The 72089-nt window shown below is 38.7% G+C and overlaps 1 protein-coding gene across 1 annotated transcript; it reads left to right on the forward strand.

The window, feature by feature from the left end:
• Nucleotides 1–4482: 4482 nt before the first annotated feature.
• SAR1B (secretion associated Ras related GTPase 1B) lies at nucleotides 4483–35206 on the forward strand. Its single transcript, XM_043980464.1, has 7 exons — nucleotides 4483–4612; nucleotides 17200–17275; nucleotides 19366–19485; nucleotides 21921–21986; nucleotides 26916–27019; nucleotides 28073–28204; nucleotides 30315–35206. The coding sequence occupies exons 2-7, from the start codon at nucleotides 17218–17220 to the stop codon at nucleotides 30429–30431; spliced, it is 597 nt and encodes a 198-aa protein (XP_043836399.1). The 5' UTR covers nucleotides 4483–4612; nucleotides 17200–17217; the 3' UTR covers nucleotides 30432–35206.
• The last annotated feature ends 36883 nt before the right edge of the window (nucleotides 35207–72089 follow it).

The raw sequence follows: 72089 nt of genomic DNA on the forward strand, positions 1-72089 counted from the left end.
GAAAACAACTTGAGAAAAACTCTGGAAGTTCTATGAAATGACCAGTCATGACCTGTGCTGAATAATGAATGCTTCCCATCTTTTGACAGAAGGGTGATGAAAAAGAGGTACAGAATAGGGCATACATTTTCAGACATGGCCAATGTGTGGCCATGTTTTATTTGACAATGTTAAATTGTTACAGGGGAGTAAGGGGGTGGGGCAGGAATTCAGGAGACAAAGGAGGTTAGTGATAGTGATACCAATTAAAGGAAGAATGAAAATTGTCAATGAAGCTTTTTAAAAAAATACATGGGGGGGGGGCAACTAGGTGGCTCAGTGGATAGAGCACTGGCCCTGAAGTCAGGAGGACCTGAATTCAAATCCAGCCTCAGACACTTAACACTTACTAGCTGTGTGACCCTGGGCAAGTCACTTAACCCCAATTGCCTCACCAAAAAAAAAAAAATACATAGAAGAAATGAGAAGGCAGTTCAAGTTGTAACTACCATGTTGAACTGAGTATAATTTTAAAAAATCTCACGAGATCCATGGTTTCATATGCAGTCCTCTTTTTCTGTTTTTTTTAATATGAAAATGTTTATGCTTATTCATGTTTTTCAAGTTCAGAATAACAAAAAGTTAAAAATTTTAAAAATAATATGAGGGGGGCAGCTAGGTGGCGCAGTGGATAGAGCACTGGCCCTGGAGTCAGGAGTACCTGAGTTCAAATCCGGCCTCAGACACTTAACACTTAACTAGCTGTGTGACCCTGGGCAAGTCACTTAACCCCAATTGCCTCACTAAAAAAACCAAAACTAATAATAATATGAGGGACTTTTATTAAATGACTTCTAATGCCCATTCCAGTCTTTTTTTGTTGGTTGGTTTTTTTTTTTTGTTTTTTTTTTGCAGGGCAATGAGGGTTAAGTGACTTGCCCAGGGTCACACAGCTAGTAAGTGTCAAGTGTCTGAGGCCAAATTTGAACTCAGGTCCTCCTGAATCCAGGGTCAGTGCTCTATCTACTTCACCACCTAGATGCCCCCGCCCATTCCAGTTTTAATGTTCTTTGAGCATAAATCCCCTTGGCTCTCAACAAAATATTGCCTTCATTGCCTACAAAAGCTAACCTCATCACTTTACATTTGACAGAATGGTTTCTCCCCTTTCTTGCTTCCCTGTTCTCTTGATTCGTGTTGTTTCCCCTTCCCTCCCACTTTTCTGGGAATGGTTGCCCCCTTGATTCAATCACAGTAGTAGTAGTAGTAGTAGTAGTATTAGTAGTAGTAGTAGTAGTAGTAGTAGTAGTAGTAGTAGTAGGCTTCCACCAGTCAAAGACGACCATAGATGCACACATGCACAGTGTGGCTGTACAGTCCAATATGGGAGCCACAGTTCCTCAGTGACTTATAACCGGTAACTGCCGCATCCTGTGTTGTATCTACCCCATGAGGAGTAGCTGGAGTGTCCTCTCCAAGTTGCTGGCCTGGGCGGATCAATTAGAAAACAAGCTGTTGCCCATGCAGCAGGTTTTCCCTCTCCGCGACATTGGTGGATCCAAAGGAGAGGCAGAGCCAATACAGTTTGGCACCAGTGCCTCTGCAGGAGTTGCCAGAGGGATATGATGTCCAACATCCAACTACCTAAGGGACTCTGACTCCTGATTTTTCCTCAGGGTTAACTCCCAAAGCCTTTCCCATATATGGGTATAGCCACAAGGCAGCGGAGGTTTAAAATCAGGGTGCCTTCTCCTAGGCGGGTTGCCTGCCAAGGCTAATGAGCCCCACCTGCCTGAAGCAACTGGTTTTAAGGCGCCAGTGACTCGCCTTCGCCCCTTCTCCTGTTAGTGGAAACAGTTCCGTCAGGAGAAGGCCAGGAGTTGGGCTTTGGTTGTCAGAGGCTATTTGAGACAAACACCATTGGAGCATTTTATAGAGAGTGGGAGCTTATCTCCACTCCCACCCCGGCATGAGAAACCTTTGGAACCTTCAATCACAGTAAGGACAATATAAACCAACTTGTAAATTCTTCTCTCCTCTGATATTGCCACCACCTGGTACAGGCCCTCATTGTCTCACATCTAGACTAGTGCAATAGCAGGCTGGTTGGTTTCCTATCATAAATTTCTCTTCACTCCCATCTTCCATTCCACTGTCCAATTGTTCTTCCTAAAGCACAGCTTTGACCATGTTGTGTGTCGTTCCCCCCCCCCCCCTTCAGTCAACTCCCCTTCTTCTCTATTACCTCTGTATAAAGTATAAAAACTTCTGTTTGGCTCTTAAAGTCCTTTATAACTTGGTCCCTTCCTACCTTTCCAGTCTTTTTACACCTTACTCCTCTTTAGGAAATCAAACATCCTGTGACACTTTGTTCTTCTGACCATAAGCCACTCCAGTTTCCAACTTCTTGCATTTTTATTGGCTGTGCCCCATGTACAGCCAGTAAATTATCTTCTTCCTGTATGTGCCTCTTGGCTTCCCTGGCTTCCTTCAAGTCGCAACTAAAATCCTACTTTTACAAGAAACATTTCCTGATACCTCTTAATTCTATTCCTTCCCTCTACTGATTATCTCCAGTTTATTCTTTATACATCTTATTTGTACATAGTTGTTTACATGTTGTCTTTGCCATTAGATTGTAAGCCCCTTGAAAGTAGGAACTGTTTTTTCCTTTCTATGTATTTCCAGAACTTATCTTTGCAGATCTTTTTCATCTTTTGTCTCTTGTCCTCCTTCCAATTTTATCATTAAATGCCCTTGGGATAATTTTGCTAAGTTGGGTCTCTCACTGTGCTTTTTTAAAACTGGCTTTTCCCTCTACTTCTTCTTCTTGGTGTTTTACAAGCCATAAAACTGTATAACTCACCCATTCTTATAATAGATTTTGGAGACACTACAAATAGACAGTGTGAGTTGGGTCTAGAATTTAGTAGTGGGAAGAGGCGGGTAAGCTGCACTGAATTTGAGAAATTGCAAAATTATTTTGATGACCACAAACTTGTTTTGTAAAATAAATGCCTTTATTTTAAATTTCAGTATTGTATTAGTTTTGTCTATGAGTTATGGAATACTACAGCATCTGAAGAACTGAAATTGAGTATCATTCAAGCACAATAGAGAGGCATTAGTAGACTGCAGCATATTACAAATAGGAATCTGGAAGGTGAAGTAGAGTAAAATATATCTCCTAACAAATAATGTGAATTGAAACATGGTCCAAGATGATAGGACAGGAACTGATAACTAATCGACAGCATTGTATCATTGGTATCCTCCAGATAGCAAGACACATAGAGGAAGGCCCTTTGTGTAGATTTCCTATGGTGAATTTAGGGTAGGATATGGAAAATGATTGCAGAGGTTGGCAGACCTCTATGCTGAGATCATAGACTACATCCGAGGTTCCTAACCTGGGATCCATTAGCTAATTTAAAAAATATTTTGATAACTATATTTCAATGTAATTGGTTTATTCTGTAATCCTATTTTATGTATTTAAAATCATCATTCTGAGGAGGTTCATAGATTCCCCAGACAAAGGGGTTCATGATACAAAAAATGTTTAGAGTCCCTGCAATCTCATTAAATGTGAAATATTAAGTTCAAGGCACTGTTCTGGCACAAATACACAAAAGTAATAACTAACATTTTGTAGTGTTTGACAGCAATACAACTTTATATAGGCAGTCCATCATAGTTTACAAAGCACTTTCCTGCTTTCCCTAGTCCTGAGATAGATATTCCAAGCATTGTTATGCCTCATTTATGAATTAAGGAACCTGGGAAGACTTTCTCAGGGTTACAGAGCCAGGACTTCAAGTCAGGTCTCTTGATTCTAAGTAACTGCCTTATTTTCTCCAATCTTAAGTTAATTTGTGCAAGATGTTCTTTAAAAAAGAAATTAAAAATATTCTTGTCCTTAATGCAATGAAGGGCAGAGTGGTACAGTGGAAAGAGCCCTGGATCTTCTCCTGGCTCCCAGTTTCCTCATCTGAAAATAAGGGGTTTGGGTTGGATAACATCTAAAGTCACTAGGGTTTCCAAAAGTGCTGCCGCTGCTAACTGCTACTACTGCTGCTACTGCTGCTACTACTACTACTACTACTACCACCATTACCATTACTATTACCACCACCACTCACAGCTAATATGTATATAGCACAATGCGCTTTGCAAATTTTATCACATTTTATCCTCACTACAACCCTTTAAGGAAGTCTATTATTATTCCCATTTTGCAGATGGAGAACCAAGGTGACATGATTTGCAAATACTGCTTGTATCTGAACGGGTCTTTGAAATCGGGACTTCAGGTATAGCATTCTAGTCATTGTGCTACCTACTTGCGATCCCATTAAGTGAGTCCCCCAGGAAAAAGGGTCGTGGGAGTGGGTAGGGGGGAAGGTGGATTGGTTAAAGGCCCGGCAGTCGTACTTCCTCGGAATTGGCGGGCGGAACCCAGGAGGCGGAACGTATGTTGCTGCGGCTTCGGACGCCTGTCCGGCGGAAGGCAGCGGTTGCAACACAGGCGAGCCGGAAGGCGTTGACAGAGCTGAAGAAGCTGGGTGGCCATCGCGCTGGTTGTTGGTGGCTCTCAGAGGCCGAGGCCGGGAATCATTTTCTCCGCCGTCAGGTGAGGGACCGGGCACTGCCCGTCTGGGGGGCCGCGTGTCCGTCCGCTCTGGCTCCCAGGAAAACTGAGCCGGGGCCGGGGCCCGGCCCGAGCTGGGTCGGACGGGCCTCGGATCTTGAACCGCTCTGGACTCGGGCCCTCGTCCCCGTGTCAGGCTGGCGTCTGTGCGAACGTTGGGGCCAGGCGCGCTTTTCCGAGCCGCGGACAGACTGGACTTGGCGGCCGCTTCTTTGTTAGCGGCCCCGAATCCCAGGCCGGGGGAGCGGTGGTATCCGGCGGGGGGAGGGAGGTGACAGCGACAGCCTCTGTCAGAGGGGCAGGGAATCACAATTATGGCAGGTCACTTCACTCTCTGACCCGCAGTTTTCTTGTTTGTAAAATAGGGATATGGCATAATAACTTCTACCCTGCTTCTTTCGCAGGAGTCTTTCGGGAGAGCGCTTTTTAAGTGTTTCAGCGCTATGGATGTGCTATTAATAAGCATAATATTTGACGCTTGTGTGGGGTTTACAGAACGCGTCTTATTTCATTTTATCCTTAGCACGGAACTTGTTTTCCCTTGATTACATTTCTTTTTAGTTGCAGAGTCTGAATTTCATATCAAAGGGTTTACAGAGAAAGAAAGGATCTCAGAAATGTATAATCTTTTTATTTTATAGGAAATTAAGGCGTAGAAAGAGTAAATGATTTGTATAAAATCACACAGGTGGTGACAGACTTCATCTCAAGATTCCAAATCCTCGGTTCTCTACCACACTTACCATTTTAGTCCAATCTCATGCTGTTTGATGGTTTTCTTTTACTTATTTCTTTGTTCGTTTATTTACTTATCCAAGTTGGAAGGAAACACACAGTTATAAAATGTTGTAAAAGGTTTTTAAAGCACCAGAGTTTCCCGGACTGAGCAGTTGAGAAAGTTGTTTTGGAACATACTATGTATACTGAAACCATGATGCTATTTTCAGAAATGAAGCTAGTCTGGAATTTCCGGTGTTTTATAAATTAAGGTAGAAAAAATATTTCAGTTAAGTGAGATCTGAATTTTTTTGGATGGTCCCATAGTAAGGGTTTTATTTCCAACACTTTCCCCACCTGAGGAAAGGCATATTCATTTTGGAAAAAAAAGGCATTTTGCATCAGTGAAGAGTAATAAATCTCATTGAACAATTTGTAGGGCTTGAAGTAATTCGAAGTTAAAACTCAGTGTCTCTGTATGTGTGTATGTGTATACCAAGCTGTGTCTGGTAGATTTTTTCCATAGAATTAAAGTTCATTTTGTTCTGCATACTTAAATATTTTTAGGTGATTTATTGATTTTTGCAGTATCAGAACTTTTTAGTTGTAACCTCAATGACCATCTGCCTTCAACCCCCAAGAATCCCCATTTTAACAAACCTAACAAATTTTCCTCAATTTGAAGTTAATAACTTAGTTTTTTGTTTGTTTGTTTGTTTTTGGGTGAGGCAGTTGGGGTTTAGTGACTTGCCTAGGGTCACACAGCTAGTAAGTGTGAAGTGTTTGAGGCTGGATTTTAACTCAGGTCCTCCTGACTCCAGGGGCGTTCTATCCACTGTGCCACCTAGTTACCCCATAACTTAGTTTTTTTTGTTTTTGTTTTTGTTTTTTTTGCAGGGCAATGAGGGTTAAGTGACTTGCCCAGGGTCACACAGCTAGTAAGTGTCAAGTGTCTGAGGCCAAATTTGAACTCAGGTACTCCTGAATCCAGGGCCGGTGCTTTACCACTGCGCCATCTAGCTGCCCCCCCATAACTTAGTTTTAATGAAAAGGACCAGTCTTTTCAATTTGGAAAATAGTATAAAACTGATGCAAATAATGCTTTCTGGAATTTTATTATTTAAAAATATTATTTTAGTGTTTCTTTGTGGACTTTTATGTGCAATAGAAATTTAAGTATGAATATGGCTCCAAAATTAAGCTATTGGAAATTCCCTTTGGTATCATTTGAAGCAGTGGTGCTGTTTTGAATCTTAAGAATCATAATTTCATAGTATGATTCACTATTTTTCCTTTCTCTTCTTCATCTACATGCCTGCCTGTAATTTTTTTTAAATTTTCTCATAGGATTTTTCTTTTCTTTTTTCTTTGGGCGAGGCAATGAGGGTTAAGTGACTTGCCTAGGGTCACACAGCTAGTAAGTGTCAAGTGTCTGAGGCTGTATTTGAACTCGGGTCCTCCTGAATCCAGGGCTGGTGCTTTATCCACTGCACCACCTAGCTGCCCCCTAAATTTTCTCTATGTTGGGGAAAAAAAAACTCCATAAGAACTTTTAAGTAATTTTTAGAGATGCTTCTCCTGATTCATGTTTTTCTAATATTTTTAGTTGAAAAGTTTTCTCACTTGTTGCTTTGTGTAACTTTCCTCCCCCCACTCAGCATAAATAAGTAACAATAATGATAACTGACATTTATGTAAGGCTTTGAAATTTTTAAACAGCTTTATATACGGTATCTCATTTGAGGTGGACACCAACACTGTGAGGTTACTACTACGTGTATTTATAGATAAGGAAATTGAGCTAGAAAGTTCAAATGACACTCAGCTAGTAAGTATTAGAGTCATGCATGTACTGTGATATCTGCTGACTCTGTAGAGTCCTGCTCTGTAGAGATAGTTTTTCTTAGCACTTATTTTCATAAGCTGCTGTTTGCATTTATGGTTTGTTCCTTTTCTATTATTTTGTAAACATTAATTTATTTAGCAAACATTTACAGAGCTCTTTTTGTACAGCCTATGCTAGGCATCTATGGGGATGGAATCAAAGTTTAGTTAAGATTCAGTCCCTTGTCCCTCCTGGATTTTACAGACTAGTTGGGGGTATACAATGGGTGTTATGTGAAAAATCAGTATATATTGATTACTTTGATTTATTTTTTGTTTGATTATAATACTAAACTCCCTTCTTTAGGAAAAACTGGCCTTAACAGCTAAGACAGGCTCCCATAATCTCAAATAGGTTACCTATAGATTTACTGAATAGATAGATTGATAAGATTTTATTATTTTGTAGGAGAGAATTTAGAGTAAAACATATCTTTGTAGGAATAAAATAATAATAGGATTCTAAGACTTTTTAGAGGCTAAGCTCCCCTTTTAGAGCTGGATAAAGTGGGGTTAGCCAAAGGTTAAGTTCCTCTTTCCCATCTTACTGGATAAACTGTCGTTTTTTCTTGAGCTGGAATTCAAGTTGAATAATGGAATCTTCTATGGTTGGCATCTGGAAAAAGGGAGGTGATGGCTAAGTACTGACCACAAGTTCCTCTTTCCCAGTAAACTTTCTGGTTACAGAGGCATTACCTGTAGGGTAAAGACTTCTGGGGTATTGTCTTGGTTGTCATATCTTATTGTTGATTTATGTTGAGTTTATAATGCGCTAAAACTCCTACATATTTTTCGCATAATCTACTTTCTAGCCACTCTCGCTTCCCCATCTTATATCTGTGAAGTTGATTTTTTGAACTGAAGTGTAATGCTTTACATTTATCCCTATTAAACTTCATCCTAATAGATTTGGTTCTATATTTTAGCTTGTCAAAAATCTTGTTGAAATTTGACTTATCTAGATTGTTGGCTATTTCTCTTATCTTTGGATCATCTGCATATTTGATAAACGAGTCATTATGCATTTATCCATATCATTGTTTAAAATGTAAATAGCACTGGACCAAGCACAGATCCCTAAGGTACTCCACCGACTATCTTCTGCCAAGTTGAAATTGAACCATTAACAGCTTTGCTTTGAGTTCTGTCCTTCAACCAATTCTGAATCTAATTAATTGTATTAGTGTCTAGTTCAGGTCTCTCTACCTTCATCACAAGAATAGTATGAAAGGGCACAGTCAGGATGCTGTCGTTCTTCTTTGTCTTTTACCCTCTACATTCAGTCAATGGTTGTCATCTTAGTTCTCTCTAATCTTTTTCATATCTAGCACCTCTTATATAGTCCCACTGCAACCACCTCACCTCAGGTGGTTCTCAAGTATGTTCCCAATATCCCTGGGGATCTGTGAGATACTTTCAGGGGTTCCACAAAATCAGAATGTTTCATAAAACTACTAAGTGCTTACATTTTTAATATGGTAAATATCAGCTTGTATAAACGGAAGTTCTTTGGAAGGTCCTTACTTTTAAGAGTATAAAGGGGTCCTGAGATCAAAAGTTGGAATACCACTGACCTAGACTATCATAACAGGTATCCTGACTGGTCTTTTTCTCTCAGATTTGTTCATCTTCCACACCGGGTCATTTTCCTAATGTATTTCAATGATTGTTATTCCTTGTTTTGGTAGTTATCATGTGCCTTCTACATAAACCCTCGATTCTGGCATTTAAGGCTTTATATAACCTGGCTCCAACCAAGCTGTCAGGCTTTATTTCACACTACTTTCCTGTGTACATTCTGTAGGGATAGGGACTAAATCTGTCATTTCATGGTATAGGGAACTCCTAGAAATGATGTTTTATGAGGTTTAAATCATTCATTGTTATCTGCTAATGTCATTATCCATTCATTTGTGTTCTAATTGAACATATTGTGTTAAAATTTGGTATTGGAGGTTAAGAGTATTCATTGACTACATACTTTTGGTTTGGTCCATATTTCATGGTTTAGACAATTTACATGGATCTCCAAAGTTGGTTTATCCTGTAGTATACACATGCATATGGGTTAAAGGTAAGGTTATTCTTGTGGCATACTGGCTTTACCGGTTGGAGCTCTCACCCAGGTCTCTTATGCAACTTGACTGTATTTAATACAAGCATAGACCAATACAAGTGTGTGTGAGAGTGATCTTGATTTTTCTCTATCCTAGAGTTAGTAAAATGCTCTGTGTGTAAGTCTAATATTTAGGAGAATTTTACTTTTTTTCCCCAGTCTTATTCAGTCTATTTTATTTAAATAAAAATCTAGATGCTATCTAGATTTCTTTTAAATAATAGTCCACATTTATATAGTGCTTTAAACTTTGCAGAGAACTTTATGTGCATTATCTCATTTGATTTTTTTAAAAACCCTGTGAGGTAGGTGTTTTATTATCTCCATTTTACAGATGAAGAAACTGTGGCTCAGAGAGGTTGTGATGTGCACGTGATTAGTGTGTGTGTCAGGATTTGAGCCCATGTCTTCCTGAAGCCAAGTCCAGCACTATATCTGTTACACCACTCTTGCCTCTTATTGAATTGTGCTCTTGGATATGTGGCAGAGAGTATCTTCAAAGATTTCAACACCTAATTTACATGCGCTTTAGGGCAACTACCTTATTGACCTTTTGTAGGCGAGAAAGAACATCAATACAGAGTTTTTACATAGTTTTCTCTAGTCTCTTGGTATGTTTCACTTGTATGGGGTTACTTCCCTGTTGCTCTAAACCTCACCGCATTTCCACTCGGGTAGTTTTGTAGGATTTTTGCTTTCAAAATATTTTTTTAAATATTGAAATCATAGAATCTCAAGTGGAAGGGACCTGAAAAGTCATCTAGTTTAACCTATGGGTTATCCCTAACAGGATCCCTTTCTTCACTTCAAACTTCCATTGAAAAAAGCCTGCTACTTTCTCTGGCAGACACTTCTGGGCAGTTCTAATCATTAGGATGTACTTTCTTACAACTGACCTCAAATACTCTGCTTTACAACCTAGACCCATAGCTCTTGCTTCTTCTTCTATTAGATAAAACTTAGTGAAAAAGAAGTCTCATTTTAAGAATTGAATTTACTTACTTTGAGAAGACAAATACAGTTTTAGCCCAAAATTAAATTAATTTTGAGTAATTATGTGTTCCAGAGTACCAAATTTTATCCTTAAAAATCCAATCACTGTTAGGGCAGCTAGGTGGCACAGTGGATGGAGCACTGGCCCTGGAGTCAGGAAGACTTGAGTTCAAATCCGACCTCAGACACTTAACACTTACAGGCTGTGTGACCCTGGGCAAGTCACTTAACCCCAATTGCCTCACAAACAAACAAACAAACAAAAAATCCAATCACTGTTAAAAATGTTTGCTTATGACTCTGACTCACACCTATCAGAGTGGCAAATGTAACAAAAAAGGAAAAAATTGGATGTTGGAGGGGATGTGGGAAAACTGGGACGCTAATCCATGGTTGGTGGAGTTGTGAATGGATCTAACCATTCTGGAGAGCAATTTGTAACTATGCCCAAAGGGCTATAAAACTGTGCATACCCTTTGAGCCAGCAATACCACTGCTAGGTTTATATCTCAAACACATCCCCCAAAAGAAAAAAAGACCTACTTGTACAAAAATATTTATAGCAGCTCTTTTTGTGGTGACCAAGAATTGGAAATCAAAGGAATGCCCATCAATTGGGGAATGGCTAAATAAACTGTGGTATATGGTTGTGATGGAATATTATTGTGCTATAAGAAATGACAAGCAGGATGATTTCAGAAAGGCCTAGAAAGACTTATATGAACTGATGTATAATAAAATGAGCAGAACCAGGAGAATGTTGTGCACAGTGACAGCAGTATTGTTTGATGAAGAACTGTGAGTGAAAACTATTCTCAGCAATATAATGATCTAAGACAATCTCCAAAGAAAGAACTGATATTGATTGAACACAGACTACAGCATGCTATTTTGCACTCGTTTTTTTATTCAAATTTTCTTCTACAAAATGACTGCTATGGTAATGTTTTACATAATTGCACATGTATAACCTATATCTGATTGCTTACTACCTCAGGGATGGGGGAAAGGAGGGAGGAAAGGAGAGTGAATTTGGAACTCAAAACTTTAAATAAAAATGTTTATTATTATTTTTTAAAAAGAACCTATGTGCTTCTGAAATTAAAATAGAAATTAAAACACTTTTTTTTTTACGACAAAAATGTTTTTGTGTGGAGTTCTGGTGGAGAGAAGTGGAAAAGGAGGAATTCTTTGAAAAGGGTGTTTGCTTCTTTTGTAGAGGGGTGTGGGACTAGGACTTGAGTGATTAATTTTTTCTGTCCATTGTAGTGGTAATACATTATGCTCCTAGTGTAAATAAAATTCATTAGTAAGTCTGCATCTTACTTTTATCACCTGTTAGTCTCTGTTATTTACCTCCTGTGTCACCTTGGATTCACTTAGCTTTCCTGAAACTCAGTTTCTCACCTGTAAAATAGGGGAGTAAAATGAAATGTATTGCCAAAGTCCAGCTCTTGAAATCCAAGAGGATACTTGCTCTCTTAGAATTTGAAACATTGGGTCAGACAGGTGGTGCAGTGGATAGAGCATCAGTCCTGGAGTCGGGGATTTGAGTTCAAATCCAACCTCAGACACTTAACACTTACTAGCTGTGTGATCTTGGGCAAGTCACTTAACCCTGATTGCCTTGCCCCACGTGCCCCCCCCAACCCCCTAAAAATAAATTGAAACATTAGGTACCGAGTCTGTTTAGCATGGGCATGAAAGTGTATTGAAATTTTTTCTTCAGTTGTTTTCAGTTGTATCTGACTCTTCATGACCCCATTTAGGATTTTCTTGGCACAGATACTGGAATAGTTTGCCATTTTCTTCTCCAACCTATTTTACAGATGAGGAAACTGAGGCAAATAGGATTAAGTGACTTGTCCAGTTAGTAAGTGTCTGAGGCCAGATTTGAATTTAGGAAGATGAGTCTTACTAACTTCAGGCCTGTAACTCTATCCACTTTGCCACCTAGCAGCCCTGTGTATTGAAATACCAAAGAATAATTTGTTATTAATTCCAGAGATTGAAAGTAGACTTCAGAATATTCAAAGAATCATCAGAGGCAGGTGTTTAGTGATGATGGAGGACTTATTAACTGACTTGGGAGGGAATTAGTCATTAAGCATTTAAGTGCTTACTATGTGCTATGCACAGTGCTCCACACAGGGGATGTAAAGAGAGGCAAAGGACAGTCTGCTCTAAGGGGGTTCTCAGTCTAATGGGGGAAATTGTGAAAAACAACTATGTACAGACAAGATATATTCAAGACAAATTGGAGATATTCAATACAGAGGAGAAACTAGCATTAAGGGGGATCAGGAAAGACTTCTCATGAAAGATGGGATGTTAGCTGAAACTTGAAGGAAGCCAGGGAAGCAGGAGACAGAAATGAGGAAGAAAGTATTCCAGGCATCGGGACCAGCCAATAAAAATGCTCAGAGTCTGGAGATTGGAATGTTTTGGAGGAAAAACAGAGATGCCAGTGTCAGTGGATCAGAGGAAGGGGTGGAGTGGGAGAATGGAAGGGAACAAGCATTTTTGTAAGTGCCTGGATTGCAAGAAGACTGGAAAGTTAAAAGGCAGTCAGATTGTGAAAGGCTCTGATCCTGGAGGTGATAGTGAGCCACTGGAGTTTATTGATTTGGGGGGAGGGGGTGTGTGTGACAAAGTCAGATCTGTGCTTTAGGAAGGTTTATTTGACAATGGATTAGAAAAAGGGAGAAACTTGTGGAAAGGAGATCAACTGGCTATTGTATTAGTCCAGGGGTAAGGTGATAAAGGCCTGCACCAGGATGGTGGCAGTGTTCCAGGGGAGAGCAGATATATGTGAGAGATGAGTAAAATCAACAGATCTTGGCAACAATTTGGATATAGGGGGTGAGAAAGATTAAGGAATTGAGAATGATACCTGGGTTACAAGCCTGGACCACTGGAAGGAAAGTAGTGCCCTCAACAGTAATAGAGAAGTTTGGAAGGGGGAAGGGTTTGGGAAGAAAGAGATTGAGTTCATTTTTTGCATGTTGAATTTAATTAAACAAAAAATTAATAATAATTCAGCTGATGTTCCACCAATCCTCCAACCCAGAAACCAATGAATTCAATTGCAAGTTGATAATGATGTTAAGTTTGAGATGTCTAATGGGCAGATGGAGATGAGAGACTCCAGGTCATAAAAGAGGTTAGGGCTGCATAAGTGGATTTGAGAATTATCAGTATATAGATGGTAATTGAGTTCAAGAGATCTAATGAAATCACAAAGTGAAACAGTTTAGAGGAAGAGAAGATGGCCTAGGACAGAACTCTGTGGGACACCCACAGTTAGTGCATGTGACCTAGATGAAAATACAGTGGAGACTGAGAAGGAACATTTGAACAGATAGGAGGGGAACCAAAATAGAGTAGTGTTATTGAAATCTAGAGAGGAGAGAGTGATCAGCAGTGTCAAAGGTTGCAAAGAGAAAAGGCCATTGGATTTAGTAAAGTTAGGGAAGTATAAAAGATTGCCTTGTCAGAAGTCAGGGCCCAGTTGAGGATGTTTGGAAGAGTTGTGATTTGCATTGGTACCCACATCAGTGAGATCTCAATCTGTTTGAGTATCAGATTAGGTAACTTCGTATTGTTTCCCAACTATTTTAACTAATTCCACATCTTTCTTTGGCTTTGTAAATGACAATGTAAATGTAAATGATCGAGTCAAATTCCATGTGATTAAAATTACTTTCAAAAGCAAAACATCAGAGACTCATTTTGACCTTTCTCTGAGCTAATGTGAGAAGATCATGTTCTTAAGGATTTTATTGCCCAATTTCTTCCTACTTCCTTGTGGGAACTAATACTGTTCAGGATTTGTAATTTGAACTATGCTATTTCTGATTTTGCTAATCTACAAATGGAATCCTATCCAAAAATGTCTTATACCTAGTTTTTTATACCATTACATTATCTCAATTCATTTCATTTCAACAAATATCTCTTAAGTACAAGGTTCTTAAAGCTTTTGTATTTTTTACTGTGAATGGAAATTAGAAAAGTACCTTGCAGACTGAGACTAAGTGGAAAATTTTATTGATGGATCATTATTGTTGTTTAGGAATTCGACGAAGGGTCAGTGAGTATGACTCAGGTTGGACTACGAACCTTTTCTTTAGCTCTAATCTATTATTTTTCAACTAAGTTCATGTTATAAAATAGAGACCTTTGTACATTAGGAATCCAAGAGCAAGAGCCTTATTCCTTTCTGGGTTTTAAGCTGTATAGAAAAATCAATTTAGAATTCAGTTGACCAGCTACACTTAATGTTAATAAAAGGCTGTCTTCTTAAGGTTCAGAAAAATGAAATCTTTGCATGCTATTTGATGGGGCTAAAACTTAATATAAACAGCATATTCCTGGCACATAGTAGGTACTTAATAGATAACTTACTGATTGATTGTCTCTGTATCTACTGGTTAATCTCCCTTGTCTGAAATTTATCTCTTCCCACCATCATCCCTTAGAATTTTAGTTTCTTTCTTACCTGTTATCTTGTGTCTATTTTGTATCTGTTTCTATATTCTATATATGTGCATGCTGTCTTCTGTGGTTAGAATGTAAGTAATTTGAGGCCAAGGGTTTGTTTCACTATTGTCTTTATAGCCCTAGTGCCTAGTACAGTGTCTAGTCCATAGTAAGTGCTTAAATGAATGTTGATTGATTAAAAATAAAAGTTCTAAGAAAAAGGAAAACAATTACACTTTTTGCACTCAACATTTTTTCTTATATTGGAGGATGATGGAGTTAAAAAAATAGAATGATAGATAGGTTAGAAACACTTTTATTTACAATTTCTCACATGCTTTTTTGTGTGAAAGAAAATGTAACTATGTATTTGGTAACTGTGAGAAAGTAACTAATATCAAGATAATGCAAAATAACAATCATTTGTTGTTAATTAATAGATTATGCTTCCCTAGGCCTCTAAATTAGCGAGTTTTCACAAGATTAGAGAATTTAAGTCAACAGGGACTAGATATCATCTATAATCCTGTCATTTTACAGATGAGTAAACTGAGACAGACCAAGAATGATTAAGTGACTTGCTAGTTTATGCATTTAGTAAATATGGTGATTTGCCAGCAGAGTCTTCTTCCTCCAAATCTAGTGCTCTTCACCCTGCACCATACTGACCCTGTCAATGAAGAAAATATTTTTTTATTTTATAAGATCACAATCATTAAGTTTTGTCTGTATTTCCTCCCTTCCCTGCCCCAGTATTTCAAAGGTCTATTATTTCATGGTTGTGACTATGCCTTCACACATATGGACTACAACTCCTCTATAATTTAGTAGATAGTCTTTGGAAGTTTCTATGGCTGAAAAAAAATCTATTCCCATGTGGCTAAGTGGCTAAGTCTTAAGACTTAGCTAGGCTGGTCCTCAGTAGACCTACATATAGTCCATCCACTCAAAGCCTTTCCAGCTTGGTAGAACCTTTCAGAGCTTGAATTCTGCTGGCATAGATTTTGAAACCTCTACTTCCATAAAACAATGAGGAATGCTGGAAGGACTGTGTGTCTTTGTGTGTGTGTATACATATGCATAGTTACCTCTAATCATATCCATAGATCACATACTTGTGTGTTGCTGAAAATTCATTGCTATAGACACCCCTTTTGAGTAAGCATATTATTAATTTATCAATATTCTACCAGTAAGGATTGCCCAGTCTCCCTAAACTTCTCATGGTCTCAAACCGAGGGGTAGAAAAAGCAGGGGAAAAGCTTTGGCATGCCAGTGAGTGGGAGCAAGAGAAAAGCCCTGAAAGACCCATGTTGTCTCCCAGAGAGACAGCATGTGGTCTCAAGGAGATCCAAGAAAGCTAGTGAGAAGAATAGAGACCGTGTGGTCCCAGAGAGCCAAGAGAAGCTAACATGGCTACCTCCAGGTTTTTTTTTTTAATCCCTTTTGATAGGGATTAGCACGATTCAATGCCATTGGTTGATGCAACTTGAAGGTGGTCTACATTAAAATGAACTCTTTGGATGACATCAGGGAAAAGAATGCAAAAGACCCTTCACTCCTGTTGCACAAGGTTAAGTCTATTATAGATCCTTCAACCATCTAGATAAAGGAATGTAATCCGAATCTATCTCCATTCCTTTTGTTCACTTGGGTTTGTCCCAGATGAGATTTGATGATCTCTCTCTCTCTCTCTCTCTCTCTCTCTCTCTCTCTCTCTCTCTCTCTCTCTCTCTCTTTCTCACTCTCTCTGGGGGGCAGGGCAGTGAGGGTTAAGTGATTTGCCCAGGGTCACACAACTAGTAAATGTCAAGTATCTGAGGCCGGATATGAACTCAGGTCTTTCTGAATCCAGGGCCGTTGTTATATCCACTGTGACACCTAGCTGCCCCCTTGATGAAGTCTCTCAAGGAGAACTCAACTTTGGGGGGGGCAGTGGGGGAGAAAGGACTGAGAAAGGGATCTGGGTCCCTCCAGAAATCCATTATTAATAATTATTTTCTCACACCTATATAATGTCTCATGTATGTGACAACCATTGTTTAGATTTATCTATATACATACAGAATTATTGGAAAATGTTTATAGCTATTTTTATGGTAATTTAGGTTTGGTGTTACTGTCATTTATTTACTCAGTCAAATCATATACTGAATTCCTCTGCAGACTATTTTGAGGTAGTCTGACCCTCCCTCGAATGCTCAACTAAGGTATGTATATTTGCAGCAGTGATTTGTAAATAACTCAGTCACTCTCCACTGGTGTAGATTTTAGGATTATCCTCAGTCTGTTTTACATGAAGTAGTATAACTGTGATGGTGTTTAAAAATACATATATTGATATTACATACTTCAAAACTCAGCATTTATTTTTCAGACCCTTTAAAATCTGGATATGTCCTTCATATTTGACTGGATTTACAGTGGTTTCAGCAGTGTACTACAGTTTTTAGGTAATGTTGACCTCTTAGTTGCTATTATTATTTACCTTTTTCTGATCTCTGTTGATGAAAGTTAACCAATACATAAGTGCTTACTTTTATAGTGTGTCTTAGTTATGAAAATATGAATTGTTGAATAAGACTTGCTTATTTAGTGGGTTAATCAGTGACACTTCCTTTGCTTTAGTGATGCCAGTATACTTGGCATTCCCAGTTACCTCCTTCCCTTTTCTCACACTATTCCCATGATTGTTTTTCAAAACATAGCTTTTCTAAGTTTTCTGAAGTATAAATTCTATTCTTGCTCCTACTTTATTGACTATATTAATGCAGATCATTAGTGCTGAGGACAAATTTGAGGTTTGGAGTAGAAAGAAAGGACCTTAGGCTTATCAGAGAACACACAGTGAATGGGTTAGTGGCAGATCAGGGACTAGATCCAAGTTTTCTGACTTCTATTCCAACTGTACCATTCTCCCTCTCTCTGCCTTAGCAGTTATGATTTTTTTGCCATTTGGTTTTGTACTGCTATCTTACATTCTATAATATATAATAAGACAAAGACAAAATTATATAATGCCTTGATCCCCTAAACCTGGAGAATATAAGTCTTGGTTCTGCCCTCAAAGTCTAATACTACTCTTCTACATGATAATCCTTTAAAAACTTGAAAATAGGTATTGTTTCCTTCCGGAGTCTTCTCTACACCAGGCTCCACATACCCAGTTCCTTCAACCAAACTGCATATGAACTAAGTCCCTACATCAAAAACATATCTCATCTCTGTATGTTCTCCGGTTTATTGATATCATTCATAAACTGAGGCTTCTAGGACTGAACACAGTCCATCTTTTTATGAGGCAGATAGCCGGGGATTTTAACTTGAAGCCTTTAATAATATCAGTAACAACAACAATAATAATAGTTAACCTTGATATAGCACTTTAGTGTTTGCAAAGCACTTTACGTATAGTGTCTCATTTGATTTTGATTCTCCAAACAACACTGTGTGAGGTAGGTGTTATTATGCCCATTTTATAGATAAGGAAACAGGCTCAGGTTAAAGTGACTTGCTGATGGTCATATAGCTAGTGAGTGTTTGAGGTAGGATTCAAACTTAGGTTTTCCTGACTCCAAGTCTAGTATACTAGCCATTACTAGCTGCCATTATCAAAAATTTGCTGGTTTGAAGGTAACTAGGTGAATTCTTGGACACAGTCCCACTTCCTAGAAATATTCTATGAAACAAGACCTAGAAATTGCAAAATTTTGCATGAACTTATTCATGTTTGGTGAATAGGTGATTCAAGACTGTAATTAATTGCTCAGTACTCTAGAATGTTCACATACCTGATTATAGGAATTATGTAGTGATCAACCATAAATTATTGAATTTTATTTTCTACTCTTTTCACATTTAGCTGAAACTTCTCAAATTAATAGCTTAATTTTTGATTTCATAATTATATGTAGTCTCATAATGAAAGACTTGATCTTCTCAGGAGAATTTGACACTGCACTTCCTGAACTTTTTTCTTAAAAATCTCAGCCCAACTTTGATTGTACTAATCATATATTAGTATGATAAAGCCTCATTCCCCGCCCCCCCCCCCCCCCCCCCCCCCCGTTGCTTTTCTTTTTTACATACAAAATAGGGAATAGATTTGTGTGTCTGGGTTTTGTTTTTTTGTTTTGTTTTGGTTTTGTGGGGCAATGAGGGTTAAGTGACTTGCCCAGGGTCACACAGCTAGTAAGTGTAAAGTGTCTGAGGCTGGATTTGAACTCAGGTCCTCCTGAATCCAGGGCCGGTGCTTTATCCATTTCGCCATCTAACTGCCCCTGTGTCTGGGTTTTAAAATATTGTTATTCTAAAATTGGGAATAGATTTAGTAACGAAAGATTATCTTGGAAATCACAAATGTATAAGGAGGTGTGGAACTATCTTTTCTGCTTTTTTGAATGTGTTTATTGAACAGAAAAATAAGTTAATTATTTTAGCTAGCTAAAAACTGTTGATAGCTATAAATAAAAGAAGAGAAAGTTGACTCATAGATGCATATATGGACTTAATATCACTTTTGTCAATTGTAATTTTTCTGCAGGACTGTACAAGAAATCTGGTAAATTAGTATTTCTTGGATTGGACAATGCTGGAAAAACAACACTACTACATATGTTAAAAGATGACAGACTTGGACAACATGTACCTACATTACATCCCAGTAAGTAAAGGTCCTTTATTACCTGGCATTTTAGAAATTACATGGTTCAGTTCTGATCACACTCTTATAACTTACCATATGATAAATATGTTGAGCCTGCTCATAGGGAGTTTGGCATGATTTTGATGGAACAGAAATCCATTCTGTCAGTTAATGCCACTCTGCAACTAAAATAATTAATTAAGGGTTTCTGCCTGCTGTGTTCTTAAGTCTTCTAAGAGGTCATAATAGTAGTTATTATCCAGGGTCCAAGTGGTATATTGGACTAATGAACTAAACCATAGAATACAGTAGCTGGATGATTGGAGTAATATCGTTAGTTATTAAGCCATCATGAATTATTAACCAGGGGACAGCTAGGTGGCGCAGTGGATAAAGCACCAGCCCTGGATTCAGGAAGACCTGAGTTCAAATCCAGCCTCAGACACCTGACACTAGCTGTGTGACCCTGGGCAAGTCACTTAACCCCCATTGTCCCACCAAAAAAAAAAGAATTATTGATCAGTGCCATTTTCTTCACTATCACAATCATAATAATGTTTGGGTCAGAAGAGTATTCAGACAAGTAGGTATTAAATGTGATGATGAGGCAGTATCAAATAGTGGATGTAGTGCTGGACTTGGAGTTAGGAAGACCTGGCTTCAGATCTAATGTGACTCATGGTACATCACAATCTCCCTTGTCTGTAAAATGGAGACAATATACATGTGGTTCTTACTTAAAAGGGCTGTTGAGGATCACATGAAATAGTGTATGTAAAATACATTTTCTTTCAAGCCTTAAATTACCTTTAATGTAAATGCCAATTATTGTTATATAATTTTTAAACATTTTAAAAATAAGTAAATTTACAATGCTACCTGTTTTGAATAGCTGAACTCTTTCATTTATATAGTGTTTTATAGCTTGCAAAATAATTTTATATATTCTATTTCATTTATCCTGACAATAAATTTGTGCCCAAATTAGTAGGGCAAGTATTATTTTTCCCCATTTTATATATGAAAAAACTAATAGGCAGATAGGTGAGGTGACTTTCCTGAGGTCATATAGTTGGTAAGTATCAAAGGCTATCTGTGACTCAGGCCCAAATCTCCAGATAAAAAGTCCAAGCCCTTTCCTCTAATTTGGAGATCAATCAGTACATACATATATAAGGTCATGAGACTTACTTCAGAATATAAAGTAACCTTCAGTGATGACATCACTCAAAACAGAATCTAACAGACAGATGCTCTATGACCTGGTGTCTTTAGCAAAGGGCACCAAAAAGAATGGTGCATAGTTCAAAGATATATTGTGCCACACAATCATTGTATGACCCCAAGTATATTGCTTTAGTCCCTTCAGCTTGAAACCTGGTTAAAATTGGAGCAGCCCCAATGACTACATCAGTGTCATTGTTTAGTACATCTAAGCAATGTTCACACAACATTATAGAAGAGATTAGAGAAAAAACCTAAAATATTGATGTAAACTTTTTGCTGGCTAAGATTTTCCAAAATTGTCTTTCTTCAGAAGAACCAAAGAGTTCAGTCCTCTTCCTCTCCCCTCTACGTGCTGCATAAATTTTCATATGTGCTGTTCTGCCACTTTATAGCTCAGTTTTCACTGTTCTATGGAAGGAGTTGAGGATATAACAGAAAACCAGCTGATATGCCTCAAGGTGTCAGATGGTAGAGTATCCTCTCTACAAATCCAACAGGAAATATGAAACCTCATTGTTAACTTCTACAAGTGTTCTAGGGGCTTATAGGAAGTTGCAGTAGGTAGCAACACTATATGCTATCCTGGGCCAGGGACAAAATATAGTGGACATCTAATTTTTCTGCTAGAAAGTAGAAAACTTTAATAGTTAAAGCCCACTGTAAGCATAAACAGCCATTATTTTTTCCTTAGAGAATATCTCTTAACGCAGAGATTATAGAGCACATTTGTTTTCCTGGAATAATGTTGGTAAGGACTTTTTTAATAAGATCAGTAAAATACTGCTATTATAGGTCATCAATTGAGATTTGGAGAATAATTGTATTGTTAGTGGTAAACTTTGATGTGAAGCAATATTTGTCTTCCCTATATAAGATAGTAATCATTAGAGAAATAGATTATTTTATTGGTATCATTTAAGATAAGTTGAATAAGAAATTAGAAGATTAGGGTGATTTGTATCAGGAGGAAGAGAGGAGGAAAAAAATTAGGGAGAAATATGCTAAATCCACAAATGAACAATTTTCTGTCTATTCTCTATTCCAAAATGGAGTCCTGCTCTTGGCAAGGTGAAAGGATAAAAGCATGGTTAACTGAAAACAAAGTAGGTTTTTATTACTTTGTTTAGCTCTAAAATATTTAAGATTAATTTTTTTAACCATTAAGAAGTGGAGCAGGTCATAAATATGTGGTACAATATAATGTTTATAAAATATTTGTTCTTTAGCATCAGAAGAATTGACCATTGCTGGCATGACTTTTACCACTTTTGATCTTGGTGGGCATGCTCAAGGTAAGCCATCGTTATATTCTTATCACTTTGTCTTATTTTTAATGAACAGAAAGAGACCACTCACTTCCAGTACAATTTGACTCCTCATTCCATTCAAGCAAGTGGAAGAATCTGTTCTTATAATTAAAAATTTATTATCTCTCTCTCCTACCAGATCATGTTTTAAAAGCAAAAGTTATATGTACCCCTGACTAATGCAGAAATATGTTATTGTACATATATAACCTATATCAGATTACTTGCTGTCTTGGGGAGGGGAGAGGTAGGGGAAAAAAATTTGAAACTAGAAATCTTATAAAAACAAAAGTTGAAAACTATCTCTACATGTAACTGGAAAATAATAAAATACTTTCACAGTTAAAAAAAAAAGTTGGGGCAGCTAGGTAGCACAGTGGATAAAGCACTGGCCCTGGATTCAGGAGGACCTGAGTTCAAGTCCAGCCTCAGACACTTGACACTTACTAGCTGTGTGACGCTGGGAAAGTCACTTAACCCTAATTGCCCTACAAAAAAAAAAAGTTATATGTACCCCAAACATCTCCTTTCTTCAGTTTTTTGAGTTAGTGCTGAGTTGCTACTTGTTTGGAAGCAGCATAAATGGGATGTATTGTAGTTCTGAGTGATGGGTGCATACTTTAAAGTCAATGTGTAGTTTTTAAATATAAGTGGTAGTAATGGTACAATACTTCCATTTTTTAAGTATGTTATACAAAAATTGATTTTGTAAAATAAACTACATGAAATCAACTTCTATAGTATTTTGATTAGAAGGGATGGAAGGAGTTTGAGGCTTTAATAACATATTTAAGAAATGTCATAAGACTAATGTCAGAAATGAATGTTATTTTAATTGTGAGTGATGGAAAGAATTTCTCTGAGGCCCTAATAAAGTGTTTAATAAGTGGCATAAGACTAACACCAGAAAGAATGTAATTTTTGTCTGTTTTTCTAATTTGAAAGCTGAAAATAATTTGAAAAAAATTTCTTCTTTCTTTTTTTAGAAAGGCATTGAGATATCTTGAAAGTAAAATTTTAAAGTGATATGTCAATACATAATGGTCTTTAGACTTTTATTTTAACCTGTAAGTTTCTGCTACTTAACAAAAGTAGAAAATAGTAGTTATTGTAATTAATTATAGAGATTGATAGTCTGCTGAAATGAAAATCTTCTTCCCCTCCCATCTCTCCCTGTACCTTTATCCACACCTAGTTCAATACTACTGCTCCAAAGTCCCTTTTGTCCTAATACTCCCCTTTTATTGTGCTCCTTGGAACCCCTACTTTAATCCTGACAGAATTTCACCATTCTAGTGCTATTCTTAGATATAGGAAAAATTTGGTTTGAATCTCACTTCAATCAAGATAAGTTACTGTGTAAGCCTGGGTATTGTCTCTTAGGCTCAGTTTCTCATCTGTAAAATAGAGGTAATAATACTCTTAACATTTATTTACCTGTAAGAATTGTGAGGATTAGGTAAAATAATAAATGTAAAAGTGCTTTGCAAACCTAAAAGCACAGGAAAAATGTTCACTACTCCTGTTATTATCTTCTTGAATTTATGAAAGGTTGGCTCTCTCCAGGAGACATTATATCCCTGGCCATCATCTCCTTGCGGTTCTTGTTGCTTCTTTTTTCATCGACATTCCCCCATGCCACATTCTATCCCCAAACACTGGTCCAGGAGGAGGAATCAGCAGTCTTGTTGCCACTATCACTTCTAGATACTCTTTCTCTTGTCATTTCTCAACAACTATTAGGAAATCTGCTGGTCTTATGGTTACTTTTGTCTTTCTTAAGGAGTTCAATATCCAGTCTTTCTTCCTACCTCGATCTTGCCTTTCCACTTGAAGTCTTCATTATACATGTTGATAGCCCTCAAACACTCTGGTTTTCTTGTTCATTAAGCTCCTCAACTCCTCACTTGACTGTAGCCACCTGTTGGGATTGTTAAATCACTGTACTTGTTCCATCTTTGTAATCTCTATGAAAATCCCTTTTCATTTCCTGTTCTTCTGTCTCTTCCTTTGTCTTATTTCTCCTAAACCTATTCTTTGTCTTTACTGATATCTCTACCTCCTCTACTTTTACCCTTTCTCCCTGGTTAAACCTATAAACATTTCAGCTATTTTTCATCCTTAAATCTCTTGCCTTCTTTGGTGGTGCAGTGAATTCAGGAAAACATGAATTCAAATCTGACTTCAGACACCTATTAGCTATGTGATGCTGGGCATGTTATGTAACCTTTGTCTGCTTCGGTTTCCTCAAATGTCAAATGGGGATAGTAATCGCACCTACCTCATGGAGGGGTTGTTGTGAGGATCAAATGAGATGATATTTATAATGCACTTAGTACAGTGCCTGGCATATAGTGGGCTCTTAATACATACTTGTTCCCTTCCTCTTGGCTCATCTCTACATCTCTTTTCCTCTCTAGCTCTACCTCTCTTCTTGCTCCTGTGCTGTTGAACACAAATGGAGAAAGTCTCACAGTACATTGTATTCTAAAAATTTATATTAGCTAATTTCAACTGAGACCTCCATGCTGCACACCAATTCTTTTATTCTTCCGGATCTGCCACACTCTACTAAGTGTTCTTGCAGACTTTTCCCTCTCTCTTCTTACTTCCTAAGACCTGGTAACCTCCTGTCTTAGTAACATTACCCCCTATTTAACTAAGAAAATCAAGACCATTTGTCCTGAGCTTCCTTACTGCCTGTTCTATACTTCAAAACCTTCCTATTCACTTTTTCTTTATTCTGGTATTTGAGGAAGAGATATCCCTTTTCCTTGACAAGTTGATTTCCTGCTTGTGCCCTTGATTTTATCCCCTCTTGTCTCTTCCCCCCCTTGTCTCTTCTAAGAGGTAGCTCATCATTTCACTCATCCCTCTCTTCTCCCCATCCTATCTACCGGCTCTTTCCTTACTACCTCTAAACATGCCTAGCTCTTCTCCAGCCTTAAAAAATCCAAACCTTCACTTGACTACATCAGTCAAAAAGAATCTATTTGCCCTATTATCCCTTCAACTTATCGTCACCTTCCTTTAATTGCCAAACTCCTAAAAGATTCCCCTACATTTACTGCCTCTGCTTCATCACCACCTACTCCAAAGCCTCTTGAAATCTGGCTATTTATCCCATAGTTTAGTCAGTAAGCATTTAGTAAGTGCCACATGCTCCTAAATACTGGGGATTCAAAGAAAGGTAAAAACAAATCCCTACCCTCAAGGAGCTCACATTCTCTGTTGAGATAGGCCACAATGTGTACAGTTAAATATGTACAAAGTAAAGGCAAAGTAATTGGGAGTGAGGAGGACATTAACAACTGAGAGATGAGGATAGGCTTCCTGTAGGAAGTGGCACCTGAGATATCTTATGAAAGAACATAATCATCTCTGAGGCAGAGATTAGGAGAAAGAGCATTCCAGTTTTGAGGAGCAGCCAATTCAAAGGCAGAAACGCTTAAGTAGAGTGTATGGGTACCAGCCAGGAGTCTACTTTAGCAGCAACATGTAATATACAAAGGAGAGTGTAAGATCAATTTGAAAAGATAGTTTAGAGAGAGATTATAAAGCTCTTTAAATGATAAGGCAGGGGGCAGCTAGGTGGCACAGTGGATAGAGCACTGGCCCTGGAGTCAGGAGTACCTGAGTTCAAATCCGGCCTCAGACACTTGACACTTACTAGCTGTGTGACCATGGGCAAGTCACTTAACCCCAATTGCTCACCAAAAAAAAAAAAAAATTAAAAAAAAAAAGATAAGGCAGAAAAATTTGTATTTTATACGAGAGCTACTAGGGAACCACCGAAGCTCAAGCCCCTGAGTGACAAGGTCAAACTTTTGTTTTGGGAATTTCACTTTGGTGGTTGGGGGGGGGTGTGTGTGTAGATTGGATAGGACAGAGACTTGAGGCAAAAAGATTAGTTAAGGTAGGAATGGAGAAGGAAAAGAGATAATACCAATTGGTCCCAATGCTAACTGGGGCCCTTCACCTCAGGCTGGCCTTTATAGTTTCCCATAATCTAGTTGCAGTTTCTCTTCCTGGCTTCATTTGCTCTTACTTCACTTGTATTCTGTCTTTCATCCCACCTGAACTACTTCCAGGAAGTTGACATTTTGCTTTTTTCTGTTTATTCATATAGGCTGCACCTGGTACTTGGCATCCATATTTTTCTCCATCTTTCAGAATCCCTCTTTTTTCTTTCAAAGCTCAGCTCAGATGCCACCTCTTCCATGAAGCTTTCATTCTTATTTCCACCCAGCCAGCCCCACTTGCTAATGTTCTCTCCCTCCTCAGATTACTTAAAAAAAAATCTATATATTGTATTTCCTAGTACAATATCAATTTCTTTAGAGCTAAGGGCTGCTTTGTTTTCATCTTTTTATTTTTAGTATCTAGTGCCTTAATTAGGTGTTTAATAAAGGTTTATTAAGTTGAATGAAGAAGACTATCTTTCCTTGGTTTCTTCCATAAAATTTTTCACCATCAGAGATGAACTGGTGAGTGAACATGTTAAGCTCTTTAAATTCTTTTTTTTTTCTCTTTAAATTCTTTAGAGAGGTTTTCCTTCTATGAGTTCAAATTGTTTTCCATGTGGATGGTCTCTTATCTTTTAAAACATATTTAAAGTAATTATTAGCAAAAAATTAGGCCCACTTTACAAGTGGAGAAACTGAGATAGAGAAACAAGGAAGTTAAGACTTGCCAATGATCTTGGATAGAACTAGTGTTTAAATGAATGTTTCCTGAATCCTCAGTGTTTTATGGCTTAGACCATGCAATCATATTTATAATTTTTTATATGTAGTAACCATATATAATAGTAACTAGGTGACATTTACCCTTAGGTGTATTTTTGCTTGAATTTTCCTACAATCACATTACAAATTTAGACATCCATGTCTAACTCCTAATTGTTTTCATTAGCTCGAAGAGTATGGAAAAACTATCTTCCTGCCATAAATGGTATTGTTTTTCTGGTGGACTGTGCAGACCACGAACGACTTTTAGAATCAAAAGAAGAACTCGATGTAAGTTTCTCGTCCAAACATAAATAACTAGGCAAAGCAAATAAGGAAATGGTTTATGGTTCATGTGTTAGCATACATAGTTTTCTGCTACTCAGGGATGAGACCACTTAACAATTCATGTAAGCAAGGGACTATTTTTCTCCTACTCCTAATAGCAAGGGAGAGATCATTATTGGTAGTTGGCCATGATACTTTTACTTCTGAAGATGAACTCTTATGTATGTATCATCCTCAGGATTCAAAGAACTGGCCATTTCATGCAGAATTAAATCATTTTGTTGTTTCTTGAGAAGATGGGCTCGAGTTTGAAGAAGTATCACTTACTTCCATTATTTTAAATTCCTAAGAGGAAAGAATCAAGGACATTTCTGGTTCAATGTCACAGATGGCTATGATGTCTCAGGGTGTATACCTCCTCAATTCATGCAGCTTACTGAGGTAGTTCTAGGCCTGGGGTGTTCTGACTTAGTAATGAAATACAGATTTATGGTTTATTAGGCCTTTGCACATGGAAAAGGTCAGGTAGGATAGTTTCGATGCAAGGTCACCTATATGACTACATGATTATGATAGGTATAATTATTTCTGCCTTGCATATTTTTGCAGAATTATTGTGAGAATCAAATGGGTTAACTTATACAAAGGCCTTTGCAAACTATTAGTGCACTATGTATACGTTAAACTATTGGTTGCCACTGTCTAACCTAAGAAAATCACTTCCACTCTGTACTCCATTTTCCCCACCTGTAAAATGAAGGGATTAAACTAGCTGTACCCTAAGTTTCTTTCCATTTCCAACATTATGACTAAATATAGTAGTTTTGGGGAGGCAGAATAAGGTTGAGAAGAGACCAGATGGATGATACAGAAGGAGAAGGTTCAATGAAAAGACATTGAAAGAGGAAATTCTTTTCACAGAATCTTTGTTAACTAAGATATGGGCATGGTTGACTAAATAAAGATGACTGTATTGCCTTTTAATGTAGGGGCTTAGTTACTTCAGTATCCTAGTAAATTACCCTATCACAACATGAACTTCCCATTTCTTTGCAGTCTCTTATGACAGATGAAACAATAGCTAATGTGCCTATCCTAATTCTTGGAAATAAGATTGACAGACCTGAAGCCATTAGTGAAGAGCGGTTGCGAGAGATGTTTGGTCTGTATGGTCAAACAACTGGAAAGGTAATTATTTTTTTCTCATATCAACTTAGAGTTTTCTAATTCTCTTCTGTATAAATATTGACTTAATTAATATTGTCCAACTGCACAGTCATATAGTTGTTTCTTAACTCACTAAAGACCTTCCACCTCTGGTAATTCAATTCAATAGTTATTTATTAAACAGACAATAACATTTTAATAGTCCCTGTTCTCATGAATCTTATGTTTTAGTGGGCCTAGACTTTTAGTTTATATTCTGCCACCAAAGAAGGTCTTTAGATCATATTTCTATGTTTCACTTTTTATAAGTAAAATTCAGAATAAATGAAACTTAAATGAAAATAATCTCCATGAAATCTGATAATTTGGGCTATGTTCTTACAACCTTAATTTTTAAGTATGTTTTGAGATGTTTCTGGTATTATCAGTGTACATTACTGGGTTCATTACCATTAAGAAAAATTCAGGGGCAGCTAGGTGGCGCAGTGGATAGAGTACCGGCCCTGGAGTCAGGAGTACCTGAGTTCAAATCCGGCCTCAGACACTTAACACTTACTAGCTGTGTGACCCTGGGCAAGTCACTTAACCCCAATTGCCTCACTTAAAAAAAAAAAGAAAGAAAAATTCAATACTTGGAAGACTTAATGGAAGGAAGCCCCCTTTTCCACTGAGTTATTAATAAAGTTTCTTTATGTGTGAAGTTCCTCAGGGTAAAGAGCTACTGTAACATTAACATATGTATTATGTTAAATACCATAGATTTCAATTCCTTTAATCCAAGCAATTTAGTTTTAAAAATAGTTATTTACCCTATTATAGTCAAGATATTATATGCTAGGTGCTATAGAGAAAGATAACAAACACCCAATAGAGCCCCTGCTTTCAAGAAACTTAGTAGTTTAGTAAGAAAGATAAAGACATGTAAAAAAACCCTTATATATGTTACAGTATTTAGGTATATATCAGAGTGCATGCAAAAGGGTGTCAGAGGGAGAGATTTTCTAAACTGGGGCTGGGAGGGAGTGAAATTAGAGGGAGAAGGGTAGAGAATTAAGGAAACCATTATATATTGCCACCAATCTGTAATGTATTTTTTTCAGTAATGTAATTAAATGCTTTTTAATGTAATTAAATGTATTTTAATGTAATCTTTTAAAAAATGTAATCTGTTTTTGCTAAGAGCAATGAGATTTCTTACAGTTTTTATAAAGTATTCTCAACTCAAGACAAATCGTTTATTAAGGGCTTACATGTCAGGCAGTATACCAAGCACTGAGAATACAAATGCAAGCAGAAAGCAAGACAGTCCTTACTCTCAAGGAGCTTATATTCGAATGGAGAAGATAACACATAAAAGGAAGCTCAGAAGGGAGGGGGTATGTGGGAATGAAAGTACCCAGGAGGGGAGCACTATGGAGAAAAGCCTTGGATCTAGTTAGTAGCCTGGAGAGGAATGAAGACATGGTTGGCCCAGGTGGCCATAAAATGGATGTTCTGGGAACAACCAGTCTATTGGAGGGAGAATATTTCCAGTATGAGAAATCCAGGGTGAAGAGGCTTCTTTGCCATTGTAAAGAAAATCTGAGAACTTTCAGGTGTGCAGTAATGTAATGTTATTCTTAGAATGCCAGTAAGTCCAGTTCTAGTGACTTTATTTGCTATACTTTTTATTTTATTCTATTTAATTTTAAATTAAGTTAATTTTTTTTAACAAAAATGTTTTCTCTCCCTTTCACCACCACTCCCTTGAAAAAGAAAAACAGAACCCTTATAACAAAAATGCAGAGACAAGCAAAACAAATTCCTGTATTGACCTTGTCCAAAAAAAGTCACTCTTCACCTTGACTCACCTCTCTGGAGGTGGGTTTTGGTATGATTTATTTTTAAAGAGTCATATTTTAAATTCTTGTATGAATTTTTCTGTCAGTTGGTTTCACTATGCCATAGGGGGCTGAAATGGAATGCCTACTTATATTTGAAAGGAATGTTATCCACATTTAGAAATGAAGGTGTGAGAAACCATTTTTTTTTGTTCTAATTTTTTTTAACGTATTAAGAATATTCACTTTGTTGTATAGTACCACTGTTTCGTCAAGATGATTTCAAACTAATGTTTATTTTTCTATTCTAGGGAAGTGTTTCAATGAAAGAATTAAATGCCAGACCTTTAGAAGTCTTCATGTGCAGTGTGCTGAAGAGACAGGGCTATGGTGAAGGCTTTCGTTGGGTGGCACAGTACATCGATTAATGCCAAATCCACATCTGTCTGTGTCTGAATATTAAGTCTGCTCAGCTGTTTGATCACTCAGCATATATAACTTGAATTCAATAGACTTTTGTTGGTTATAAAGGATAAGTTTTTTAGATCATTAATATTATATCAACTATTAATTGTGAGTGTGAGGATTGAAAACTGATTTCAGGCAAGTTTGTATATCACATTGTTAGCTTTCTAATCCTATAAAATAATTTATGTTCTTTTACAATTTATAATTTGACATTTGCACCCAGCACCATTTTTGGACAGAGTGACTTTCCAGTCCAGTATGTTTGAATGCACTTTTTAACAGCTAAAAACTACAGATATGTGAATGGTATTTAATGCTCATCATGTTAAATTTTTTATGTACTTTTTTGGAACTGGTTTTATAAATTTAGACTATATAACCACCTGTCTTTAAGGCACAATTAATAATTAGCTTATTAATTGCATGATGCCTTACAGTTTTTAATAATATTCTTATGCAACGTCATGCAATAAAACAAAATCTAATTTTTGGCATATTTGATGGGGAAATATTTCATTTTAATGTGTCTTAGTGAGGATGTTCTTGGAAAATATAAGTATGGGATATTTAATGGACAATAGGATATTGTTTTTTAGCATACTGATATTATAAATGTTTAAGTTCCAATGGGCTTTTGCATTCATCTAGGAGGACTATTGTGGCAGAATGCTTCTCTCACCACCTTCTTCTCTCTGAACTTTGTATAGTCTTCAGTCACTAGTGCCAAGAGAATACATTTTCAAGTAGTGAAAATTTTGGACTCTTTTTGGACTCCTGGTGGAAGATAACTTTCTTGGCTTATCACATGCTCGGTTCTTCGTTTAGTAGGCTTGTGGCTCTGTCACAATTGTTTGATTCTGAAATAGTTTTAACTGTGTTGGTGCTGATTTGAGGAACATGTCCTTATTGTAAGAAACAAGTCATTAATCTTTATATATGATGGGATCCCCAAATCAAATTAGAGGCATTCTCCTATGTGCAATTTTAGCTTGGTAGCCTTCTTGTTTTGCCTTAGTTAGGAGAGAAGCAGCTTGTTATTTAAGTTTTATCATCAAGACATTTTACTCAGTGTATTATTTTTGCTTCTTATTCTGTTTGTCATGGCATTGAAAGATGATTATTTCTTTCTATTGAAAAAACCGAGCACTTTTCTCGTCTTATTCTTGTTTTGGGCTCTTTTTTTGTTTATACACCCAGGTTTTCATCTGCATGTGTGATGTTTGTTATTATCTAGTCTCTGAACAAGCCTTAGTGATGATTACAAATTACATCTGGTAAGAACTTGGTAACTTGATCAAGATCTTTTTCTATTTTCTCACATTCCCTTCATTAGTACAGTAAGACACAAGAGTTGAATAGACAATGCTATAATATTCAAGAGAATTTTAAAGCATATGACTTTGTTCCTTATTATACAAAGGTCTTATTTACCAGAATTTATCTCTGGTATAATTGAAATTAAATGTTTTCTTAAACAAGCTTTTAATGGCATAATCCTGAGAGAACTCTTATAATTCGAAAGTAGATAATATGACCTTTATTCCCAATAAACATAAAACAGTGCTGCTAGTGAGATGTTTTACATTCTTACACTGTGGAATCTAAACTTTGTGGAATCATTTCTTACCTTGAAATTGGATTTTAGTCATTCAAATCTGCCAAGTTTCATATTCAGTTCCTTTCCAAGCAAAACTAAAAGGGCTGTTTCCTATAATAACTGATAACACATCAGTAATAGGCTACATTTCTAACTTGCTAGGACATTATACTAGATATTATTAAAGGAGGTGGCCTCTAAGGTGCTAACTGAATCTGAACAAGGCATCAGTGATTAAAAATTAACTCCCTTTTGCTGATGGCATTTCAGATACATTGAGGACATGTCTTTCTCCAATTCTTTTGATGTCAATGTAGTTTAAGTTTAAGAAGTTAATAACACACTGTAAATAGAAAAACAAGTTGTTTCTTTGTGTAAAATAGTCTATTCAAGACTTGGAGTGATCTTATTGTGGAGTTGACACTTGGTAGAAAAGAAGCAGACAGGTTCATTTTATAAAAAAGTATATATAAGCAATGTGAGCCTTTTGCCCTATGGTGGTGGTGGGGAATTCTTGTGATCTAAGCTTGTGGAAATGAAGCTGGACAAAGCAACAACAGCTGAAATTCTGTCTTCCTCCCAGGAAACATGTCTGTAAAGCCTTTTGCTAGCTGATCCATGAGGCAACTTTGAGAGGGACCCTCCAATAGCTACTTGTGTTGTTGTTTCCAAAACACATAAGCAAATTAAGGTATTAGAAAAGAGCAGAAGAATATGTATGAGTATACGTGTGACATTTGGGGATAAATATTAGTGTAGTGTACATGCAAATTTTATACTTCACACTGTACAGTGCTGGTTTAAAATGTGGTTGTAACACTCTCGTAATCCATATAAATTGAATGCAGACTAATCACGCAACATTCAGAAAATCTAAACTAATTTTGAAAAGTAATATGTATAAAAATTCAAGTCTAAAATCTGTACTTATAAAATGTTTCAGATTGACATTCTTAGCATAGCCTCTCATGTTTCATTGACTACTATTAAATTTATTTTGGGATTTAGGCTGCCTAGAGTGACAGACTCAGGTTCATATTTGAACTCACCTGCTTAATTTTTTTAGATGGAATAGATTCTAGGATATTAGAAATTTAGAGACACATTTCCCAAGGCATATGGAAGAATTTTCCCTTCCATCTAATCTCTTATTTAGTTTACTTGAAAACCAGTATTGTCTTATGTGTGCCAAAGAGTTTTTTTTAAAAAGTATACTTCTAAATATTACCTATGTAAATCTGAGTTTAAGGGTTATTTGCACACATGAAGGCACTGCCATTTATAAAATATGCCATTATAATTAAGAGTAGAACTTATATTCCTAGTTCTGAACTGGCTCACTTCACTGCAGGTTCCACAGGTAAATTTGCAGATGGGTGAATAAGGAGACAGTTGTAATAATAACTTCCTTAACTTCTGCAAAGTGATTTCACTGCTCATATTAAAAATTCAGCATTTTTGCAGGTTTCAGAATTAACCACCAATGAGACAGCTAGCAATATTTATAGAGCATTTTGACTAAAGAGTTTTAGGGTAAATGTTTACATTTTCTGAATTCTTGCTGTTTGACACATTATTGGTATGGCATTTCTTTCCTGTTAGTCACGGGATTAAATTGACATGGCTGTACTGTAAAGGAAGTGGACAAAAATGCATTTGGAAAGTATATTTGAAGGAAAAGAAAAAATTCACCTCTCACGTACTTTGTTTCCATTTTTATTAAGGATGTACTACTTTTACTAAGAATTTATTTTGCCCTTTTTTACTTCTGGAAGTTGTGGATATGTAAAAACTTAGGGTGAAATTTCAAATCAACTTCATGGTAGATAAAAAAGTCTTAAAGATAAGTATAAGTTGGCTGATAAAATAGTTAAAAAAAGATTAATGGGGCATTAAGTGTAACTTGGAGTAAAACAAAATTTGGTACTATAAGTTTGAATTAATGAGGCTTGACTATAAATCCAAGAGGTCAGGGAATTTTAAGCCATATACTATGCTGAATTCTCAAAGCCACATGTGTATGCGCCCAGTTGTTTCCATTAATGTCCTCTCTTTAGAAATGCAGATGGCTGCTTTTAAGACTAAAGCTCTTTGAAAAGGTAGTCATGTCATTCCTATGAAATGTTTAGGATTTTGCTAGAAATGTTAAAAAATATATATCCTTTCCTTTATCATCCACTCTTCCACACACCCCTGACACCTCTCTCCATACAAAAATGTGATGGAAAAAGTTAGGGTTTATACTAAGATACAGTGCTAACTGTGATGGTGTTTGAGTTCTAGACGTGCCCTTAGTTTCTGCTTATTTTTGCCCTCTTAAATTAGTACTTCTTTATTCTAAAATGTGATTGTGGTGACATTTTAATAGTACCATTTGAAATATCCTGACTATCACACAGTTATCTTGAAATTATTTGGGGTTTTGGCCAATCTTTCAAAAAACAAAAATAGAAGCAAGGCATTCTTATATCTCTTCAGAAGAACCACCTACCATATTGGGTTTTAGGGTAAAAATAGAAAGGTCTTTCAGGTGGTTTTCTCAAAATTTATTTCTATAAAAGGAATATTTAGATGGATAGACTTTTTTTCAGGCATATGTTTGAAATAAAAAATTTTTCTTTTAACATTTGTGGATAAGGCTCGGTAACATACTAACTTTGAATGTAAAAGCCACTTTAGAATGAACTTTTAATTTCTGCAATTTTACACCTGGTTACTGTGCTATAACAATTGTTAAACCAATACACACCAGGTCCATGTACAGGTGGCTGAGTTTGTTTTAAAGTTACTAGAAAGTATTTTTATTTAGAAATAGGAAGTTATCAGACACTTGGAGTGGGAAGCCAATGATTTGTTAATCACTAATCTCTTTTGCACTTTTGTATACCACTGCTTGCACTAGTATCTCAGTGTGGAATTTTAACACTATCATTTTGAAATGTGAATAAATGTTTTAAACATAATTTATATAAAGAACTAATTTGTTTACTTTTATGTATTTTGCAGAAGTGTAGCAAACAGATGGTCTAATGTTTTTGAACTTTGTTGTGTTATTTTGATTCTGTTCTGTTATCTCATTGCACACTATGAATTTGAGTGCCAGGAATAGCAAAATAAAACTCTAACCTGAACAATGAAGAATTCTAGTGTAGAGTTCCATTTCTCATTAGATTGTGTTAATTAACATTCTTTGTTAGAAGTGAATGGGGGGGGGGGGAGCTAGGTGGAGCAGTGGATAAAGCACCAGCCCCTGAGTCAGGAGAACCTGAGTTCAAATCCGGCCTCAGACACTTAACACTTACTAGCTGTGTGACCCTGGGCAAGTCACTTAACCCCAATTGCCCTGCAACAAAACAAAACAAAAAAACAAAACAGAAGTGAATGGAGGGGCAGGTAGATGGTGAGGTGGATAAAGAACCAGCCCTGGATTCAGGAAGACCTGAGTTCAAATCTGGCCTCAGATCCTTGAAACTTAATAGCTGTGTGACCCTGGGCAAGTCACTTAACCCTCATTGCCCTACAAAATTAAAACAAAACAAAAAAAGAAGTGAATGGAAATTTCTTGGGCTTTGGAATCAGAAATATGAAGGAATGTCTTTTCTTAGCTAGTATCTCTTCAATTTGGCATTTAATCTGGTGCCTAGTGATACTTGCCTAAACACAAATTCCCAGTTTACTTTAAAAATCTCAGAGCATACAGTGGCTGAATCTATTCAGTGTTAAGTGGCAGTTGAAAAAGTAAGACAACCAGTTGGTTTTGTCTGTGTCATGCAAAACAGACATTGACTAATTTTCCTGCTTTGCTAACTGGACCATTCACTCAAAATAACCAAACTAATGATAGGTTGATGTACATTCCTTAAGTCATAGCTCAAGAGAAGTAGAAAATGAAGAAAAGCAAGTAGTTAATGCCAGCCTTATATATTTGCCCATATCTCTTTAACTTCGATTTTATCACTAGCACTCAGGATGACCCAATTATGGATCTTTTGTGGTGTGGGGTTTTCGTCTTTGTTTTTGTTTTTGGTAATTGACACTTTTGCTGGAGATCAGTGAAAACAGATGAACCTAGGGTAGTCAGGCAGTATTACTTATGTTAGTTCCTTAAAATTGAAAGGTTCTGGGTTCTTAACTTGTTCTCCTAAAAATAATTATTGAGTTGGAACTAGGGTTTTTGTTTTGTTGTTTAAGTGTAATGTCCAAGTAGTAGGCACACTGAAATAACAAGAGCCAGCATTAGGCTTATTTAAAACATTTTATCTAGCTAGTTCCCAACTAGATAATTGTATCACTCAAAGGTGAACTAAAAGCAATGCAAATATTACAACCCCATGGAAAAACAGGAGTACTTTGGATATAGTGAATAAATGAAATACCTTGCCTTGAAATTTAATTGAGAGCATTGTCTGTTGTTAGAGATTTAATAAAGTGAGATTATAGGCTGTTTTATTTATCCATTTTGTGCCTCCTATTGACAGCCCTAAATTCTCTGTATTACAATAACATGGAACTATAAACAACCTAGCAATTTATTAGAAGCAGAGATTTCAGGGCAGCTAGGTGGCACAGTGGATAGAGCACCAGCCCTGGAGTCAGGAGGACCTGAGTTCAAATCCGGCCTCAGACACTTGACACTTACTAGCTGTGTGACCTTGGGCAAGTCACTTGACCACAATTGCCTCACCAAAACCAAAAAAAAAGTAGAGATTGCCCTCCCCCATAATTTTGTGAAAGGTCCTTCTAATAATTTTTAAATTTTGATTAAAAGGATAAATCTGATGTCATATCCCTTCTATTATGTAACTTATTATGAGTCATCTCCCAATCTGATGTCATGGGGACATTATGTGGGGATTGGAATGAAGACTCTTCTGTTTTCTTGTAAAGGAAATAGTGTATAGATTAAAAGGCAGCAACAAATCTTATAAAAACAAATGTTGAAAACTATCTCTACATGTAACTGAAAAACAATAAAATACTTTTATTAAAAAAATTTTTTTAAAAAGGCAGCAACAGCACAACTCTTAGGGCTTATCCATAGTTCACTTATTTTTCTCTTATTCGAAGAGGTTAATTTTACCAAATGGAGAAATAATTAAATAAGTGAAAAAATAAATAAGTAACCTAACCTCTCTCTTCCAGAAGTTGGAAATCCAGATTTACACACTTCAAAAGAGTGGTCAGCTGAGGACATCAATAAATGTGATTGTTATGTGTTGGCACAGATTCTGTTACCAATTGCTCCATTTAAAAAAGAATGCCTCTTTTCCTAGGTTATGTTAAAGGTTAAATATTAGATCATTTTGATTTCATCAACAGTGCAGCAAGGTTTTCCTTTTTCTTACCCATGTATGTTCAAGACGCTGCTTTTCTATGATGTTACTTTTAAAAAAACAAATGATACAATGTTTGTGAAAGTATTTAGTTATCAACATGGTATAGTGGAAAGAGCATTGGTTTTCACAGAGTTATAGACTCTAAGAATTGTAAAGGACCCCCTAATTCCACCTCGTCTAATCTATTTCTTTTTTTTTTTTTTTTAGTGAGGCAATTGGGGTTAAGTGACTTGCCCAGGGTCATACAGCTAGTAAGTGTTAAGAGTCTAAGGCCGGATTTGAACTCAGGTACTCCTGACTCCAGGGCTGGTGCTCTATCCACTGCGCCACCTCGCTGCCCCGTCTAATCTATTTCTGACCAACAATCCCCTTTACAACATTCCCAACAAGTGGCCATCCAGCTTTCATGAAAAGACCCCAAGGAAGGGAAAACCTACTTCCCAAGGCAGTCCTTCCATTTTGGGACACTTGTAATTGCTAGGGATTTTTCCTTACATGGAAATGAAATCTCTAATTTTTGCTCATTCCTATTCATTCTTCTCTTTGGGGCCCAACCAGAATGAATGAGTCAAATCTCTTTTCCATGTTATAGTCATTGAAATACTTGAAGACACCTATCATGTCCCCCAATAAGTCTTCTCTTCTTGGCTAAACATCCCCATTTCTCTCAATTGATCCTTGTATGGAATGGTTTCAAAGCTCCTTGCTCTTCTGGTCATTGAAGGCTTTCTGATTCATCAAGGTCATTCTAAAATTTGGCTCCTAGAATTGTATACAATATTCTGGATGGAGTATAACTGGGACGAAGTCCAGTAACATAATTTCCTCATCCCTGCCTCCATATTTTCTAGATATGGTGCCTTTTAATGAAACTTAAGATTGAATTAATTTCTTTGGTTGCTATAATCCACTACTTAATACAACAAGCCTTATTAAACATCAGATATGTGCAAGGCACTCTTGACTAAAAGAGCCAGTAGTCCATTAAATGCCTAGAAATTTGGACACACTGTTATCTAGCCTTCCCTCTCTTCCTTCTTGTACTGATGGAGATTTTTTTCTTTTTGTTTTTTTGAACCTCATTGTATGACTTTACATTTAACTTTTATTAGATTTCTTCTTAGTAGATTCATTGTTCTAGTTAGCCCTTTCAAGAGTTAAACTTTTTCTTCTTTGATTATCCTTTCCCCCAGCATAACTTAAAATAGCCTCTTTTTTAGGTTGCCTTTAAGCACTCATTACTAGCTCATTTTGAGTGATAGCACAGTTTTTTTAAAAAATGAATTTTTTGCCAAAAAAAAGAATTTTTTGAAATATATTTTGTTTTGACGTGTCGGGACTTTCCAACCAACATCCAGAGAGGCTCTCAAAAGGTTCATTCTTCCAAAACAGTTAAGTAAAAACAGCCCAGGGTCACAGGCCTAGTAAGCCATCTGAGCCCCGATTTGAACTCAGAAGGATGTATCTTCTTTTCTTATATGTACCCTCTGCAATAGCATTCCATCACTCTTACATACTACGGCTTGAGTCATTTCCCAATTAGTGGACACCCCCTCAATTTCCAATTCTTTGCCACCACAGAATGAGCCTTCTTATGCCAACCTGGTCTGGAAAAATGGCTCACTGCTATTTTTTTTCTTGGATTTCATGATCAGGATTTGGTCTGGTACACATTCTAGATCTTTTCAGAGGAGTTGTGGGTAGGGAGTCAAATGTACTTCCTGCTACTCCTCCACATTGGCTCTACTTTTAGCTCTTTTTTCTCTTTTTTTTCTTTTTTGTGAGGCAATTAGGGTTAAGTGACTTGCCCAGAGTCACACAGCTAGTAAGTGTCAAGGGTCTGAGGCCGGATTTGAGCTCAGTTCCTCCTGAATCCAAGGCAGGTGCTCTATCCACTGCACCACCTCACTGCCCCCTCTATCTCTTTTTAATATACATTGCTCCTCTGCCTCCTTTTATGTATTCTGTTCACTTTTAATAAGATATGCCCTTTCAGAGACACAGCACTCAAGATTCTGAGTCCCATATCATATCAAGTGTTAGTGTTACTTATGAGGTCATGTTTGGCTCCTCGTTCAGGATATGTAGTTTAACCTCACTGACTAGCCATTGCTGGCTCTTTTCTTGGATTTGGGGTCCTGTATATTACTGTGTGTGTCTACTGTTAATCTCTAAATTATTCTGCTCAAAACATGAGCAGGTTTTCCCCTCCCCTTTTGAGTTTAAAGTCCTTCCTTCAGTTAGAAGCTGGGTAGCATAGAGGACAGAATGCTGGACTTAGAGGCAAATAAACCTGAGTTTGAATTCTTCCTCAGACACTAGCTGTGTGACCCTGGCAAATCACTTAATCTCTCTCTCTCTCTCTCTCTCTCTCTCTCTCTTTTTTTTTTTTTCTGGGGCAATGGGGGTTAAGTGACATGTCCAGGGTCACACAGCTAGTAAGTGTCAAGTGTCTGAGGCAGGATTTGAACTCAGGTACTCCTGAATCCAGGGCTGGTGCTTTATCCACAGCACCATCTAGCTGCCCGTGCACTTCAATTCTTATACATATCCTCCCATGAATCCTCCACAGTGGGCCTACCTGGTTTGTTAGGAGAACTCCCTCTAGATCCCTGGGTATTACTTGGTTACACATGGAGCATGTAGGCTGTCCTGTTATCCATTACTCACACAGCATCACAGGTCTACCTTTCTTATGGTCATCCTTGTCTTTGGTGATAGAAAACCTTTTTAACTGCTTCTGGTGTGCAGTTCTTTCTTATCAACATGTTCTATCCTATTTGTATCCATCACACATTTCCCTATTTTTCCAGGACTATGGTATTTAATGTCTTATAACCAGAACAATATTGATGTTAAAAAGGTGGGTCTTTGTTTCTTTAAGAAGTTTGGGGTCATGGGGCAGCTAGGTGACTCAGTGGATAAAGCACCAGCCCTGGGTTCAGGAGGACCTGAGTTCAAATCCAGCCTCAGACACTTGACACGTACTAGCTGTGTGACCCTGGGTAAGTCACTTAACCTTTATTGCCCTGCCCCCCCAAAAAAGAAATTCGGGGTCATTTAATGACCTGCACTGTACAGTTTTCCAAATGCAATCCAGCCTCTTCCTCCTCTTTATTTCTGGACCTAATTCCTTGTCTGAACGCAATGTTTATCCTAGTACAGATGGACTAATTCTATTCATCCATATGATTGTGAATCATCTAGATAATAGGCAATCTTCATCCACTTGGTTTTTCCCACAGATAAGAAAAAACCTTTTGATTGATCATGGATCCCATTTAGGGAGCTCTAGTGTTCCAGGGCTTGATGCGATCTGTAGTGTCATCCCCAAACAGGAGTCTCTAAAGCACCTCACCATCTAGAAGGAATCTCCTTTTAAAATTTAGACTTCCGGGCAGCTAGGTGGTGCAATGGATAGAGCACCGGCCCTGGATTCGGAAGATGCTGAGTTCAAGTCTGGCCTCAGACACTTGACACTTACTAGCTGTGTGGCCCTAGGCAAGTCACTTAACCCCAATTGCCTCAAAAAAAATTTAGACTTCCCTTTTATGCATTGCTTTATTATTGACATTAATAATCTGAGTGGTGTCAAACAACATTTTCTTTGATTTTTCATTAGGTAGAGGTAATTTTGATTCAAGTCCAGTTCCAAATAATGACCAATGAAATCCCTCCCAACTATGTGGGTTCTATGACTCTTTCACAGGATCTGAAGTGTTTTTAAAATATGTGTAGGAGCCTTTAAAGTGGTATTTTGTTCCACTGAACTGAATGTAAGCTATACTTCTTATTTGACATCGAGAAAAGCAGTATTTAGGGAATGTGGTTCGAATCAGCTTTCACCTTCTTGCTCCTCACTTGATTGTGATTACATTCTAGTGATACTACCCCATACACAAGACTCTGATCCCTTTAAAATACCTACAGAAAGACTGTGACTACCCTTAAGTAAGGGATGTAAGGGACTGAGGATGGGATTCATCTTTGGAATCTAAAGTTACAATCTCAAGATGAAGTCAAGTGACCCCAATTTCCCATTCCTCTTCTCTCTCTCTCTTTTTGCAGGGGAATGAAAGTTAAGTGACTTGCCTAGGGTCACACAGCTATATGTGTTAAGTGTCTGAGGCCGGATTTGAACTCAGGTCCTCCTGAATCCAGGGCTGCTGCTTTATCCAGTGAGCCACCTGGCTGCCCTCCCATTTCTCTTTTAGACTCAAAGTGAGGTTGCTGATTGTTTCCACAGCCTGTCCTGTTGAGTCCTTAAAGGAAAGAGTACAAAAAGGCTGTGTCCTCTTGCCAATATCATGGAAGATGTTGGCAAAAGAATATAATCAATGTCTGCTTCTGGGTCCGAATTGCCACTAATTTTGCCACTAATCTTGATTTAATTTTTTTTGTGTGTGTGAGGCAATTGGGGTTAAGTGACTTGCCCAGAGTCACACAGCTAGTAAGTGTTAAGTGTCTGAGGCCGGATTTGAACTCAGGTCCTCCTGAATCCAGGGCCGGTGCTCTACCCACTGCGCCACCTAGCTGCCCCCTAATCTTGATTTAGAAGAGGAGAAATTCAGTAGTGCCTGGAGGGCAATGAACTTTCCACCTCACTGATGTGTGCCATTCTATAGTTTCTTCCACATCTGTGTCTTTTTGTTTTCACCAGTCCTTATTCAGTATTTCCTGAGTACCATGTGCTTTATCCATAACTGCTGGAGGGAGGGAGGGGCTGGAAGGGAAAAGAGTAGGTGCTGATGGACTTGCATTTTTGTTGTGAGGACACCTACATGGAAAGAGAAATGATAACGCAAGGTCACATGGGATAAGAGCTAAATAAACAATGTAGAGAGCTCTGTGGGAGGACACAGGTGGGAGACCTGGCTATACTGCCCAAATGATGGAAGTAGCATTTTCCTTACCCTTGCATCTCCCTACACCTGAATCTCAGGCCACACAGAAGCAGGTTGCAGAGTCCTGATGCTGATTGGAAACTTGCAGTTCCTCTTCATCTCAGGGGGCCCAAGCAGCTGGCAGATGTGTGAAGCTATTTAGAGAACATGTAATTGGGCATTGGCTATGTCACAGCAGGCCAGTTTCTATTTTGGTCAAGGTAAACAAGAAGTCAGAAAACAGCCTGCCTGAAATTCAAGGCCCCTTCTCTGTACCCTGCTAAGGCCTTTTTTTTTTTTTTTGGTGAGGCAATTGGAGTTAAGTGACTTGCCCAGGGTCACACAGCTAGTTAGTGTCAAGGGTTTGAGGCCGGATTTGAACTCAGGTCCTCCTGACTCCAGGGCCAGTGCTCTATCCACTGCACCACCTAGCTGCCCCTTCCCACTTCTTTGGTTGCGTTGTAGTTCTCAATTCACATTCTCAATTCAATAAATAGTTATTAAGGACTATGGGTGTTGTCAGCATAAGCTTCAGCTTCTAATCTCAAGGAACCTAAGAGTTTTGTTGAGGAGAAAATAATAACATGCATTTACTTAATTAGCACATTACAGCTTAACAAAGGAATTTCAAACCAACCCATGAAACAGTGCAGTCCAAAATAGGTGACTGTGTGCTACAACAGAACAGGTTCATACAACTTGGATTTTGTGGTCTAGACCTGTAGAAAGAACACCAGTTTTGGACTTAGTAAGAGTACTTTATTGCCCTTGATAAATTAAAGTCTCCTGGCCCAGATAAATTACATCCTCAGTCTAAAAGAAATGTCAATGTGATTGCTGAGCCACCGTGTGTGATATTTGAAAGACTGTGGAGAATAGAGAGGTACAAGATTGGAGAAAGGCTGATTTTCAAAAAGAAAAGAGAACTGAGTCTAAAGACTGTAGGCCTGTGAGGTTGGCTTTAATTCTTGGGAAAATTCGAAAATGGATCATTAAAGAGGTGGTTAGTAAACACATAGAAAAGGAAGCAACAATTATTACCAAGAACCAGCATGGCTTCATCAGGTCATTCCAGAGTAACCTTATTTTTTTTTTCCATGGTTACTAAACTAATAACTAGACTAGTAGATCAGGGGAGTGCTATAGTTTTAATTTTCCTAGAGTTCAAGCAAAGCATTGCATAGAATCATAGAATTTTAGAGTTGAAAGGGACCATCTTGCCCAAACTATACCATCTAACTGTAATATACTTGACAAGTATTCATGTAGTCTCTGCTTCGTGAGGGGGAAACCAGCACTTCTCAAGGCATCCCATTTTACTTTTGAATAGCTCTAGTTGTTAGGACATTTCTCCTATCAGTCCTAAATTTGCCTCTTCACAATTCTCACTCATTGCTCCTGGTTCTGCCCTTTGGGGCCCAGCAAACCAAATGTAATCCCTTCTCCACATGACAATCCTTTAAAAACTGGAAGATAGCTATCATGTCCACCTTGTGTCTTCTCCAAATCAAACAGCCCTGATTTCACCAAATAATCCTCATATGACCTGGACTTAAGACCTTTTACCATTTGCAACCCTCTGAATGCTCTCCAAATGATCAATATCCCTGTAAACTTGCAGCACTGAACTGAACATGATAACTCTAGATGTGGTCTGACTAGGGCAGAGTCCAGTGGCACTAAAGTGCACCTATTAAGATTGCATTAGCTTTTGTGGCTGCCACACCTCACTTAGATTGAATCCAAAGTCTACTCCTAGACTTTTTTTCAAACTATTGTCTAACTATGATTGCTCCATCCAGGTCATGTAAAGTTGATTTGGGGAACCCAAGTTTAAGACTTTACACTTATTTTTATTGTATTTCATCTTATTAGAAAATCCACATGTCAAGCATATTTTGGATCCTGCTGTCATCTAGTGCCAAAACAGTGCTGTTTCCCTTAGTTTATAAAATGAGCTGGAGAAGGAAACGACAAACCACTCCAGTATCTTTGCCAAGAAAACCTGAAATGGGGTCACAAAAGTCACAACTCTCATAAAGAATTAGATATGATTGAAACAATTGAACAGCAAGAACAAAAATTCAGTTCAAAATTTAATTAAGTGTATTATTATATAATCTACTTTTCTCTACCTTTTCCCCAAGAATGGCCTTTATAGTAAATCAGATGCCTGGAGAAGAGAAAATTTAAGGGGAACATGATAGCCGTGTTCAAGTATTTGAAGGACTTTCACGTGGAGGGGGAATGAGATGCTTACTGTCCCTCTGACCTCACGTATTTCTGAACATGAGAAGTGGGTGATTACTTTTTCCTTAACCAAATTTTCCTTAACCACATGCTACTCATTGAGTATCCTTTCCATGCTTGCTTTTTTTTTTTTAAACAAATGTTCTATTATTATTTTTTCAATCTTGAGCCTAACCTACTACCAGACTGGCCTGGACTTCGAATATGTATGTTAAAGTGGGGATTCCTTTTGAGAGAGGGGGACAAGATGGCTGCTGAAGTTCCTTAGAACTCTAAAATTTTCTGATTCAGGAGCACCTGGTTCCAGTTTTAGCTGACACGTTGTATGGATACAAATAAGCCACTTGCTCTCCCTGAGACTGTCTCCCCATATGTAAAGGCAAGCTGAATGGATTAGAACATTTTCACATTCTCTTCTAGGCTGATATTGTCAAGAATGAATTATACACAGGGGCAGCTAGGTGGCGCAGTGGATAGAGCACTGGCCCTGGATTCAGGAGGACCTGAGTTCAAATTTGACCTTAGACAAGTCATTTAACCCTAATTGCCTCCAAAAAAAAAAGTGAATTATACACTCAAAACAATAACAAATCATTAATGTATGATTGGAAAAGCAGCTGGGTAGGTCATATAGTGAGAGTAAGGGGTAACAGATAATCCACTTGCTGCACTAGTGCTCACATATTGTTCTGAAATCTATAGGAAGGTCCCTTGGACAATGGGGAGACTCCCATTGGAGAAATAATAGGAAGAAAAAGACAAAAATTATGCATGATGAGAAGGCATGGAGCTGTGCTACTAGAAGGAATATTCCTATTGGTGACATGGTAGATCAATTGGAACTACTTTACCAGCCTCATGGTATATTCCTCTTTCTTCCACACTCTGTGATCCATCCAAATTGGTCTTCACTCTGTTCCTTACAACACTTTATCTCACATTTCCATGCCACTATACTGGCTTTTCCTCATGCCTGCAATGCATTCCTGTCTCACCTCTGAATCATAGAATCTGTCTTCAAGATTTAGCTCAAGAACCACCTCTATGTATCTTTTCCGGATTCCCTCCACCCCCAGCTTCTCCAAACTGCTTAGTGTCCTTTTTCTCACACTATCTTGTATATGACTTGTATTTAATTGTATTTATTCCTTTAACTGAATACTAGCCTTGAGTCTCCCCCTTCTCCTCTCCCCCCCCCCCCCCCCCCCCCCCCCCCCCCCCGCATTATATCACCAGTTTTGCCTTGGCAAACCTCTGCTTTGGATCCCTCTTGGATCCGCTGCCTCTGTTGCTACACTTGCTGCTGAACAAAATCATGAAAATGTGCAGACTGAGTCCACTACACATTGATGCTTCATACCCTCAAGTGGGTCCTTACTACTCCAAGGCAATTCTTTTATGCCTCGAATTAAATCACCATAGTGGCTTTTCTGAACTTTTTTTTTATCCCTCCTCAAGCTTTCCATGGCTCTGCTATTCCCTACCTCCACCCTCTCAGCTGAAAACTTGGCCTTTTAATTTACCAAAAAAAAAACCCCGAGGACATTCACTGGGAACTCCCTCTTCTCCACTCCTGTATCATCCAAGTATATCTTGCCATAATTCCTCCATTTCTATCTCCCACAACGAGAGGCCCTTCCCCATTCCAAGGCAAACCCCTCTATGTGCACAATTGATCTCATTCCATCTCATCATCTCTAGTACATTGCCTCCTCATTCCCTACTTTCTCACTGTCTACTGGCTGCTTCCCTACTGCCTACAAAGATGCCCATGTTTCCTGCCCTCCCTCAAAAAAAAAAACTCATGTGATTCTTCACTTGCCATTAGCTGTTGTCACATTTCTTCTTTATTTTGTGGCTAAACTCCTCGAAAAGCCTACCTACATCCAATAAGTGCCCCTACTTAATTTCCTTTCACTTTATTAACTCTGTAGACTGGCTTCTGACTTTAACCAAAATTGTTCTCTCCAAAGTTACCAATGATCTCAGTTGCCAAATCTAATGACCTTTTCTCAATCCTCATCCTTGACTTCTCTTCAGCCTTTGACATTGTTGATCACTCTCTTCTGCCTGATACCCTCTATAGGTCTTCATGACACTGCTCTCTTCTGGTTCTTCTAAATGTTTCTGACCACTCCTCAGTCTCCTTTTTTTGTTTTTTGGTTTGTTTTGGTGAGGCATTTGGGGTTAAGTGATTTGCCCAGGGTCACACAGCTAGTAAGTGTCAAGGGTCTGAGGTCAGATTTGAACTCAGGTCCTCCTGAATCCAGGGCTAGTACCTTATCCACTGTGCCACCTAGCTGCCCCTCCTTTTTTTTTTAATTTAAAAAATGATTATATTTATTTTTTCTCGGTCTCCTTTGCTAGATCTTTAACCAGGTTATGCCCACTAAAGTTTAAGTGGCTCTCTCTGTCTTGGGCCCTCTTTTTCTTCTTTACTATTTTGCTTGGTTATCAATTCCCATGGATTCAATTGTCATCTCTATGCTAATGATTGTCAAGTCTATTTATCCATCTGGAAACTCACTAACCTCCAATCTCACATTTCCAATTGAACTAGATGTCCAATAAAATTTTTAAACTCATAATATCCAAAATTCATTATCACAAAATAAACCTACATAAGTCATCAGCATTTCTATATATTACCTACAAAGTCCAGCAGCAAGAGGTAGAAAGAAAAATTCCATTTAAAATAATTGTAGACAATATAAAATACTTGGGAATTTACCTGCCAAGACAAACCCAGGAACTATATGAACACAACTATAAAACACTGCACACAAATAAAATCAGATCCAAACAATTAGAAAGCCATTAATTGCTCATGGGTAGGCCGAGTCAATATAATAAAAACGACAATCCTACTTAAAAAAAAAAAATCTATGGAGCAGCTAGGTGGCACAGTGGATAGAGCACTGGCCCTGGATTCAGGAGGACCTGAGTTCAAATCTGGCCTCAGACACTTGACACTTACTAGCTGTGTGACTCTGGGCAAGTCACTTAACCCTCATTGCCCCGTTCCCCCAAATCTATTTATTTAGTGCCATACTAATCAGGCTATCAAAAATATTTTATAGAGCTAGAAAAAAATAACAATTTATCTGGAAGAAGAAGAGATCTAGGATATCAAGGGAATCAATTTAAAAATGCAAAAGAAGATGGTCTAGCAGTATCAGATCTCGAACTGTATTATAAAGCGGTAATTAGCAAAGCAATCTGGTACTAAGAAATAGAGTGGTGGATCAGTGGAATAAGAATAGGCATGAATTACACTATAGTAAATGACTATAGCAATCTACTATATAATAAACCCAAAGATCCAAGCTTTTGGAACAAAAACTCATTATTTGACAAAAACTGCTGGAAAAACTGGAAAATAGTATGGCAGAAACTAGGTATAGACCAACACCTCACACTATATAAAAATAAGGTCAAAATGGGTACAGGATTTATACATAAAGGATGATACCATAAGCAAATTAAGAGAAGATGGAATAATTTATCTGTCAGATTTATGGACATGAGAAGAATTGAGGACCAAAGAAGATAGAGAGAGCACTACAAAATGTAAAATAGATAATTTTGATTATATAAAATTAAACTTTTGCAAAAATAAAACTGATGTAACCAAAATTATAAGAAAACTGGGAAAGAATTTTTGTAACAAGTTTTGCTGATAAAGGCCTCATTTCTCAAATATATAGAGAAATGAATCAAATATGTTAAAATACAAGTCATTCCTCGACTGGTAAATGGTCAAAGGATATGAACAGTTTTCAGACAAAGAAATCAAAGCTATATATACTCATGGAAAAATGCTATAAATCACTAGTGATCAGAGAAATGCAAATTAAAGCTACTCTGTACCTCAGACCCATCAGAGTGACAAATATAACAAAAAAGGAAAATGTTGGATGTTGGAGGGGATGTGGTGAAACTGCGACACTAATCCACTGTTGATGGAGTTGTGAGCTAATTCAACCATTCTGAAGAGCAATTTGAAACTATGCCCAAAGGGCTATAAAACTGTACATACCAAAATTCATTATCTTTCCCCCATACCTTTCCCTAATTCTAACTTTATTATTTCTGTTGAGAGTACCACCATCCTCTCAGTCACTTAGGCTCAAAACCTAGGTGTCATCCTTGACTCCTCACTCCCTCTCCTCACCCCATATTCAATTTGTTGCCAAAGCTTATTTACCTTTATATAACATCTCTTGACACTGCCACCACCCTGGTGGAAGCTCTTATCATCTCATGCCTTGTCTATTGCAATAGCCAGTTGATTGGCCTCCTTGCCAGAAGTCTCTCCCTAGCAGCTAGATGGCAAAGTGGATAAAGCACTGGCCTTTGATTTAGGAGGACCTGAGTTCAAATCTGGTCTCGGACACTTGACACTAGCTGTGTGACCCTGGGCAAGTCACTTAACCCTCATTGCCCTGCAAAAAAAGAAAAAAAAAGAATCACATTATTTAAAAAAAAAGAGAGAAAGAAAGAAAAAAAAGAAGTCTCTCCCTACTCCAGTCCACCAGCTATCAAAGTCATCCTCCTGATCAGGTGTGACCATATCAATTTCCCCTCCCTTCAATAAACTCCAGTGGCTCTCTAACACTTCCAGGGCTTTAAAAACCCTTCATATAATGTCCCCCTTACCTTTCCAGTTTTCTTATATCATATATTTCCTTCATCCCTCATTTACTCTGTGACCCAATGACACTGTCTTCCTTGCTAATTCCACAAATAAGAACACTCCATCTCCTGACTCTGGGCATTTTCATTGGCTATTCCCCATGCCTGGAATGCTTTCTCTCCTCGTTTCTTTTTCTTTTGGCTTCCTTCAAGTCTCTGTTAAGGTTCCACCTTCTGCAAGAAGCCTTCCCCATCCTTCTTTTAATCTTAGTGTCTTTCCTCTGAAACTATGGGCAACATTCCTAGAAAATGGTGCAAAAGTAAAAAGAATGTGAATGTTGATACACTGAACCCATGGGAAATAAGAAGTTAGGTTCCTAAAACCACAGTTTTCCACATATAATTCTTTATACATAACAAAACATTCTGATAATGTGCATTTTTCCTAATACAGTAACCATAAAATAGCCCATAAAAATGCAGTACACAAAATAAAATTGGTAACATGCAAAACATTTTTTCTCACTAGTAATTCCCTAGAATTCTGTGACCTTTTGTGTAACTTTTTTAAAAAAATTGATTTCAGACAATATTGACTTTTTTCTCTTTCTTTCTTCCTTTCTTTCCTTCCTTCCTTCTTTCTTCCTTTCTTTCTTCCTTTCTTTCTTTCTTTCTTTCTTTCTTTCTTTCTTTCTTTCTTTCTTTCTTTCTTTCTTTCTTTCTTTCTTTCTTTCTTTCTTTCTTTCTTTCTTTCTTTCTTTCTATGAGGCAATTGGGGTTTAAGTGACTTACCCAGGATCACACAGCTAGTAAGTGTTAAGTGTCTGAGGTCAGATTTGAACTCAGGTCCTCCTGACCCCAGGTCCAGTGTTCTATCCACTGCGCCACCTAGCTGCCCAATTCCTTTTCTTTAAAATCAATTTTAAGTTCTGAATTTTGTTCCTTTCCTTTTCCTTCTCCCATCTATTGAGAAGGCAAGAAAAACAAAGCCAATTACCAATTATATACAGTCATGCAAAACAAATTTCTGAATCGACTTTGTCCAATAAGCAAAAAAAGGGGAAGGAAAGAAAAGGAAAGGAAAGAGCAGAAAATATTCTTTAATCTGCATTCTGAATCCATCAATAGTATGTTTAATCATGAGTACTTTGGTATTGGTCAGTGTTACTAAGTCTTTCAAGGGAAGTACTGTCATTATCCCCATTTTACAGATAAGGAAACTGAGGCTGTAACTTGCTCAGATCCACGTAATTAATATCCCAGGCAGAGTTTGAACTCAGATCTTGCTAATACCAAGTCCATTGCTCTGTCCACTTTGCCACCTAGTTTCCTCAGATGAGAGCTCATTGGTCTGGATACATGCAGGCTGAGAAGGAAGAGGACCAAAGTCCATAGAATCAGGGAGAGAATGGATTAGCAGAGGTGGCTCTTAAGGATATTAGGGGATTTTGTCCTGTGAGCTTTTAGTTTACTCATCCGTTAAATAAGGGGGTTGTGGATATTCCTTTTTGAGATGAGATGGTTTGGATGTCCACTGAGGTCCTAACTCCCAAATTCTTTCATTCTCTGACTAGGTGATTCCTAAGGTCCTTTGCAGTTTTAAACTTGAGTGTATGATGAGTGTATAACATGAAAGGACTTTGGGGAAAAATGACTTTTAGGTGTGAAGGGTTATTTAGTAAGGGGAGGGAAAAAGAGGAAATAGGAAAGCAGTCCCTAAAATGCCCACTATAAGATTAATATCAAGTCATTGATTACTCTCAGTCAGCCCTTTGCTTTTCCCTTAACCCTTTTCCTTTCTATTTGGTATTGTCAGGTGTCTATCAATTCAGTTAAAGAGAATTGGAAATCAAAGGAATGCCCATCAATTGGGGAATGGCTAAACAAGCTGTGGTATATGATGGTGATAGAATATTATTGTGTTATAAGGAATAACAAGCAGGATGATTTCAGAAAGTCCTGGAAAGACTTGTATGAACTGATGTATAGTGAAGTGAGCAGGACCAGGAGATCATTGTGTAGAGTGACAGCAATATTGTTCAATGAAGAATTGTTAATGACTTAACCATTCTCAGCAATACAATAATCTAAGACAATCACAAAGGACTAATGATGAAGCATACTATCCACCTCCGAGGAAAGAACTGATATTGATTGAACACAGACTGAAGCATGCTATTTTTCACTTTCCTTTTTTCTTTTATTTAAGTTTTCTTATACATAATAACTAATATGGTACTGTTTTATATAATTGCACATGTATAACATATCTGATTGCTTACTGTCTCAGGGAAGGAGAGGGAAGGGAGGGAAGGGAGGGAAGGAGGGATAGAATTTGGAACTCAAAACTTTAAATAAAAACATTTATTATTTTTTTAAAATTCCGTGAAATAATTCATTAAGTGCTTATCATATGTTTAAGGTGCTATGCTTGGTATTGGGAATATAAGGATGAAAAATCCCACACATTCCCTGGGTTTAAGAAGCTTACTATCTAAATCTCTTTCTTTCTAGTGTGATTTTCACTAATGTAACAAATAGTGATTTCATTGTATCAAACTTCCGTGTAGAATATTCACTAAATCTATGTCTAAAATGTTATAAAACTCTGTATACCCTTTTCACCCAGCAATACCACTGTAAGTGATTAGGGAAAAAGGGAAAGAAATTATATTTTCTAAAGTATTTATAGCAGCTCTCTTTGTGGTGGCAAAGAACTGGAAATTGAGGGGATGCCCATCAATTGGGGAATGGCTAAACAAGTTGTTATATGATTGTGATGGAATACTATTGTGCTATAAGAAATGATGAGCTGGTTGATTTTAGGAAAACATGCAAAGACTTGCATGAAATAATAAAGAGTGAAATGAGCAGAACCAAGAGAACATTTGTACATAGTAACAGCAATATTATTCTAAGAACAACTTTGAACAACTAAATCATTTTGAGTAGTACAAATATTCAAATTACCTACAAAGGACCTATGAAGGAAGATGTTATTCAAATCCAGAGAAAGAACTGATAAACAGAAATATTAATGGTATAGTTTTACACACACATGTACATATGTATATATATGTGTGTATATTTATATGTATATATATCCATATTAGTGTCTAATGGTAGTCTTCTCTAGGGCAGGGTGGGGAGGGTTGGAGGGAGAAAAAAAAGTGCACCACAGAAAACAAAACTTAGAAGGAAGCACAGAAAAGCAGTGTAGTTTTGAAAATGATGTGTAGTATTTGTTACATGTTTTTTCAAAAAGTAAACAGTGTGAAATGGAAATTCATGGTTTACATTGAATCCTCTTTTTATGTTGTGCTGCGTACATGAAAATGTTCTTTTTTTGTAGTTAAGTTTAAAATGAATAAGTATAAAAAATATTCACAAAATCGCTAATAGTGATTTTTTTGTGTAAAACTTTTGCATAGAATATTTATTATATTACTAATAGTGATTTCATTGTGTAGCACTTCTGGTATGAAAACTCCCTCAAACAATGCAGATTGGCATTAGTATAATTTATGGCCTTAGATAATTGCCTGGGGGGCAGCTAGGTGGCACAGTGGATAGAGCACTGGCCCTGGAGTCAGGAGTACCTGAGTTCAAATCCAGCCTCAGACACTTAACACTTACTAGCTGTGTGACCCTGGGCAAGTCACTTAACCCCAATTGCCTCACTAAAAAAAAAAAAAAAAAGATAATTGCCTGGTAGGCACTGAAAGATTAAGTGACTTGCCCATAAGTCATGTAACCAGTAAATATCAGAAACAGGATTTGAACCCAGGTCTTCCTGAATCCAATCCCTTTTAACCACCAGGTTACACTGCCACTTTTATCCCTTGTGGGGATAAAACTTGGACACAAACAATGGCTGACAGTGTAGAATATGTCAACAAGCCTTTAACATGTCCCAGGATCTATGCTGTGTTGAGGATACAAAGAAAGGTAAAAGCAATTTCTACCCTCAATAAGCTCTCCTTCTAATGGGGTAAACAATATACAGATATATAGTAAAAGATATATACGAGGTAAATGAGAGCTAGCATTGAAAAGGCCCATTGGAGACTCCTGGAATTTGAACAGAGACTTGAAGATATCCAGGAGGCAGAGATAAGGAAGGAAAGCATTCTAGGCATAGGGATAGCCAAGGAAAGGGTTCAGAGCTGGCAGATGGCTTGTCCTGTGAGATGAAGAGCCAGAAAGCCAGTGTCACTGGATCATAGGATGTGTAGAGAGGAATAAAGTATATGAAGACTGGTGGGAAGAGTGCAGATTTTAAAGGGCTTTAAACGCCAAACAGGATATTGCATTTGATCCTGGAGGTGATATGGAGCCACTGGAGTGGAGTTGGTGGTATAGTGGTCAAAAGTAAACTTTAGTGGGGGCAGCTAGGTGTCGCAGTGGTTAAAGCACCAGCCTCAGATACTTACTAGCTGTGTGACCCTGGGCAAGTCACTTAACCTTCATTGCCCTGGAAAAAAAAAAAAGAGAAAGAAAAAAAAGTGAACTTTAGGAAGATCACTTTAGTAGCGGAGTACGAGATGGACTAGGGTAGGAAGAGGTCTGATGGCTACTGCAATAGTCCAGGTGTGAAGTGAGGAGGGCCTGTAACATGGTGGGGGATGTAGCAGAGGAGAGAAAGGAGCGTATACAAGAACAGTTGCAAAGGTAAAATCAGTAGCATATGACAACAGACTGGATCTGAGGGCAGTAAGCGTGAATGAGGAGTTAAGGGTGACCTAGAATTTGAACCTAGGTCATTGTGTGACCAGGAGAATGATAGTGACGTGGACCATAATAGGGAAGCTCAGAAGAGGAGAGGGCTTTGAGGAAAAGAGAATGACTTCAGGATTGAAACTACAAGACAATCATCCAGTTTAAGGTGTTCGATAGTGCTGGGAGACTAGGGGTCAGGAGAAAGGTTAGAGCTGAATAAATAGATCTAAGAATGATATTCATAGAACTGATTCCAGGAATCCAAGGGAACTAAGATCACCATGTGAAATAGTATGGAAAAGGAGAAGAGAAGAGGGCTCAGGACAGATTCTTGGTGAATACTCCTAGTTAGCAAAGATCCAGCAAGGGAGATGGAGAAGGAAGAGAATCAGGAGAAAACAGTGACATGAAAACCTAGAAAGGAGAAGAAAAGAGGGAGATTGACAGTGTTCAAGGCTATAGGGAGGTCAAGAAGAATGTTTAGTCATTTTTCAGTTGTGTCCAACTCTTCATGACCCCATTTTGGGGTTTTCTTGCCAAAGATACTGGAGTGATTTGCCATTTCTTTCTCCAGCTCACTTTACAGATGAGGAAACTGAGGCAAACAGGGTTAAGTGGTTTGCCCAGGGTCGCACATCTAGTAAGTGTCTGAGACCAGATTTGAACTCAGGAAGATAGTTTTCCTGACTCCAGGCCTGGCACTCTATCCACTGTGCCACCTAGAATGAGGACTGAGGAAAAACCCATTAGATTTGGCAGTTAAGACATCATCGGAGAGAGTAGTTTCAGTTGAATGTTGAAGTCAGAATCCAGAATGCAGAGAATTTAGAAGAGAGAGAGAGGAGGTTGATCCTAGAGATTCTCAAGAATTCTCAATAAATTCTCAAGTTTAGCCACTAAAGACAGGAGAGATATAGGATATGATAGCTAGTGAGACGAATGGGGGAGAAACTGGTAAATTTGTAGGTGGTAAGGAAGCATCCAGTAAGGAAGAGAGAGTAAAGAAGATAGAGGGGGGAAATCTGCTGAAGAAGATGGGATAGAATGGAAGTAAGAATACATGTAGAGGGGCAGCTAGGTAGCGCAGTGGATAGAGCACCAGCCCTGGAGTCAGGAGGACCTGAGTTCAAATCCAGCTTCAGACACTTAACTGAGCAAGTCACTTAACTCCAATTGCCTCACAAAATAAAAAAAAAAAGAGTGCATGTAGAGGTGTTAGTCTTGGAAAGTAGGACTACCTCTTCACTCGAGACATTGGTGAAGGAAGAAATGGTGGGATATGGCACCTGAGTGATGTGAGATTAGGAGGAGGAGAGAAAAAAGAGCTCCTGAAAAATGACTTTAATTTCTTCAGTGAAATATAAGGCAAGGTTCTCATCTGAGAGGGTAGGGGAATGGGTGCGATGGTAGAATTGAGGATGAATGCGAAGATTTGGAAAAGATTTTGTGGTCAGTGGGATAGACAATCAGTTACGAAAGTGTCAAAGAATTGTCTTGTTTCAACGAGGACTGAGTTGAAATTATGTAACATAAATTTGTATGGACCCAGTTAGCCTGGCTTTACAATTTCAAAGGAAAGTTCAGAATAAAATAATATAAGAAATTGGACGAGGAAGAGATTACTTTCAGCTGGAGGAAGTAGAAAGGGCTTTGTGGAAAGAGGGATACCTATATTCAGCCTTGAATAAAAAGTATGTCGATTGGCATAGGTGTAGAGAGAAGGAACCCATTTAGAGCATGGTAGAGGCCTTCATGAGTGCATGGAGCTGGGGTAGCACATTGGGAACAGTGAGTCCAATTTTATTGGAACATGGAGGGAATAAAGAGGAATAGAATGAAATAAAACTGGGAAAATGGGTTGAGCTGGATTGTGGGGAGCCTTGAATGCCAGGTTAAGGAGTTTTATTCTATGGGCAGTAGGAAGGCCTGAAGGTTTTTGAGTAGAGTGACAAGGTCAGCATTAGGCACTGGGAAAATTACTTTTATAGCACGTGAAGAAGACAGAAAGGAGAGGAACTGGAAGCAGGGAAGGCTTTTGTACCAAGTGACATCACTTTCCTCCATGTGGTTTTTAATCAGGGGGAGGGCAAGTCCAGCTGCTTCTACTCAATGGCTTTTACTGTCTTTGGTATAAAGTGAGTCCTTAAGAGTATTGATATACTACTGTTATGTCTCTAGTTACTGACTGGCTCAAAGCAGCCAGACGATGTGGAAGCCAGACTGGACTCAAGTTCTGGGAAGCAGGGCATTTTCTAGGACAACACAAATAATTCTTTCACTCAGCAAAAAACATTTCTGGAAACCAGATCACTCAAGCTGTTTTTCTAATAGCCGTTTATTTATAGTCCTTCTTCCTCAAGGATAAGAACTTTCAGTAATTATATATTGTCACCACCACCAGCAGCACACACCAAGGAACATCAACTTCTACATGGAGATCCCTTCTTAAGAGGGAAGGGCAGGTTACATTACTCCTATTCCCAAGGAGTGATTAATGTTAGTTAATAACAACCAGTCCCGCTGCTTCCATTCTCTTCCTCTATAATCCATCCTACACACCATCACATTTATCTTCCTTAAATACCTTTCAGCATATTATCCCCCTACTCAGAAATCCCTCATGGCTCCCTATTGCCAACAGGGCAAACTCATTATCTCAGCATTCAAGATCCTTTACAATATGGCACAAGATCCTCTTGAGAATATAAATGAATGAATGAAGGCAACAGCATCTATTAAGCACTTCCTATGTGTGAAGTGGAGATGCAAATACAAATGTGAGAACAAGTCCTTGCCTTCAAGGGTTTACATTCTCCTTATAAGGGGTCCTTCCCTGTCTACCACTTCCAAATATACACAGATATATACATACATGTATACATATATACAAACATATATACATACATATTCACACACAACACACACACATATATGTATGTATGGATGTAGATGTAGATGTAGTTTTTCTCCCTCCACTTCCCAGGTGGTCATGACCAGGGAAAGGTTTTGGTCTGAGGAGTCAGGGATGGCAAGTTGATACATAAGACAATTAATTGATGGTCGATTTCCAGAAGCACTGATAATGGCATGACATGACACAACATGCCACGCCATGCCTGGCCAGTGGAACCCCATCCTCTGACCATGCACAGCACGTCCTGCCTGCTACCAGCCCACGTGAAAGAGGCTGGGAACCTGGGGGTTGGGGAGCCTGCTTCTGTAAAGGCATGATGACACATAAAGAAAAGGTCCTGTTCCACCATTTAGAGCATGCACAGGTGTTCTAATTGTTTCTGATTTCCTTACCAGGTGGAGAAGAGAAGTCTTTCAATAGTTGCTAAGCAGGGACTTAGAAGGCTTCCAAACTGGTGAAGAAGGCATTTTCTTTTCTTTCCTCCCTGGCTGCATTTGAGCAAGAGAGGCATGCCAATGTCCTCTGTATGGAGGGAGGCCTTTGGCCCTCCCCACCTAGGGCCTATGTGTGGCTCTTGATTTCTTTTATTTGCCTCTTTGGATTTGTTCTCTCCTGATTTTAAGTTTAGAAAGAGATGTTGCCCTAAATGGGTGCAAAGTTGAAGTTAAAAAATAGATTGAAGCCTGCAGGCACTAGTTATCCGGTACTATTCTGTATTCCAAAGAGCTTGGCTCCTGGAGTGAGAAATCTTCTTTTGAAGAAGAAATATATTTTACAGCTAAGGCTCTGAGAACAGACAGACCCTCATCATGGGAAGAAAAGCCACTAAATCCCTTTTTCCTCCTGAATTTGTTCTGAGTATATAAGGTATGAGTCCCTTGCCTTTTTAAAAACAGCTATAGCAATAAATCTCTGGGCTTTCATTAACGAGAGAGGTGACAGAGCCCATTCTTCCTCTTAAGGGAAAGTAGCAATGCCTCAGCTGAAGCTTCACAATCCTATGCCGAGGGGAGCCCCAGCAGGCAGCAACCAGGGGACCACCAGAGACAGTATGTCCTGCCCTAACCCAGTACAGGCCATGTTTCCATCAGAGACTGCTTTCTATTATCTTATGAGAAGTGGGATGCTATCTCCAGAGGGTTTTTAAGATGACTTTCCATATAGGTACATTGGAGGCATTCCCTAAGTATATTCTGCTCACACATGCATTCTGGGTACACCTGTGTGTGTCCCCTGTGTGTATGCCTTGCATGTTTCCATTCTTCTCTGGGGATGGTGTAGGTATTCTAGGAATAGTATGGGGGAACACTTTCTTGCTAATTTTCTTACTCTACTAATACCTTTGCTTTGAATTAATAATATATTTTGGTTGACTAGAAAAACCAAACACATTGGTAGGGACCTGTGAGTCATGACTTAGAACAGATGTGGATCCATAGAGTGCCTTGCACCTTGTCTAGAGGGCCCATGTCTAAGTTGGTGGGAGGAGGCTTTCCCCACAGTGGTTACTTTTATGTTTATTATCAGTAATTATTTGTTGATTGAAAAGTTTATAGTGGAAAGAGCTCTAGATATGGAATCAGAGAACATGGATCAGGGTCCAAGTTCTACCATTTATTATCTCCAACAAGTCATTTAGTCTCTTAAACTTTAGTTTCCTTACCTTTTAATTGTACTCTTTTTTTTTTTTTTTTTTTTTTTTGCGGGGCAATGGGGGTTAAGTGACTTGCCCAGGGTCACACAGCTAGTAAGTGTCAAGTGTCTGAGGCTGGATTTGAACTCAGGTACTCCTGAATCCAGAGCTGGTGCTCTATCCACTGTGCCACCTTGCTGCCCCTTCAAATATACTATTGATAGAGCTGTGAATTGGTCCAAGTGTTCTGGAAAACTATTTTCAATTATGTGAGAAAAGTTATTGTTGTCCTTGTCCTTTGACTCAAAGATTGACTATTGGGCATAAACCTCAAGGAGGTGCCTCAAATCCCCATGTTGTACTAAAATAGTCACAGTGGTACTTCTTGTGGTAGCAAAAACTGGAAACAAACTGAGTTTTAAAACAGCTGATTGGAGAATGGTTGAACAAATTATGGTGCATGAATGTAATAGAACATATTTGTGCCACAACAAACAGTGATTACAAAGATTTCAGGGAAATGTGGGAAGATTTGTATGAAATGATACACAATGAAATGAACAGAACCAGTAGAAAATGTATACCATGATGCAGATAATATAAACAAAAAGGACACTAAAACAAAGCCAACCTGAGTGGTTATAATGACCAGTTTGGGCCATGGAGAAATGTGCCTCCTTCCTTTTATTAGAGAGGTTGGGAGGACTATGGGAATGGGATGTCCCGTATGTTGCCAGGCAGTCTCTGTGTTAGTTGATTCTGTTGAATGATTTTTCTTTGTTGTAGAGGAGAGTTCTCATTGGACAGGTTATATCCATAAATGACTATGATGTCAAACCAAAAGGCCTTGACAAAAGTTACTTTTTTTTTTTTTTTTTAGTGAGGCAATTGGGGTCAAGTGACTTGCCCAGGGTCACACAGCTAGTAAGTGTTAAGAGTCTGAGGCCGGATTTGAACTCAGGTACTCCTGAATCCAGGGCTGGTGCTCTATCTACTGTGCCACCTAGCTGCCCCCAAAAGTTACTTTTAAAATAATAAAATAAGAGGAAAGAAGTTGGAATAGATTAAATCTATGATCCCATGATCACTAATAAATGTATATCAATATCTGTTATCTTACTCGAATTTGCTTTTTTGTTTGTTTGTTTTGGGGTTTTTTTTGCAGGGCAATGAGGGTTAAGTGACTTGCCCAGGGTCACACAGCTAGTAAGTGTCATGTGTCTGAGGTCGGATTTGAACTCAGGTCCTCCTGCATCCAGGGCCAGTTCTCTATCCACTGTGCCACCTAGCTGCCCCCTAAATTTGCTTTTTTTAAAATAAAAAAACCTTTGAAATCAATGGCAATCATTCTCATTTTAAAGATGAGGAAACTGTGACACAGGAAAGTGATTTTCTCAAGGTCATAAAGCTACTAAGTGGGAGAAGAAGCATTAGTAGTCTAGTTAAAAGCAAAGCAGCCAAGTGTGAGTACTTCTGGGCTGCAACCCAAACAGGGCAGTGCCCCTAGACAGAGCCTAATCTTGGTTTAAAGAAAGGGGGGAAAGGACTGTAATTGCATGTTTAAAAATAAAGCCAGTAGCTAAACTATTTATAGGTAAAGCAGGCTCCTGGCAGTGCAGGAAGCCTTAAGTAGAAATTTAGCTTTCTTGGTCACATAGCAAAGAGTGCTATGGAATACATATGTGTGTTAGAAAAGGCAAATATTCTCCCCTCCAAAACATCTTCAGAGTCAGGAACAATCAGCATATAGCCTGCAAATTGCTAGAAGTTCTAGTCTTGGCCGGCTGTTTACCTTTGGATAAATGTACATGTAGAGTTGCAACCAGAACAGGGCAAATGGTGCTTCAAGTGGAGCTGTGCTAGACTGTGCTAGACTGTGCTAACATTCAGTGGGGAATGAACTTCTTTCTTGGGAGTGTGCTAGTCCTGCTTTGGAAGGTGGACTTCCTGTCTAAGGCAACAACTGTCTGCCTTAACAATCCTTTGTTGCAGGGGCGGCTAGGTGGCGCAGTGGATAAAGCACCGGCCCTGGATTCAGGAGTCCCTGAGTTCAAATCCGGCCTCAGACACTTGACACTTACTAGCCGTGTGATCCTGGGCAAGTCACTTAATCCCCATTGCCCTACAAAAAAACCCAAAACAATCCTTTGTTGGCCTGTGCTGCTGTGAGGCACAATCACTCTCCAGACTGCCGTGCTCAGGGTCCCATCAGCACAGATGTTCTCTTAGGACCTACCTTCTCCACCTCTAACCCTTGTGGGGGTAAGCATTGTCCTTTCTGGACAATAGGTTGTACCTTCTTTCAGCATAACTATTTGAAGTCAGATTGTCCTCAGTGCTGCCATCATCCCCTCAACTATTTTTGCCTCAGATGTATGTTATCTGAATATCCACAGACTCAGGTTTTCCCCCAGACTGTCAGAGGAGGGATAAATTATGTTATTGAAAGGGACCCTGAAGAAATGATCTAGTTCTGTCCCCTCATCCTGGTGCCACTCCCCCATCCCTTGAAGCTTTAATTTCTACAGATTCACTCTCCATCATGCTCCCTCTCTCTCCCAACATACTAGTGTCGGTATTCTCTGTCCTCTCTCTTTTTTCTTTTTCTCTCTCTTCTTTATCAATTGATCTTCCTTTTTCATTCTTTCCCCTAGCTTCCTCTCCTTGTCTTCTTTCCTCTTCCTCTACTGCTCTTCTCCCTCCCTGCCTCCCTATCTCTTGTCTCCTGACCTACTTTGCATCCTCCTTTAGAAAGGAGTCAGTGTGGTGTAGTGGCTAGGGCACTGGACCTGGAGTGAGGAAGACCTGAATTCAAAGTGACGGAGGCTCCTGTAGAGTGATGCTGCTGAGAAAAGCAATGATGGAACCCCAGCATCTGGTCCAGCATGTTCTCTTGATGCCACCAGATGGCAGCCCAGGCCAGAGTTTGTATCTGTGAGTGTAGGTTCAGCCCCATGCCCTGACAGCTTCCGGGACAGCCGGGAAGTTTCTGTGCTTTGGAAGTGCGGTGGAGGCATTATCTCTGACTGAGTCCTAGCTGAGCTTGGAGGGAATTGCACTCCTGACAGCTCCAAGGTCATGGATGCTGCAGAGCTGTGACTATGTGCTCCCACCAGGCAAGGGATTCTGTGAGTGTTCTTATAAAAACACCGAGTCTCTGCAAACGCTGGAAAGTGTGACCTTGCTGTGCCTGCAGGCAATCCTCCTTCCTTCCTGCCGGGGCTTCTGCTGGAAGAAGGTTATGAATACACACTGGGTTCGTTCCAACACTGTGATCCCAAATCCTGCACCCTTCGCCCTCTGCCACACATTTCTTAAAGGCAGCCAAATAGCCGCCCTGCCTCCCACCCCGCCAATTCCTTAAAGCCTAATCAATTTTAATTCACTTTATAAATAATAATGGTAATGAAACATGATGCTCCTGGTGCTTTCAGATGTGTGTTCATTCATTCGTTCATCAAACATTTATTTTGTGCCTAAAATGTATAGTACCTAATGCTAGGCACTGGGGGAGATGTATGGGATACAAAGTCTTTTTTTTTTTTTTAAGTGAGGCAATTGGGGTTAAGTGACTTGCCCAGGGTCACACAGCTAGTAAGTGTTAAGTGTCTGAGGCCAGATTTGAACTCAGGTACTCCTGACTCCAGGGCCAGTGCTCTATCCACTTCACCATCCTGCTGCCCCGGATATAAAGTCTTAATGTGGTAATGTTGTTTTTGTGGCATTCACAGTCTAGTAAGGGGGTGGGGGTAAAGCAACACACAAAAATAATTAATATGCAAAACAATATCATAAATACATTAGAGAGGTGCAAACAAAATGCTATGTAAGGTCTGGGGGGAAGTTTCTTACTGGGTTGGGGAAGAAGGGGAGGAGAGACAGTGAAGGCTATGTGGAGGAAGCATTGAACAAGACTTTCAGGGGTATGTAGGAGTTTAGTAGGAGAAGAAGGAGGACAATACATATATGAAAAATGAAGAGTATAGGTCATGTTTACAGTATAAAGAGTGGTCCAGCTTAGAATAGGGACAAGGAGGTAATGAGATAAGGCTGGAAAGAATTGTATCAGACTGTGAAGGGTCTTAAATGCCAGTCAAAGGAGTTTAAGCTTTACCCAGTGGGCCATAGGGAGCCACCGAAGACTGTTGAGTAGAACAATGACATAATCGCAGCTATCTTTACTTCTAAGGTTGTTGTAAGAAAAGTGCTTTGTAAACTTTAAAACTTAACTGTGAGGGGTGGCTAGGTCGCTCAGTGGATAAAGCACTGCCCCTGGATTCAGGAGTCCCTGAGTTCAAATCTGGCCTCAGACACTTGACACTTACCAGCTGTGTGACCCTGGGCAAGTCACTTAACCCTCACTGCCTCACAAACAAAAAAACCCAAACAAAAACAAAATTTAACTGTGAGTTATTATTGTTATGCTTAAGTGAAATTATTCTGTCAAAGATTAACCAATCACTCAACCAATAGGCATTTATTAGGTATCTACTTTGTATCAGGCATCTTGCTTGATGATGAAGATATAAAGCCAAAAAAGAAAGGCACCCTAACCTTGAAGATCTTCTATCATGAAAAATGATGTGTACACATGGATAAAATGCAAAGAAAGTCAGTAAAAGATGGCGTTTTTTTTTTTTCGGAGGAGGGTGGGAAGGGTAAACAGTGGCAGCTGAGATGATTCAAAAAGATGTAAGAGGCAGAATTTGAGTTGAGTTTTGAAAGAAATTGTAAGTGGAAGAGGGTAGGATTGAGAAATCATGTCATTTGGCTATTACTGTGAGTCTAGGCACTTGTAAGGAGGTTCTGTACTAGATGATGGCTGTGGGATTAGAGAGGGGGTTCATGTGAGAGATATTGTGAAGGTGGAATTGACAACACATGGCAACTGATCGACTCTTCCCTCTTTCTCCCCTCTCATATCCAAAAATAACCACCAAGTGCCAAACGTGGGAGACAGGGTGATTGTTGAAGTCAGAAGAGCAAGTTTAGGGGGAAAAGATAACCATAGCTGTTTGTTAAGTTTGAGTTGCCAGTGGGACATCTGGATACTGGTGTCTTGTAGGCAAGTGGAGTTTGGAGTTGAGGGGAGAAAAAAGGAGAGGAAGAGAAGGGGAGTGGGGGGAGGAGAGGAACATCCACCTTAACGGGTCAGGAATAGGACAGTGAACCAGTGGAGATAGTGAATGAGTACTGGTGAGTCAGATAAAAGGAGAATCAGCAGAGGGTAGTGTCTTTTTAGGGGGCACAAGGAGAAAGAAGACAACAGGAAAGTTAACAGTATCAAATGCCATAGAAAGTTCAAAGAGAATGAAGCTACAAGTATACATGGGACAGAAGAAGGTTCACACCGGTAGGAAATATCGGTAGCTGGAAATCATTGCCCTGACCCAAACTAGGCTGGACTTGGAGCAGAATCCAGGAGAAACTTGGGCAAACTCCTTAAACATGAGGCTCTATTCTTAGTTCCGAGCACAGCCTTGGATCCTGAGAATGGGAATTATTCTCAGCCATAAGCTTCAAACTAGAGGGAGTCAAATCCCCAATAAAATCTGTTTTACCAGTTGAGAATGAATCTTTTTTGGGGGAGGATTTTTTTTTCCATTTCAAAGGTGATGGATAAGAATGTTCTGTTGCTTTAATGGAAAAGGAATCTGGGATAGATGTCTACAATTGATGAATGGTGTCCCTCTCCCAGTTAGCCTTCTCCAAATGAAGAAAACCCCAGAACCTCTATCCTAGGCCCCTGCTGAGGCATACTCTGAAGGTGACTGTGTCATTGGATTATAGATTGAGAGTTAGGAGGAATCTTAGAGGTCATGTCAACCAACTCCTCATCTGACTAATGAGGAAACGCAGGTCCAGAGAGTTTGCCCAAGGTCACACAAGGTCACAGAGCTGGGATTGGAATCAAGGTCCCCTCACCTCAGAGCCTATTCCAGGGCCTATTCCACTGTGTAACACTGTTTTTCTGGCCAGTTTCCAGCCTGTTTCTTTCTTTCTTTTTTTTTTTTTTTGGTTTTTGCTGGGCAATGGGGGTTAAGTGACTTGCCCAGGGTCACACAACTAGTAAGTGTCAAGTGTCTGAGGCCGCATTTGAACTCAGGTCCTCCTGAATCCAGGGCCGGTGCACCACCTAGCTGCCCCCAGCCTGTTTCTTTTTAACCAGCCCTCCTTCCTCCATACAGAGTTGAGAAAAGGAATAAATTGCTTGCCCAGCACAGTCTCATCAGAATGCATGCTCCCAAAGCTATTAAATATCACTCCCCTTATTAAATATTATTTCCCTCTTTGGTCCAACCCAACTGATCTTATTGTTTCTCACACTATTCCATTTCCTATATCAGTAATGCTACTCCTCCCAATTTCTACCACTTAGAATTCAAAGCACAGCTCAGATTCTGTCTTCTACATGAGGCCTTTCCTATCTCCCTCCCTTCCCCCAAACCCCACACTGGTGGGACCTCCCCCCTCCAAAAAAACACCTTGTATATGTTTATGTAGAGGGAGCTAGATGGTGCTGTGGATAGAGCTCTGGGCCTGGAGTCAGGAAGACCTTAATTCAATTTCTGCCTCTGACATTTACTAGCTGTGTAATTCTGAGCAAGTCATTTAATTTCTGTCTTCCTGCCTCAGTTTCTTCAATTGTGAAATGGGGATAATATAGCACCTACCTCTCAGGGTTGTTGTAGGGATCAAATGAGATGATCTTTATCAAGTTCTTAGCACAGGGCCTGACACATAGTAGGTGCTTAATTAATCTTTCCTTTCCTCTCTTCTTTTTTTTTTTTTGGTTGTTGTTTTGGTTTTTTGTCTTTTAGTGAGGCAATTGGGGTTAAGTGACTTGCCCAGAGTCACACAGCTAGTAAGTGTTAAGTGTCTGAGGCCGGATTTGAACTCAGGTCCTCCTGACTCCAGGGCCGGTGCTCTATCCACTGCGCCATCTAGCTGCCCCCCTCTCTTCTTGCCTATGTTGTGTGGCCTTCCCTCATAAGTCAGTCACCAAATTTAAAAAAGAAAAAAAAAAAGATTTATTGCTTTCAGTCCTAATTCAGTTTCTAATTCTTCTGTAAACCTCCTTTAAGTCCCAGCACTGGACTACTTTAGGCAACCATTCCACTTTTGGACAGGTCTGTTAGAGAGAGTTTTCTTATAAAATGCCTTTTTTGCTTCCTAGTAGCTGCTCTGAGGAGTTCTGTCCCCTGGGCCTAAGCAGAACAAGCCCAATCTCTCTTTCACATGACAGCTTTTCAAATACCTGAAGACAGTGATGAAGGCTCTCTTCTGCCCTGAATCTTCCTTTGGTACCCCTGGGGGAAGGAACACTTTCAATCCCCTACACCTCGGGAAGAGGGAGTTTCTCAATACTATCCTCTGACAGGAGGCCCAGAGCAGTCTAAGGATTCAGTCAGAAGGCTTATTAGTTATCAAAGGGAAAAGAGCTTAGAGAATAATATGGAGGTCATATGGGGCACTCATTTGAAGTTGAAAGGGACTTGAGATAATTTAGTCCAATCCTTTTATTTTAGGGATGAAGAAACTGAGGCAGTGGTTCTCAAAGTGAGGTCTGGAGATCTTTGGGGGTCTGTGAATTAATTTCAGAAAGTCTGCAAGTTTTTTTGTTATTTTTTTTTTGGTTGTTTGTTTTTGTTTTTTTAGTGAGGCAGTTGGGGTTAAGTGACTTGCCCAGGGTCACACAGCTAGTAAGTGTTAAGTGTCTGAGGCCGGATTTGAACTCAGGTACTCCTGACTCCAGGGCCGGTGTTCTATTCACTGCGCCATCTAGCTGCCCCAAGTCTGCAAGTTTTAAAATTATTTTCATATCAAGACTAAGATGTTTTAATTTCTATTATGGGAAATATCAATAGATATAACCCATATAAACAAAAACTCTTGGGGAGGGTCCTCAATAATTTTTGAGAGTATAAAGAGGTCCTAAAATACAAACAGTTGGAAACCACTGAGTTGGGGAGATGACAATCATTCTCTATCAGCTAAATGTCTAAAGGACATGTTCTCAGAGGAAGAAGTCCAAGTGACCAAGAATCATGTGAAAAATGAATTCTTGGGTTGGGTCTCCAGAGTGTGGTTGGCCACTTCTCCCCATCAGGATTCTAGGGGTACCTCTGAAGGTCAATGGCATTTTTCTAGTGCTATGTGCTTGAGGTCCCATCCAGACATTTAAAGTGATAGTTACGAACATTCTCTTACCACCACTTCACGTCTGGGTGTGGTGTAGCTAGGGTATGTCAGTGATTTGTTTGTTGGATGCAGCATTTTCTAGGTCAATCTGCTGCTGGGCTGGTCCAAGAAGTTACCTCTTTAGGGCTTAACTGCTGGACTTCTTGTGACTCTTTTGACTTTTTGAAGTATATAAAGTTGAAGCCTGCTCCATTCTATCTTGATACTCATTCTCCTAAGATCTGGAAAGAGCAAAGAGGCAAATAAACAGAACCATTATATGTCCATAGATGATTGCCAGCTCAAGAGGGGAGAGTAGGGTCTGAGCTCTCTCTTTCTGTGTCTCTGTGTCTCTCTCTCCACTCAGGGGCTTATACAATTTCTTCTCTTGATTGTCACAAGGAAAGAGAGCTTGAGTTTTTCCACTGAGGCCTTTTGTATGACATCTCACTTTTGACTCAGCAGCTAATAAAAAAGGCTTTTCTTCACCATGAAATATGTGGCCAGGAAACAGTTATATAATACCTGCACATGTTTTGACTTAGGTACAGGGACTGTCTATTAGACATCATCACTACCTTATAGAAACAGGGTTGGCAGCAGGCAGAGTCTCCTGTGTATATTCTGAGGACTGGACTCCCATTAGCCAATCCCCCTATTACATTGTTAATCAGGGAAATGAAAATTAAAATTATTTTACCTTTTACCCACCATACTGGCAAAAATGATAAAAAGAGAACATTATCATTGTTAGAGGGGCTGAAGGAAGAAAAGGATACTGGTACATTGTTGGTGGAACTGTGTTGTGTATTCCAACCATTCTGTAAAGCAATTTGGAACTGTGCCTCAAAAAGTAGCTAAACTAATACCAGGCTTATATCTGAAAGAGATCAAAGAAAAAGAAAATGGATTGATATGTACAAAAATAGTTATAACAACCCTGTTTGTTATAACAAAGAAATGGATAGAAATATTAATTAGTTGGTTGGAAATGGGCAAATTATGATACATGGTGGATTTACCATAACTAGGGAAATGAAAATTAAAACAGTTTCTACCTTTTATCTACCATATCGGCAAAGATGACAAAAAAGGGAAAATTGGGGCAGCTAGGTAGCGTAGTGGATAGAGCACTGGCCCTGGAGTCAGGAGTACCTGAGTTCAAATCCAGTCTCAGACACTTAACACTTACTAGCTGTGTGACCCTGGGCAAGTCACTTAACCCCAATTGCCTCACTAAAAAAAAAGAAAAAAAGGGGGAAAATTACAGTTGTTGGAGGGGCTGCAGGAAAACAAACACATTGGTGCCATTGTTGGAATAGAATATTATTTCACTATAAGAAATTATGAAAGAGTTGGTTTCAGAGAAACCTGAGAACTGATGTAAAGTGAGCAAAACCAGGAGATAATTTTATAGAATAACAACCCCGTAAAAACACTTCAAAAGATTTGAGAATTCTGATCAATGCAATGAGCAGTCACAGTTTCAGAGGATAAGTGAAGTATACTGCCCACCTTCTGATAGAAAGGTGATGGATTCTAGGTGTAGAGTGAGACATACATATACATACATTAAAAAAATTTTTTGGGGGGGGAGGACAATGGGAGTTAAGTGATTTGCCCAGGGTCACACAGCTAGTAAGTGTCAAGTGTCTGAGACTGGATTTGAACTCAGGTCCTCTTTTTTTTTTTTTTTTAGTGAGGCAATTGGGGTTAAGTGACTTGCCCAGGGTCACACAGCATCAGGTCCTCTTGAATTCAGGGCCAGTGCTCTATCCATTGCGCCACCTAGCTGCCCCCATATACATACATTTTGGGAAATGGCAAAGATATGCATTTGTTTAGCTTGACTATGATCATTTGTTAACAGGATTGTAGGTTTTTTTCCCCCATGGGGGCTGGAGTGGGGCAGGATTTGAGAGAGAGAAGGCAACTAAAGATAGTACTGTCCTCCAAAAGAGGAGAAAAAAGAGCCAATGAAGCATTTTTTTACATGCATAGAAGAGAACAGAAGGAAGTTCAGAAAGAAAGATAGGCAGAACTTTGAAAAAAATATGTTGAATTTATTATATAGTTAGAAGTACAATCAGTGCAATGACCAGCCACAGTTCTAGAGGACCGATGATGAAGCATGCTAGCTACCTCCCATAAGAAAAATGCAGAATAAGACATACATTTGCAGACAGAGCCAATTTGGGTATTTATTTTGCTTGTCTATGCATATTTGTTTAAAGGGTTTTGTTTTTCTTTGTTCATTTCAATTTGGGGGTAGGTGGGAGGCAGAGGGGAGCTAAGAATAGGTTAGCCAGAAGAAGAAGGAAAGAAAAGAGGGTCATTGAATCATTTAAAAAATACACAGAAGAAAATAGAAGGAAGTCCAGAAAGACTCAGACAATCAGGACAACTTGGAAAATTACATGTTAAATATGCAGGGTGTCCCAAAAGTTTCAGTGCAATATTAAGCTCAGCAATCTGTACATAATAGAGATTCACAGTTTTATATACATTTCTCTTTTTCTGTTCTAATATATAGAGCTGGGTCATGGGAAACAGTTGCTGACCCAGGTTCTGAATTGATTTAGGGTATGATAAAAAGTACTGTTTGGGATTATAAAATAGGTCAATTTAGAGCTCCAGAGTTCCCATCCCCACTTGTCTGAGACATTTCCTGCTCTGTTTGCTATTTCAGGGGTTCTTAACCTTTCTTTGTGTCACGAACCCAATGGCAATCCAGTGATGCTCAGACTCCTCAGAATAATGTCTTTAAAAGAATAAAATAAAATGCACAGGATTATAAAGGAGATCAATTATGCTGAAATAAAGTTATGAAAATATTTTAAAAACAAGTTTATGGAATAAACTTGAAGAATCCCTGCTCCATTTGATAATTCACAGGTCATCAACTTTTCTGTGGCCACATAGTTTATTAATCACAGGGAAGTAAAAAATGCAAAGAAACTCTTCTGGAGTTCTTAATTTAATTATTTCCAAACCTCCTCCTGCTTACTCCCTCACTTCTCTGGGATACCTAAAGAACAGTGCTGCATCTGCTCCTGAAGATCATGAAAGGAATAAAGGAAAGGGTTTCATGTCTGATACCCCATGCTTGGGGGAAGGAGGAACTTAGATACTACAAAAGGGGGGAAATTTAGGAAGGAGGCTTGAGCAGCTGAAATGGGTTTTTGCCTTTTCATCACCTGCTGAGATTTTCAGAATCTCCTCCTGATTCTTGGTCTGCTCTTTGCTGGCTCATTCTTGATTCATGGGTCAGCCAGTCAACAAGCATTTATTAGGCATTTACTCTGTCCCAAGCATTGTGCTAAGTAAGCACTGGCAAATAAATAAATAAACAAATAAATACATGAATGAATGAATGCATGCATGCATGAATGAATGAATAAATAAATAAATAAACAAACAAATAAATATATAAATAAAAGCAAAAGGAGAGACGGTCCCTGCCCTCAAGGAGCTTACATTCTACTGGGAGGGAGGAAAAAAATGGACCTAGATTGAGACTATGATAGTTAAATCCATAGGATTGGAGCCTAGTGGGAAATAGTGGTCTGGGAACTCTTCTTCTTCTTCTTCTCCTCCTCCTCCTCCTCCTTTTTTTGCGGGGCAATGAGGGTTAAGTGACTTGCCCAGGGTCACACAGCTAGTAAGTGTCAAGTGTCTGACAGGTCCTCCTGAATCCAGGGCCAGTGCTTTATCCACTGTGCCACTTAGCTGCTCTCCTGGGCTATACTCCTAACACTATACCTCTTGAGCCCCTACCAGTGTGCTCATTAACAATTAGCCAGTAGACACAAATATCTCTTAGCAAAGACATTTACTATAATACTAAAAATATTAGGAACAAAACATCTCCCCCCCAATAAATCTGGGGTGTGCCTTCCCCAAAATTCATATGGTGTTTGTGGGAAGAGTGGGCATAAACTTTAAGTACAGTAGTAGTCTGGCACAAATGTAGGGAACACATGTGACTAAGGTACTCACTCTGTTGGTACTGCCATGTTTCAAAATCCTTTCTCTTCCTTTACAATCCACTCTGAAGCTCAACTCTTGATTGCCAGGGCTCTTTGTTGCTAGAGATCATATGCCTTCAAACTGTATCTGGCCTTGAATGACTGTCTCTCTATATACATGTCTATCTGGAGAGTGTTTCTCTATTCAACAACTGGCTCTTGCCTGAATTTCCCCTAACCAATGAACCCTGAAACCATTAGATAAGAAAACTTCTTTTTGGGTGAATTGCTTTGTGGCTATATACCATGACTGGTGGAGTAGGAGAAAGAGGATGGGAAGAGGTAAAATACTTTTCTCACTCTTAGAGACAGAGAGTTGAATAATTACCTGACTTTTGGTTCTCAGATTGTATTGCTTTCAAATTGACTGGAGCATGTCTTTTAAGGGTCGCCCAAGGGTGAGAACAGTCATTGTCCAAATCTCTTCTGACTCAGAGAGGTGTTAATATTTCATAAAGGGATAATAGGGTTTAATACCTTGTTTTGTTTGTTTGTTTATGCTGGGCAATTGGGGTTAAGTGACTTGCCCAGGGCCACACAGCTAGTAAGTGTTGAGTGTCTGAGGTCAAATTTGAACTCAGGTCCGTCCTCCTGACTCCAGGGCCAGTGCTCTATCCACTGCGCCACCTAGCTGCCCCTAATACCTTGTTAATACATTAACTCTTCATCATCTCTGATTATATTTTGTGACTGTCTCAACTGTGTTTGGGGAGGGATGTGGAGATCAAATCCTATTTGAATCCTCAGTGCCTAGGACAGTGGGGCATATAAGGTGTTCAGGGAGGACTAGCACCTCTGGTATGAGGGCTTACAGATTCCTTTTCAGGGCTACTAATCCATCTTTGGTGTCTATCTCTCACTCAACTGTCACCTATGGCTCCAAGAAGCTGTAGCATACACAGTGGCCACCGAGGGGCTAAACCAGGTAGAGCATAACCAACAGGGCTCAAAACTGTGGGTCAGTTGGGGGTTGTCTACCCCAAGCATGTGAATTCTTTCCCCAGTGGAATGGACAGGTGAGAACAATTTGTTCCAATGGCCTAGAAGTGGTGGAAGCAGGCATTATGGAGCACTTAGAGCTTAGTCAGATATCAATGATGCCAAGGTCATCCGGGCATCTAAGCCATTGCCAGTGATCTTGACTTTTGTCTTGTCACTGGAATTCCAACAACTCTGGAAGAGTGAGACTGATGACTTTGTTCACCTCTGCATCACTTAAATCCAATTCACACTGAGGTCATGACATCCATGATGTCATTGGTCCTCTTAGAAAAAGAAGTATGAACAACAACAACCTAGAACAACGCATATTGCTAGTAGGACTTAATTAATATTTGTTGATGTAAAAGTTCCTTGATTTCTCTCAAGATCATTTTGAAGTTTATAAAGTTCTTTGGTATATCATGATTAGTTTATGTTCAAATATAAGGGTTTAATTTTTC

The sequence above is a fragment of the Dromiciops gliroides genome, chromosome 2, assembly GCF_019393635.1.
Source record: "Dromiciops gliroides isolate mDroGli1 chromosome 2, mDroGli1.pri, whole genome shotgun sequence".
Classification (NCBI taxonomy): domain Eukaryota; kingdom Metazoa; phylum Chordata; class Mammalia; order Microbiotheria; family Microbiotheriidae; genus Dromiciops; species Dromiciops gliroides.

Bases quoted from the DNA above. Each gene is read 5' to 3' on its own strand.
- SAR1B (XM_043980464.1), top strand. From the start codon at position 17,218: ATGTCCTTCATATTTGACTGGATTTACAGTGGTTTCAGCAGTGTACTA. The intron at 19,486-21,920 runs GTAAGTAAAGGT...TTTGTTCTTTAG, and splicing joins TGTACCTACATTACATCCCA to CATCAGAAGAATTGACCATT. The intron at 27,020-28,072 runs GTAAGTTTCTCG...ATTTCTTTGCAG, and splicing joins AATCAAAAGAAGAACTCGAT to TCTCTTATGACAGATGAAAC.